Source organism: Triturus cristatus, chromosome 12 (genome assembly GCF_964204655.1).
Source record: "Triturus cristatus chromosome 12, aTriCri1.1, whole genome shotgun sequence".
NCBI lineage: Eukaryota > Metazoa > Chordata > Amphibia > Caudata > Salamandridae > Triturus > Triturus cristatus.
In genome coordinates this window covers 68,339,944-68,412,032 of record NC_140595.1, presented here as the reverse complement: position 1 = coordinate 68,412,032, position 72,089 = coordinate 68,339,944, and the positions used below count along the sequence as shown (strand labels likewise).

At 43.3% G+C, this 72,089-nt stretch overlaps 1 protein-coding gene across 1 annotated transcript; it reads left to right on the top strand.

The window, feature by feature from the left end:
• The first annotated feature begins 19,678 nt into the window (after positions 1-19,678).
• On the top strand, positions 19,679-49,199 carry LOC146772520 (hepatic lectin-like). Its single transcript, XM_085637009.1, has 6 exons — positions 19,679-19,757; positions 38,922-39,041; positions 39,463-39,585; positions 47,035-47,186; positions 47,658-47,767; positions 48,735-49,199. Exons 1-6 carry the CDS (start codon positions 19,679-19,681, stop codon positions 48,910-48,912), a joined length of 762 nt encoding a protein of 253 aa, XP_085493135.1. The 3' UTR covers positions 48,913-49,199.
• The last annotated feature ends 22,890 nt before the right edge of the window (positions 49,200-72,089 follow it).

Below are 72,089 nucleotides of genomic sequence, written 5' to 3'. Positions count from 1 at the left end.
ATGCACGTCTGAATGGAACATTGTCAGAAAAAGAGGACGACGACATTCTCCAAGAAGCGATACCACCGCATCGTCGTTTAGACACTACAAACCCACGAACATTGTTTCAAGAACAAACTGTCCCGAATAAGGAAAGATATGACTTGAGATCCCGGCTAAACAAGAACACTTAAGATTCTCTCTCCTATGTAGTCTTCTATCCCGGTTGCAGGGTCACGGTAGGAGTCTTAGTCGCGACCTGAGTAGTGGCAATAGGCCTGCAGGACTTGCAGTGTCGTAGGACGGCAGACAATCGTGACTCAAGTGATTGAGGAAGATTGCCGTGAGCATCCATTTAGAAAAGATGGAAACTACATTAGGAGGAAGAGAGAGAAAGAACAAGATGAAAGATAATCATTGTAAAATAATGTACAGTCGTTGTGGTATTGCTTTATGTATTATTATATTATTGTTTATTCTTTTGGCGTGTATTGGTTGGATTGTTTATGCTCTGCAGCAAAAAGTTGTCCCTACTATTTCTACCTCTGCGTCTTCTCCTACTATCTCTCCACATCTATTTCATACACTTCCTCAACATGAACTCATTAGACGAACTGAATATTATAATAATTCTTTCATTCAACTATTACATCAACATCAATTAGTAATTAATACAACTGACTGTTGGGTATGTGGACTCATGCCACATTCTACAGAAAAAGGAATGCCGTATTTGGTTCTTCCGTTTTCCTATGAGGGTTCTGCTTGGGCTTACTTTGTTATCTTTTCTAAAGCCTATCAAAGCAAATTCAAACGACCCATTAGTTCATATATTGGTGGTCCAGATTTCAGCCATAGCTCATTGATCAAGGGTATGGTGGCTATGGCTAAAATCATGGAACATAGTAAAATTTCTATTGATGAAAGAAACGCATATACCAATTGGAACGTCATGCATTATGTCACTAGCCTTAATGATAAGGTTAAACAGAGAAAGTCATCACCAATATGGACTATACCTCATTAGGGCAATTTCTGTCTACAGATAAATGACCGGTCTGTTGACACCGTGCACAGAAATAACTGTTCCCACACATACGTCTACTCTTCTCAAAACTCTCCGCCTCTAGTACCATCACAGGGCACGTATTTTATCTGCCACAATAGAGCTTACACATGGTTGCCGACTGGTTTTTCCGGTACTTGTTATGTAGCTTTTCTTCTTCCCCTACATATACTGCTTCTGCAAATCATCATCGGAACAGGTATGGCAGAGGGATTATTGACTCAAAAGACACAGCAGGACAAGAGGGAGGAGATTTCCTCAAAGGATTTCTTCCTTTTTGGGGTCCAATGGCCAATAGCAGAAATATAAGGCAATTGGTTCGTGTTGTAGAAACCACCATAGACATCACTGTAGGAGCCTTAAGTAATATCACGGCTGAACTACAGGCAGATCGTCTTATGACTTTGCAGAACCGAGTTGCCTTAGACTTTATTCTTGCAAATCGCGGTGGAGTATGTAGATTGATCGGGTCAAGTTGCTGTATTTTCATACCTGATGACGCTCTGACAGTATACCAAGCCATTTCTAAGTTACATATAATCTCCGAGTCAATTCATCAGGACGAAGGAGATTGGTCAGTATTGGAATGGTTTTGAGGACTACTGTCCAAATGGGGTTGGAAGATATTGACGTTCCTTGGAGTAGTATTAGCCATCATATTCTCTTGTTGCCTTTGTATGCACTGTGGCCCCGCCATTTGTGACTTTTGTGCTACCGTATGCATCCCTACACCCAAGCCACAAAGAACAGAGAATATTAGAATGATGCTACAGCAACAACTCGATGACCTTATGGCCATCGACATTGACTCAGATTGACGTGAGTCTATGTATCTTGCCTGAGTTCTGGCAAAATGAGGGTCTGAGGAACTTCGACTTTCGATCACGATCGAATCGACCCGCCATTTTGTGCTCCGCCGCCATTTTGTGTTGCCCTCACTCAGGCAGCACGGCGAACGAAGTCATTTCTGCATTTCTGCTTTTTCTGCAACATCGTGTCGAAATAAGCCTTCTGCCTCTGTTTACGAAGCTGATGTCAGGGACTGGCCGAGTGCACTAATCCCCGTCTGGTTTCCTTAATCCCTGTCTCAACTATCTGTTGGTTCACACTATTCTTTTCCGACTCTATCTTATCATCTGGCCTTCGCTGTCTTCTGCTAGCATTCTCTCGTTTCACAACTGTCCTCTAAAACACACAAAGGTGTCTCGCCACCTGCATGTCAGTTACAGATCCGGTTAATACCTTAACCTGTGGGGAGGGGTGACAAACACAGTTGGGGGAAAGGCTTCTTCGAGTCACTCGATATTTTTGTTTTCCAACCTTTTCTATTGGTTCTTTCCTGTTTTTCAACTTCTCTTATTGGTTCCTTTTGTATGTTTTAGGTGTGTTCTTAGTTAATGTACATGTCATACATGTACTATATAAGATTGTGCGCCACGGAATGAAGTGGCAGTCTCCTGAGAACCTACCTTGTGTACTTCTAGGATAACTGTGCTAGCTGCAGCTAATAAATCCGATCTTTTATGCCTGACAGAGTGTCCCGTGTCTCTGTGTAGCTGAGCAGGAGAACCCCGAAGATTACAGGCGTAGCCTGCGCCGCCAGGCCCATAAGGTTCTGGTTCTTCAGGGGGGGGGCTGAAGCCCTTGGGCCTGGGCAGAAGTGTGACTGGGAAGGCGTGACCCCCTTTGCATCACTCCACGGCCCCCCTGGGGGTCGCGCCCCACAGTTTGAAGACCCCTGCTGTAGTGCATTAACAACTTAAACAGAAGAAGCACAGGAAAGAAAGGGAGAAAGAGAAGTAAAATAAAAGGAGGAAAGAGAGACTGAGAAACATAAGGAGAAGAATGAAGATAAGGAGTGTGAGCACTTGTAAGAGACGAAGGTGAAGAAAATGGAGATGTAGAGATAGAAAGAGAGATACCGAGAGAAGGGGAAAAAGAAAACAGGAAAGGTGGAGAAGGAGGAAAGGGAGATGGGGAGTGGAAACATGGAAAGAATAGATTGAGTGAGAGGAGGCGATGACAGAATGTGAGAATGAGATGGGTTAGAGAAAAATAAAAAGTATAGGGCATAGCAAAGGTAATCCCATAAGAGACAAAGGAGGAAAGAGCAGAAGGAGGAGGAAAGTGATAATAAGGAACAAAAAGTAGAGAGGGAGAAAGAGGAATGTAAAGAAGAGAGATAAATTAAGAACACCATGGCATGGTGCCTTTATATAAGGAGGTGTGGGTTGGGCCTGACTCTTGGAGGGTGGTAATGGTGTTTTACCTGAGTAATGGGAGAAAGGAGCTGGTATCGTTGGCTATGTTAGAACGTAATCTGATCATAACCAATCCTAAAAAGCCAAGCCAGTTAGGCCGGAACGGCCTGCTGAGCTTGTGGGGCCATTTTAAAGTGAAACTGCACAAATATACATTCGGGTCAGTGGATGGTAAGGTTAGAAGGTCCCATGCTTAAACTCGGGGCCCTAGAGACACCTCCATCAAAAAGAGAATGTGGTTTGAGTTCCCCATTAGAGCACCCTGAGGCCTCACTCCTGACTCAACAGAAGTATTGTTGTTGGTTGTTCTTATTGTACCTTTGTCTTTCAGAGTTATTCTACTGGGCCTGCCCCACAGGTTGGCTGTTGTACAATGGAAAATGCTATTTATTTTCCCAAGTCCCACTCTCATGGGATGAAAGCAGATTAAAATGCCTGACAAGTCAGGCAGACCTGGTCATCATCAATGACGAGATAGAGCAGGTTAGCTAAAGATTTGTGTAATGCTTTGTTGTGATTGCTAAAAACATCAGAGCAACTCCAGTATTAACAACAAGAAAATTTACTTGTTCTTATGTGAGCATTACACATTGCTGCACCGTTGACACTTTTCACACTGTAATAAATTTGGTGCTAGTCACACGCCTTCAGTGATGCAAGAGGCTATTGGTAAATATACAAATTCTCATATCTGTTTTTATGCGGCAACTCCAATAATAAAGGAATTGCATTAAAAGCACATCCTGGTGAGAGCAGCTGCTGCCGCACTGGTCAAAAAGCCCTATTATTCCTAGCAAGATTTTGTCCATAGAAAGGATGTTGTTCAATCAATTTGCAGAACCCCTGCGTGCACCAAGTTCCTGCATATCTATGAGATGTCTGGCATCAAATGTGGCCACCTGTGTATGAGACAGGTCACAAAAACCCCATGTACTCTGGCTTTAATATCTTTTACAGAACCTGTTCCCTTTGCTCTCCTGTACAGTTTTTTATCGGAAACACGACTAAGACGGATATCTACTGGATTGGCCTGACAGATAAGGATCAAGAAGGTGCCTGGAAGTGGGTGAACGGTCTCAGTTTACAATCAAAAGAGTAAGTCACCTTCCAAGCAAAAAGTCCATAATTTATATTTCTGTATTTTAGATTTTTCTTTTTTACCCTACCTTACTTACCAAAGCACTGAATCTAAAACAGCGACATGTTAGCTAAACAGAACAACCGTTCTTGCTAATAACTTAATGGGCCCCTTCAGTTCATGATGAGTTTGTGCAAGCAGTTATCTCATCTTATAAGCTTTGCCATTTATCTTGAACTTATACATTCAATCATCTATCACATGACTCATTCTTGTATTGTTAAATTTGTTAAAACTGATGTTTTCAGTAATGGCTGTATGGAAGAAACAGGAGTCTAGAATTGATAGTTTTCGAAGACTCGTGCAACAGAAAATGTGAGAAATTGTATCCAAATAGAAGATGGCTGAACCAAAACAAGGGATCAGAGATGGAATTTCACAGGTGGAAGAAGAGGAATTGAAAAGAAGTCTTAGGATCACATACAGTAGGGCTGCAAATTGTTTTTGTTCCCAGATTCAGACTGCACTCTGTAAACACCCAGAGAAAACTGAATACAAATGGGTCGTTATTTACCTGATGTGCAATTAGGGACTCATTTCCATTGAAGCGTGTTAGGAATGGGGATGACATACTACTAGGAGACTTTTCTTCCCATCCTGAGGTCACAAAAGAGCACATGTGCCCTTTTGCCCACCCTGATTTCAACAGGTTGCACTAAAACCCTGGAGTACAATTTGCTCCCAGGTTTATATTGTGAATTTGGCTACATTCGGAAGATTGTGCCCATATCAGAATTGTGACTGGAATGAAGGCGTAAACTATAAGTTGCAGATGACAAAGGGTAAGAGGAGTGGAGCTTTGTCTTCTTGTGAAATACTTTTCACATGAACACAAAGCTCATGAAAAAATGTACAGGGGTAAATTGAGGAAGGATAACGCTAGGGGAAAGAAGATGGTCAGTAGCAGAGAAGAGTGGATATGGCTGAGAAGAAGAGAACAAAACAGAAAAAATAAGTAGAGCAGAGACATGATACAACAGGAGATTGACAGACAGATAAATCAATGAGATAAAACAATTTCTTCCAGGCTTTATATTGATTGACAAGACTGCAGGGAAAGAATAACCCAGAAGGAACCCAAAATTGTGGAGATTTCCTTCCGGGCACAAGGCAAGAAAAAAACTGCAACAATGAACTCCAGAGTTCCGGTCAGAAGGAGCAGAAGGTGTGTAGTCAAAGTTGAGCTAGGTGTAAGAAGATAGATGAGGGAGGGCTGCAGAAAAAGTGGTGGGCTCTGAAAAAAATCAAATTAGTGGAACGGGAGAGAAGGGATAGAGTTCTATGGTGATGGATATGGCTGTGCCCAACAAGCTGTGAAGGAAGGTTTTTTTCAGAGCTCTGTGTAGTGTAAAAGTTACATTGTGAGGATCACTCTATCAACAGGGCTCCTTTCCTAATTTCCTCCAGCTTACTTCCTACTTCTCTCTCTCTCTCTGTTGCTCAGTCCTTTCCATATTCAGCACTTTCAGACATCCTAGAGTTGTCTAAACCCTAACATAACATGACAACCTAAGCACAATCGAAAAGTATACATAACGCAATGCATCAGAGTAGAACACAACACATAAGACAGAAGAACAAAACCCATTATACAAATCACATAACAGTTACCACATAACATAACCAGGCGGGCTTATGTGGTTGCAAGTGGTGCCTCAATTAGCTTGACCTGTGGCAATACTGTGGAGCAGAAAAACCTCCTAGGATCAGGCAACAAAAAGAGCGAGACTGACGTATCTAAAATCAGAAGTGTGTACCTCTCCAAAAGACCTTCTTCTGTATGCAGTAGATGTAATGCACATTGCTGCTTAAACCATGCTCATATGCGGTCAAATCTGGTGGCTCTGTGGACTAATGCATTCACTGCAGAGATCTTTGTTTCTCCTTATAGCCACAGGCTTGAATCCTGTCGGGTTCACTCAGCCCTTAATCCTTTTAAGGTCAATGAAATGGGTATCATTGGGCTCGGTAACATTAAGCACAAGTTACTCGGCCACAAGCTTTACACATATGCATTATATTCAGAAACTATCAGGCAGATACACAAACATTTCTGTTCATTGAAACATTTTCTTGATCCTTATGTTTTTAGATTTTGGGACAGTGGTCAGCCTGATAACTTTGAAAAAGCAGAGGATTGCGCCACAGTGGAATCTAAGAAAGACAGGGGAGCTTCGAGTCTCTGGAATGATGACAGATGTGAAAGGAAGCACAAATCCATCTGCGAAAAAGAGGCGGAGGACAGGAAGCTGGATTTCACCCCGTGAAATACTGAGCCAGACAAATGGATCGCCTTAAGTTCAGCCCTTTTATATTAAAAAACAATAGGTCACGTTTACTCAGAGGCACTGACTGCACAATTCTCCTGGGGCAACAGGGGTTAGTTTGTCAAAATATGAATGATAACAGTGAAGCCTAACTCCCATGTCTATTAGAAATATTTTCTTTAACTATATTTCTAAAATGCTTTCATTTGAATTGTATGTTTTTACAAACTGATAAAAATGCACTGTATTATAAATTCATGAAAAATGTTTAAATGAAAAAGAAAAGTATTCTAAAGTACAGAACAGGTGATTGTGTAAACTATGAAGAAAAGGGGTGGGAAAAAAAAACAAGTTAAATATTGCAAAATTCGTAATTGGAAAGTGTTCTTCACAAAGAGATATTCAAAACAATACAAAAGAGGTTTTAATCCTTGGATTGGCATTCTCAATGGACATGAGGAAGGTATGTGTGTACTTGGACCTACCTAGGAAAAGAATGTCACATTCAAATGACTACTAATGCGGTAACGAAAAATTATTTTGGTATTACTAACTTTTTCTCCTTTGTAATGGGGGAAGGTTTGTGGACGTTAATGTTACCGCATCGATCTCTACATGTAAGATCTGAATTCAGGAGTGTTTTCTGTGATAAATTCCAGGTTTCACCTCTTCTAGTATCAGAGAATGGGAAACTTCTACAGTTCTTGTAACATCGAATCAAGTAGAAATCCTGTTGTTACCCAAATCAACCTTACAATGGAACTTAGAAGAAAGGCCTGAGTATACTTGACAGTGTGAATTAATTGTTTACTTTGGTACAGTTGGACATTTTCAGCAGTATGTCCATTTACCAGCCATCTTTGTTTGGCCTGTAACTGGGTTGCGTCTCACGCAAATAGATATAGGTTATGAACTGAGATATATTTATATAGCCGTTTGTAGATACTAAACATCTCTCACAATTTCTAAGTAACTGTTACCCAAAATAAAAACATACTCAGGAATACTCTTAATATTCTCACTTCAAGGCAGAACCTTTGGAAGGGAGAAGAACTTCATAGGTTAGAAATTCTCTATGGTGCAATGAGAACATTGGCAAAAACAGGCCAGACTAAGGGGCATATGTCTCAAGCCCTTTTCCCGTTCGCAAATGGGCTGATTCTCAGAATCGGCCTGTTTGCGAACGGGAAAAGGCCTTTTGGGATGTATCATCCCAAAAGGGCATCGCAAATTAGAGAATGACAAAATTTGCGATTCTCTATTTTGCGATTGTATTTAAGGAATCGCAAATTGCGATTCCCTAAATGCAATGTATGAAGCACAGAAAAAGTGCAATTTGGCCTTAAGGAATCGCAAATTCCAAGTTGGTGGTAATTTGAAATCTCTTTGAAAAATGCACTTTATTGCATTTTTCAAAGTGCCATGTGGCGCACATACATGCCCTTAGGGCATGTATGTGCGCCACATGTGCACACACATATTTCAGGGGTACAACAGGGTGTCCTTTTGACACCCTGGCACCCTTGAAATTGCATTCTCATTTTGCGATTCTATAATTGCGAATCGCAAATCGAGAATGTCTTCCCATTCATTCCTATGAGCCTCCTAGCCCATAGGAATGAATGGTAAGGTATTCCATAATTGCGATTCGCAATTTGCTAATCGAAATTAATGAATGCCAAGGAATTGCAAAATATTTGCGAATTTTTTATTACATCCGGTTTTGCGATTCTCAAATAACGATACTCTAAATATCGCTAATTGAGAATCGCAATAACGGTATTTGATACATATGCCCCTAAATCACCAACAGGTTATACAACAATCTGAAATATATGTCTCTTTGCTGAAGGGACATTGCATTCATGAAAGTTAGTCCCAACAGTTGTCCTTCAATGCTGATTAAGTGAACACTGGACCTCTGATGCTTGGGAAGCATGGCCAACCCATCCGTGGGAATGATTACGATTAGTTAGTACAAAAAGAGAACTGGAATAAAAAATGAGTAATGTGTGGTAGAGTTGGGATAGATGGGATATTTTATGAAGCCAGTCGTCCATAGAACCAACTGAGGAGAGGGTTTGACCAGTTGAGAACATCCTAAGTGAAAAGATTGACCGAAGAAAAATTAGTATTTAGGAAAGGGTGCTGAGGCATGATAGCTTGGAAAATAGGTCAGAGGTGGACATCATTCTGCTTGACAAAAAGAAAATGTAGTTCACCGAAGCACAAGAAAGAAAGGAAGGAAGTGAAGTAGAACAAAAGGAGGAAAGAGAGAGTGAATAAGGAGTGTGAGTGCTAGTAAGAGATGAAGGTGAAGAAAATGGAGGAGATGAAGAAATAAAGAGAGAGAAGGGGAAAAAGAAAACAGGGAAGCTGAGGAAAGAGGAAAGGGAGCTGGGGAGTGGAAGCAGGGGGAGGAATTGACTGAGAGGCAGCAGGAGAAGTCTGAATGTGAGAATGAGTATGGATTACAGAAGAGTAAAGAGTATTGGGCCAATGTAGCCCGGTAAGAGACAAAGGAGAAGGAGGAAAATGAAAACAGCAGAAGGGGGGAAGGGATAAAAAGAACAAAAAGTAGAGAGGTGGAAAGAAAGAAAGAGAGATACATTAAGAAGGACATGGCAAGAGAGAAGAAGGCACAGAATACTAAGAAAAAGAGAGTAAGAAAAGAGTGGGGAAAGGCACATATTGAAGAAAGGATGAGAAATGGAGAAGGAATACAAGAAAAAGGGAAAGGAGAATGGGAATGATAAAGAATGGAAGGTTGAAAAGTAGAAGAAGCAAAAGTAGAAAGTAGAGATGAAGGAAATATAGAAATGGGAGTATGCAGAGTAGGAGAAGGAACGGAAGGAGTCAGTGTAAGGGAAGCAGGAGATGGGTGGAACAGTAAGGGAATGTAGCAAAAGAAAGGATGAAGACACACAATGCTTTCACTAGATCACAGAAAGAGAGAATAGTTCAACTTTAATGATTGTAATGAGCTGAATAGAAAAGATGGTTTGACTACGGCCACCTATTGCAGTAATGGTGAAAAGACAAGAAGATAATGAGAGTTAAACTACCAATGAAATCATAAATATGCATTGCCCTTTAAAACATGCTGTGGTGTGACATGTCATGGTCAAATTATATTTCTGTTTATTTTTTAACTTTAAGAAAGCGTCAAATTGGACTTTAACCCATGTAATCAGGTTCAGAGTTAATTTCACTCTAAACAGTTAGTAACTATTTTTTGGGGAAGTGGCTGGTCACCTGAAAGACCACACTTAAGAGTGTTGATGTGAAAATACTCTTGCATTGCAAACTTGACTTTGATGGTAAATCCTTAATCGGGATGCAAACCCCTCATGTAAACAAAATAATGTAACTCTCATAAATGTAAATCAATTTATCCTCATATTCTTTTATATAATGTATATGAGACTGAACTGAAACGGAAATTTTCCAATTCAAATCTAATACAATTTAAAAATATTTCTCAACCCCCACGGACCTTTGGATATCACTGTTTTAGTGTTGTAATAAAAATAATAAAAATGATAAATGACTGAAAAAGACAACGCCTCCAGTTTTCCTCTGTCTCCACTACAGAGTATGAAGGACTCTGTGTTTCAGAAGGGGGCCTTGAAGCCTGTGATTCAGAGAAATAACCTGATTTGTCTTGAAGGTAAACTCTGACCTGGAAATATATTGAATGTGGATCAACTTTTCTAAACCTGGAGCACGCAACACTGAGCTCACAACTCTTGTTTTTAACCAACCTATGAGCAGCAAACTAGAATTAAAATGGGCACAACATTAGTTTTTGCTCTTTTTAGCACTTGCGCCGCTTAGAAAGTCAGGGGATGATGGTACTTAATTGATCCATGTTTCCACCAGCGTGACATATATTCCTATGACGTATGTATTGTGATGAAGAGGGCATGTCAGGTGTATGAGAGGTAATTGGAGGACAGTGTACATTTTTATCAAGTGCTAAACTGCAGAAGTATTTGCACCTGTTTGTTAACACTATGATTTTTGTCAAGCATCTGCCTTTGGTGCATAATGTGTGATTGCACGAATGTTGATGGTGTGATGAGATAGAACTCAGATTGTTCCTCATTCCAGAGGGAAGTGCTGTATTCTCCACCTGGTTCCGCTGCATCCAGTGACGGTTGGTGCCCGGCAAAAATGGTGGGGCAACATAAATAGAATACAATAGAAATACATACAAATAAACAAACATGTTTAACCTGCCGATTTTGCCCCAAATCCTACTAACGGGACGAATGCTTCCTTCACCTACACTAGCCAGGAGTTGACCAAGATTAATAATGACTACTCCACTAAAAGGCTAGCAAATAAGGTATGCGTTATACCCACAGAAGTAGTAGGTCCATTTTCATGTAAATTCTGTAAATTCCAAAGCATACAACCAGAACAGCCACAGAGTGACACCATCACTAATGAGCAGGGAATTAAAACACCTCACTGTGCCATCGACAGGTCGTGCTCCCCAATGATTCACAGTAGCGTAGGCTGGAATTGCTTTTTGGCCAATGTCAGGTCTCTGCCAAAACACGCTATCAACATATGGGACCTGCTGTCCTCCACTCACCCTTATGTAGGGTTTCTCACAGAAACCTGGACTAAACCTTGTTCCAACCCCGCAATTGCAGTGGCACTTCCAGTTGGTTACCACATACAAAACTAGATAGACCGCACAGGGCGGGAGGAGGAATAGCCATTGTTTATAGGCACCCTATTAACATTTCCATCTTAGATCAAATTTGCAATGACCAGCTGGAGATTTTAGTTTTTAAGATGGACTTACACCAACGTCTCAGCTGGAAAGGAGCTTTGGTATATCGCTCCCCAGGACCACTCGCTAACACCACTTCACAGCTCATGGAATTCATCTCCCGACACGTAATCTCAGCCAATACCTTCTTACTTCTCTGTGATTTTAACGTGCACAGTGAAAACCCTGACAACCCAGATGCGGCCACCCTTCTGACTGACCTGTCCACCCTCAACCTAACTAAAATAAATGATGAGCCCACTCACCAGGCAGGTCATATGTTGGATATAATTCTAACAAACTCCCCCAACATTTCCTACGGGGCGACGTACCCCTTGACATGGTCACATCATTCTATGATCGAGTTCCATATTAATGGTCCAAAAGCAGAGGCTGTACATAAACACTACTCTACAAAAAGCTACAGACAATGGCACAAGCTCACGCCCTCACTTTTTCAAAGTGCATTTATTCCTCCACAAATCTCTGAAACCGATAATGTAGAGGAGTGCCTTGCCTCCTTTAATACCAGCTTGCTATCCGCTATGGACAGCTTAGCCCCTCTAAAACAATCCTCCACGACCTTTAAACACTGCAAGACACCGTGTTATTCTACCACCCTTTGCTTCGAAAAAAGTCAGTGCATCAAACTTGAACGTCAGTGGCGCCGTTCACATGACACACTAGATAAAGATAGATTAAAGTATGCATATGCACTGACACAGTATCACAAAAACCTGAAAAACGCTTGCAAAACGCAACTTGATTTAGCAGGGAGTACGCCAAGAACTCTCTACCAGATTTTAAAAACATTCACCAAAGCCTGTGACATTGAAGCGGCCCCATCACAAACACTGTGCGACGACATAGCCTGTCATCTAATCCAGAAAATTGATATGATCTACAATAAAATCACATCAGCTAAGGGCTCTCATATTGGCGCTAAATTTGACCTTACACCAGCTAATCCCATTTCCCACACTCTGGAGAATTTTCCGACACTTACTACTGAGGAGACTGAAGTCCCACTAAAAATTGTCAAATCAGGGTCCCTTTTGGACCTCATTCCTGCAAAAACAGCTGCCATACTATCTAAACAACTAGCCGGCCCCATCTGCTCCATCCTAAATCGCTCCATGAAGGAAGGCACTCTCCCACTGGAAAGGAAAGCCGCACAGATTCTCTCAATTAGAAAAAATCCTAAAATTCCCACGGAAGATGTAACCAACTACTGCCCCATTTCTTTACTTCCATTACATAGCAAACTCCTGGAAAAACACATTAACAAGCACTTGTCCGATTTCGTAGAATCCTCGATCTGCTTGGATTCCTTGCAATCTGGATTCCGACGCAGATACAGTACAGAGTCTGCGTTGGTGGCAGTTACAGATAACATCAGGATGCTGTTGGACAAAGGTCAGGTGGTACTCCTGGTGCTGCTTGACCTATCCGCAGCATTCAACACCATCTCCCCCCAGACTCTACTCCGGAGACTGGGAGATATAGGCCTCACAGGGAATGCCCTCAAGTGGATGGCTAACTTTCTGTCTGACAGAACCCAGACCATTAACCTGGGTCCCTTCCACTCACAAACAACCAGGGTGACCAAGGGATTACCACAGGGCTCATGTTTGAGCCCTACCTTGTTTAACATTTATATTGCTCGGTTGGCAAGACTATTGAGGTACTTAGGATTTTTTCCTATATCCTACGCTGATGACACCCAACTTCTACTCCCCTTTGACAAAACTAACTCCAACACTCAGACCACCTCTCAGAGGGTATGAAGGTCATCGTGGATTGGATGAAAGAGAATTTTCTTCAGCTCAATGCAACTAAGTTAGAGATTATGCTGTTCGGTGAAGCAACGGTGAAGTGGTCCCCTACCTGGTGGCCAGATGAACTTGGTCCTGCCCCATGTCTAAAAGAGGTGGTAAAAAACCTAGGAGTTCGATTAGACCACAAACTCACTTTAAGGGAGCACACCACCTCCACTGCTGGAGCCTGCTTCCACAGCCTTAATCTACTCAGAAGAGTTTTCCCTTTCCTGCCATTATCCACTTGAAAAACCTTGATCCCGGCATTAGTCCTCAGCCGTCTGGACTATTGCATCGCCCTGCCGATTTCAGCTAACGGTAGCTCCATAAACAAATTACAGGTTGTCCAGAACACTGCGGCGCGCCTGGTGGCCAATGCCCCCCAAAACCGCATCGCTCCTGCTTCTTTAAAAACTTCACTGGTTACCAGTGCGGAAGAGGATCAAATTTAAGATCTGCTGTATGGTATGCAAGTCATTAAACAACTTAGGCCAGAGTTACTTAAACAACAAATTCATTAGCTATGTACCTCTCAGACCCTTCACTCGAAAGCTAAAGCACTGCTCCAAGTTCCGCGTTTCAAAAAAACCCGCCTTGTCCGCAAAGCCTTTCACCACCTGGCCCCACGCTACTGGAATGAACTTCCCATACACTTGCGTCAATGCACTAACTATCTGGTATTCAGAAAGTTGTTGAAAACGTCACTGTTCTAAATGTCGCTCCTTGGTTACCTACGGCTTTCTTAGCGCGGAGATACCCTGATGGGGTGATTCGGGCGCTAGAAACTTACTTTATCCTACAGCCTGTCCAGTCCCCGGCTCCAGACTCCTCGAGCGTGAGGTCCCACAGTTTCCCCAGGTCCTTATCCAATCCAGACGCTACTCTCATGCTGTTAAGCAGCAAGAGAGAAGCATCTGAATTTGCTGGAGCGGCTGCCTCAGTGCTCTGAAGGGCACTGGAGGCCTGAATCTTGGAGAGTTTGAATTGTGCATGTCGGTTTGGCCGTAGCAAGGTACCCGGCCAAACCACATGCGCACTTTAAACTGAAGGGGCCACTTGTCATTGCTGCCAATCAGCAGCAATGATGCACTAGCCTTGCCCTCTCCGTCCGGCAGAAAGCTGGAAAAATAAAATGGCAAAAAAATCCTCTTACTACCATTTTCTTTTTCCAGTTTTTTATGCAGTGGGAGGAGGGGTGCTCCTCTGCTCATAAGGAGGAACCGCCGTTGACTGCATCCCCAGTAGGGGAGGATTGAACAGGCACAGGGTGCTGAAAAGGAAGACACAAGTGGAAAGGGGGCAAACAATGTCCTACTTGTACCACATATTCCACTGCTCATGAATTACATGAGCGGTGAAGGACTGATTTGCATTCCCACCGTAATTCATTTGTATTTTCATGTGGTATTTCAATAGCGCGAACCTAGACGAAAGGCAGTGGATTTCTGTACAGGGTCGAGGTCGACGAGTGATGGCGGGCGTTAATGCATTGTAATGTAATGCTCTTTAAAGAGGTGTATCTTCAACTCTTTCCTAAATTGATAGAATTCTGCCATTTCTGATGTTCCAGATCCTGGGTGCATAGATTTAAAAACTTTCTGACTTATATTTTGTTTCCATACATTCTTAGTCTGCAGTCTAATGGTGTTCTGGCTCTGGGTGTGGCGACGACCACCAAAGAAAGTGTGCTTGTCTGCAAGGTAAGTGTTGTGCCAGTCTTGATGACTTTGTAAACGATGTGGTTGGTTTTCAAGATGCGGTGGGCTGGCAAGGAGAGCCAATGGAGTTCCATGAAGATGGGCGTGATCTTTTTTCGTCAGGCCCTGGATGACATGTGCTGCACCATCTATGATGACATTAACGCGGTGCCAGTGTGGAGTCTGGGTGGCCATAGAGAAAGACATTACCACCATCCAGATACAAGAATAACGGGGCTTGAACAACAGATGTAAAGTGTTGCAAAGAATGAGCATACAAGTAAGTTAACAGGGGTCTTCTTTATTCCATCCGAACACCATCACAGGTTCCAGTCAGTTGGAGTCAGCTGTGGAATGTTCATGCATTCCTGCCTCGCTCGTACCAAGGGTGGGGAGGATAGGGGGGTGCGGGGCGTACCAAAGTGGATTACAACACATCTCCTTACATAGGGAAGGGAAAGGAGAGGAGGATAACAAGAAACAAGGCTGCTATGAGGAAGCAACAGAGATAATGCAGAAGTGACAATAACTCCAATATATATATCATGCAGTACTAACAGTGGAGAAGTTATGTGAAACAATAATCTCTTGCCCATCTAGGAGCAGACATAGGTCTTAACGATCTCCTATGAGTTGCGTTAGCATTCCCCCCCACAGAAGGGTTGACAAGGGGAGTTGGCGCCTCCCTGTGAGGGACAATTCTGTCCATGCTCCAAGTTTGCCCATTAGTTAAGGTAACTACATTTCTTCCCGCTTTGGCTACCTTCATGGGTTCTGAGAATCTCATGGCCTCCCTCCTACGTTGTTTAGGAAGATCCACGCGGACCCAATCCCCTTCTTTGACCTTGTGAGACTTTACATGTTTAGTTGCGTCATATCTGACCTTGTACTTGGCTTAATGACTGGTGACACGTTCCCTTATCTCATGGCGGTTCATCTCATAGGTGTTTTGTCTTTTTACTGGAGGTGAGAGTCTGGTTTTAGGAACCCTCCCCTTAAGTGAGCTGAAGGGGGACACTCCCGTGACCAGGTTCGGGGCTGTGCGATAGGCCCAAAGGGTGTCTTGCAAGGTGTCCTCTGCCGAGATGCCTAAAATCTCAGCACGCTGCAAGCATTCTTTTATCATGCGATTCATGCGTTCTACCAACCCGTTGGCCCTGGGACAATATAGAGCTGTCTTGTGGTGGGTGATACCCATTTCAGAGAGAAATTCAGACATATTCTCTGAGGTGAATTGTACCCCATTATCGGTTACCAAGATATCTGGGATCCCCTCCTCAAAGAAAACGTCTCTAAGGAATTTTATCATTTCTTTCGTGTCAATCTGATGCACACACTTGTATACAATCCACCTGGTGGGGTAGTCCACCATGACTAATATGAACCGTTCCTTCAAGGACTTTAGGTTGAGAGGACCCATAATGTCCAGGGCCAATTTGGACCATGGTTTATCTGGCACAGTAACAGGAGATAGGGGAGGTTTTCTCGTTTATTGGATTTTATCTGAACGGCTACATTCGAGACAGTCCCTCACAGTTCTCTCCGCCATAGTATCCATCCCTGGCCACCAGTAGTCCAGTCTTATTTTATTTTTTGTCAGACTGTGCCCCAGGTGGCCAGCATGGGCTAGGTCCACAATTTTCTGTCTCAGTGCTACGGGTGGAACAACTTTTTCTCCCCTGCAAACCGTCCCCTCTTGGATGTTAAGTTCCAGTTTTATGTCCCAGAACCCACTCAAAGATGCGGCAACTTTGCCTTTCTCATTTGGCCACCCCTTGACGATAGTCTTTAAGGATCTTCATTTCTTCATCATTCCGTACACACTCTTCCCATTCATCTTTTTTAAGGCTAGATAACTTCAAAATTACATCATCAGTTTCAACATAAGGTGGACAGTCATCAACATCCATGGGTGAGCGAGATAAGAAATCCGCCACTACATTTTTTTAACCTGGCATGTATTTAACATTATAGTTGTACCCTTCCAGCCCCAAGATCCATCTCGCTATCCTGGGTGTGGTCTTCTCAGACCCTTTGGTAGTCAACGCATACATGAGGGGTTTGTGTTCAGTTTTCACAGTGAAGGGAATGCCCACAGAAAGAAGCGGAAGTGCTTGATGACCCAAGCACATGCCAGCGCTTCTTTTTCCACAACGGAGTAATTGGTTTCCGCTCCTTTGAGGGTGCGAGAAGCAAACGCCACCACTTGTTCCTGGCCGTTTACCATCTGGGTGAGACTAGCACCCAACCCTTTGTTACTCGCGTCTGTGTACAGGACGGTAGGCTTGGTGGGGTCAAATCTGCCCGACGACGGGGCTGAGGCAATGCTCTCCTTCACTGTGAAAAATGCCGCTTGGCATTCATTGCTCCACACAAATGGGGTCCTTGCTTTGAGTAAAGCCCTCAAGGGTTCCACAATGCTTGCATAATTCCTAACAAACTTTGCATAGTATTCGGATAAACCCAAGAATGACTTCAAGTGCTCAACACAACACGGAGCAGCAGTCCCTTGAATAGCTTCAACTAGGTCAACCTTGGGTTTGATTCCATCTTGGGAAATGGTGTGGCCTAGGTACTCAACAGACCCTACCCCAATGCGGCATTTACCTCTCTTTAAGGTTAAACCCGCCGCCTCCAGTTTGCTAAGTACCTCTCTCAGGATGGTATTATGTTCTTCCACTCTCTCAGGATGGTATTATGTTCTTCCAGGTTTTTTCCATATATGAGGATGTCGTCCTGGAAGCACATGGTACACCGAATGTCCTTTAGCACGTGTTGCATGATCCTATGGAAGGCAGTGGCCGCTGATGCCAACCCAAAGGGCATGCGCTGGTACTGGAATGCTCCTAGCGGTGTTATGAAGGAGGTCAAGTGGCGGGGGTCAGGGTGTAGTTCCACCTGGTGATAGGCGGACGAGAGGTCTAATATGCTGAAACAGCTAGCATCTTTGATTAAGGTTAGAACTTCGTGAATGCGTGGCAGAGGGTGCCTGTCCACCCATATGTTACTGTTAAGGTCCCTCAGGTCCACACATAACCTGATCTCTTTGCTGGACGCCTTAGTCGTGAGGACGATGGGGGCCAACCACTGCGAGCTTTCTATGGGCTCAATGACCTCTTGTGACAGGAGTTTATCTAGTTCTACTCTGAGGGGTGTTTGCATCATGTGAGTACCGGCCTTACTTTGTGGGCCACTGGTTTAGCATTAGCTTTAAGCTTAATAGAATGCTGATAAATCCTTAGTAGACCGAGTTTGTCAGTAAAGACCTTGGGGAAGTCGTTGCAGACCTCTGTCCCCCCCACGGACTGGTCCACTAGAAGGACTTGGTTGGGGCTATTGGGATCTAACTTTATGCCCAGTTCCCTCTGGTGTTTCCAACCCAACATATTGGATCCCTTCTGTGTGTTGTAAATTTTGCCCACTGTACTCCTCTCTTTGAACTCGATGTTCATAATTGTCATGCCTATCAAGGATATGGGGTCCCCGTTGTAACCCCCTGGATGTATGTCAGGAGGTTGTGCGCCTTGTCGCCACGAAGGAAACAACTTAGTGAATGCCTACGCCTCCACTAACGTATAGGGCGAGCAGGAATCAGCAAAGACCGTCAGCTCTCTCTTATCTAGGGTGATAGTGCAAGACGGAAAGCTGTTGGTCTTTTCGCAATCTTTTAGTTGGAAGACTAATTTGTTTTGTTAAGGGGCATCTTGTTCTATGGCCAAAACAGATTTGGTTTGGTGAGCCTTACACATCCTGGCCAAATGACCTCTCCTTCCACACTTATGACAAGTTACCGATCTGGCCTGACACCCTGCAAAATTAGCTAGATGTGTAGGGTTACCGCATCTATAACATTTGAGTCTGGTGCCTGTAGGAAACCCACTGGGACCTTTGTTCCTGCTCCCCTTACTGATTTCTGGTTTACTTATTGCATTTCACAGCTTCAAAGGTTTCAAAAATCAATTACAGCATAACGTAAGGTGAAGTCTTTAGTTGAACTCCTGCCGCATGTTCAATTAATTCCACACACAAAGAGCATGTTAATTCGTGTTTATCACTGGGAGTAACAAAAGCTGTGCCTGTCAGCGAAAGAATCGGATCAGGCTTGAGCACTTGGCAGTGAGGAGAGGGTTAATCAGCTTGATCTCCTCACTGAGGACCGCCCCTAATCGCGACTCCCCACCGTCGACGTCGACGCCCTGAGACGGAAGGCTGCTAGACCAAGGGACCAACATCGACTAGTTCGGGGAGGGCACCCCGCTACACCGGCAAGACTTGGTCCGATTCAGCAGGGAGGGAACCCCGCTACACCGGCAGGCCTCCGATTAAGCCTCTAGGCTTGCTCTGATTGCGGCGGCAACACGGCAAACTGCTTACCCCCCCCCCGGCCTTTCCAAGGGAGGAGGGCGAAAACAGGTCTTTGACGTCAGAAGCACCTCCTCAACACAACTCCCTCGATCAGTGGCGGTAGAGAAAGTTCACCGGCTTCAAGTCAGGCGGGGCGCCACCACTCCAAGCGCCACCCCCGCCACAACCGCAACACAGTGAACCCCAGCAAAGGATCTCACACAGTTCCAAACCGTCCACTGTGGGTCCGGGTGCCCTCGTCTCTCTCACCAGCCCGTCCTTAAAAGTCTCACCTTAACAGCCAGCAGTCAGCAAGCAACCAGATGGGCCACACTTGTCAACGTCCTCTCAGCGAATTTTCACAGAAGAGAAGAGCAGGAACATACCCATCTACGTCGTCAGGTAGGTTGACTTACTGCTTCACTTAGTAGATTTAATGTAGTACAGGCTGCAACTGGAGTACTTGCTAGGGGTGATGGTGTACCGTCCCCACACGGTTTTGCGTCGCCAGTGTTGTGAATACTGGGGCTTGAACAACAGATGTAAAGTGTTGCAAAGAATGGGCATACAAGTAAGTTAACAGGAGTCTTCTTTATTCTATCCGAACACCATCACAGGTTCCAGTCAGCTGTGGAATGTTCATGCATTCCTGCCTGGCTCGTAACAAGGGTGGGGAGGATAGGGGGGTGCGGGGCGTACCAAAGTGGATTACAACATAAAGTCACTTTCGGAAGAGAGAGTTGGTACTAGGCAGTCATTGTTTTTTACCAGTGTGTTTATTAAGGGTAAGGTTGGTTTTCAGGGTCAATTTAAGTGGCATTCTGTGAAAGATGGGGTTCGAAGCACTCAAGGCTCATGTACTTCACTCAGTTTCATACAGTTACTTGTTGGTTGTTCTTGGCAAATAACAGGAACTCTGGAAATTTAGAGCAAAGGTGTGACATGTACATCCTTTTAAAGTCCAGGCATATCAGTCCCAGGAAGGCTGTAGGTGCATGGATGCAAGCCTACTGATATCAGCAGGCTCTGTCACCATACCTATGTTACTTAGGGGAGCCAAGGCATAATAATGCAGTAGACACACAACTTTGTCATATATTGAGGCTGGATATAAAAGGGCAGGCCCAGACCCTCCAATCAATGCCTGGCCCTCCTAATGACTTCAAAAGTAGTGAACAAATGGCTTTTTGAATCTTGTTCCTGGAACCAGACCACCCCACTGACATGTAAAGGTGAAGAACTGAGTAGGCTCAGACTGAATTGTCGAGTCCCTTCAGTTGAGAATTTCTGTTTTTGAAGCATTGAGTTCGGGATGGTTCCAGTTCATCCCGTTTTATTCTGCCAGGAAGCATTGACAAAGCAGGCAGTACTTGTTTTCTGATGGGTTCTCTCACTTTAAAATTACTTCTGCATAGTTAGGGCGAATGCATCCAAAAAGTTACATTAGCATCAATATGTATCTGTCAGCAGAAGTCTTATCCCTGTTGTACACTCGCGTGAACAAGCATCAATTGGGATGAAGGAAGGAGAGCATGCACATTTATCATGAAAGAAAAGAAAGAATAGAACAATTCCTAGTGTGGGGAGGGGTAGTGAAGAAACAACTCTAATGGGTAAGAATGGACATTTTTAATAAGACTTTGGTAGCCACCTTTTAAGCTGTTGTCTAAGGTGGTGGATACTGACATTCAAATTGTGCAGAACTTTAACATATGGTCAATAAAGATGCCAGATGGAACTACATCTTAACTCATCACATAGTTCATATAGAATTCTTGCGTTTCCTGGAAATTCTTGAATGAAAGTTAGAGATTCAGCATTTTCGTTTGATAGGTTGCAATGTCTGTCCCCATAAATGATAGAACAATGTGCCAATCTATCCATATTCCAGGTGCAGACTCTTCCATGACAGCTACATTTGTTTTACCTTTGACATTTTCATTGGAGGCTGAGTTGAGATAAGATGAGGTGAGGTGAGCAGAGGTGAGACGAGACGAGACAAGATGAGATGATTCATCACTGTGCAGTTTGGGCTTTTCAAACCCACCCATTCACCTATAGTCCAAAGTTGGTTCTTTAGTAGGCCTGGGTGGTAAATTCCGTTCTGCTTGTGAAATTTGTGTAATTTTGTGGAAATTCCGCCATCTGCGGCTTTGCAGAATTTTTTACTTGTTCGCGCTTTAAAAATGCGTGTTCGCGAGATATTTCTCCCCAAGCACGCAAACAGCGTTCACGAACAGGAAAAAAGCATCGTGAACGCGAGCGGAAAAAGCAATTCCGCGTGTTCGCGGAATTTTTATCGTTTTGCGTAGCTTTGCGTAGTGCGACTATGCAAATTCCACCCACCCCTATTATTTAGTCCTTGATTAGAGTCATAATTTCCTTTGTAGTTACTTTGATGAGCTCAGACTTTTTCCTTCATGGATTCTATGTGAACACAGAGAGGATCACCCCATTCAGCCAATTGAGAGTGTGCCTTGTACCTGGATGCCTACTATGCAATGAAACAAAAGAAGAAATGCCTGTTGCCAAGTTGAGGGTAGTGGCTTCCAGGTACCACGCCTACTCGTCTTTCTGGCATGTGCAACTGAATTATGCTGTGTTGGAGCACAGTGATTGAGGGCAAAGGGATCTGTCAAGTGGATCAAGATATGAGGTATTTTAAACCTTTAAATATAGAGACGTATAGCAAACAACTTTAATGAAACCTTTCTGCACCACGTAGATAATGGTAGTTTCACAAGAGTGGTAAACAAGCATGCATAGATATAAAGCACAGAGTGTAAAGCTTTAGTTTGTGCTGAGAAAGGAACTAATATTTTGAAGAGTGAGAGGCAGTATCAATCATGCAGGATCTGAGCAGTAGGTGCTATGAGCCATAAAAGCTTGTGATAATCCAATCCCAATCGCAATAAGTAAATAGCCTAGTGAAGGTTATGCAGGATAATCAAGGGGTACATCAGTACATACGTACAACTTTTCAGCAGTGAGAATAGGCTCACATGACAGATTGGTTGTCTCCTGCACAGCTTGCTTGAACCACGCACCGGTTAGAAGCGACTCCAATGGGCAGAGTAGACATGTTTATAATAAAAATGAGCTCTTAATAACTATTAGAACATTGGAATGTGGAGCACTCCAAGAGAGCACCAATCTCTTAGATATAGGAAGAGGAAATCTGTACAAAAGCTTTAAACTACCTCTAAAATCATAATTCAGCTCAAGCACTATCCAAGAGACAAGCTGAGTGTCTGTATGCTTGATGGAATTTGCATTGTTAGACCTGGCACCATTGGTGTGAGTCTCCCTTCCATTTTTTCGCTGTGCCTCCTCTGTTTTTCTGGTGATAGATGCTCTGGGCGCTGCGCCACTGCCATTCAGCGCCGCAGCGCGGATGCTCCCTGTGTAAAGATGACATATGAATTGATGTATCCCTGATTGGCTTATTTGGTCTACCTGTTAGTCCCTAGTAATGTGGCCTGTGTGTGCCCAGGGCTGGTAAACCAAATGCTGCTGGTGGGCCTGCAGCGCTGGTTTGCGCCACCCACAGAAGCAGCTTGTAAAGTGTGTTTCAGACCTGCCACTGCAGTGTCTGTGTGCAGTCTAGAACTGTCATCTTGGCTGTGAAGTGCACCCACTTCCCTGCCCCTGAACCTTCCCTTGGCATCATGTAAGCCACCCCTATGGTAGGGTGCATTGTATGTGTAAGGTAGGACATGCTCTGATATGTGTAGCATGTCCTGGTAGTGAATTACACCTAAATTCGTTTTTCACTACTGTAAGGCTACCTGTTCTCCATAGGCCAGAATGGGAGGTTTGGCTATTACATTCTATAGTCCTAACTGACCCATAGAACATGGTAGAAAAACGAATTTTGTATGCCTGAGCTCAGAATATTAAAATACATCTTTTAGTGAAGTTTATTTTTTATATTCTGTGTTTGAAAATACCACTTTTAGAAAGTAGGTATTTTCTTGCTCAAGCCTTCCAGTGTGCTCTGCTGTTATGTGTAGTGGCTGTCTGGTTTTGGAGGGACAGGGCAGGCTGAGTCAGACCTGGGTTGAATAGAGAGATCTGCATTGGAGTGTGGGGAGGAGTAGCTCCTGGACCTGAATAGGGCTGTGCCTGGCAAGGTGAATGCTGGCTCCACCTCCCATTGTGCGTCTAATGGCAGACCCCCTCTTTCTGAAAGGAAGGATGCAGCCTGGTAAACAAAGTGCTCCAGGGCTGGGCAGAACTGGTTCTGGCTGGGTTCAGTGACTTGTAGCTTCTGAGAACAAAGACTTTTGGGGTATAAATATCTGTGCTGAAACCCCTACATTTTGTATTGACCCTGGATCTCAAGACCAACCTCTGTCCGTGGAACTGAAGGAAACTGCAGGAGAGGACTGTCCTGGTGTTGTGTGCTGTTCCCTGGATTGGCATGCAGTAGTTTTCATTGGACTGGAAATAAGAGGGAAAAGGAGCTGTACTCTTGAACCTGCAATCACCCAAGGGCTAGAGAGAGAACTAGCCTTCATTTTGTCGCAAAGGCCTGTTGGCGAGCCGCCGCAGCAGAGGAGCGTCAAGAAAATCATCGCACTGCTGCCGCCGAGGGCTCGCTGGCCTGATCATCGCCCCGCACGTTTGCAGGCCTCAAAATTATCGCAAAAGCCTGTTAGCGAGCCGCGACAGCCGCGGAGCGTCAGGAAAATCATCACACTGCTGCCGCTGAGGGCTCGCTGGCCTGATCATCGCCCCGCACGTTTGTGGGCCTCAAAATTATCGCTAAAGCCTGTTAGCGAGCCGCCACAGCCGCGGAGCGTCAGAAAAATCATCGCACTGCTGCCGCTGAGGGCTCGCTGGCCTGATCATCGCCCCGCACGTTTGCGGGCCTCAAAATTATCGCCACAGCCGCGGAGCATTAGGAAAAACATCGCGTGGCTGCCGCTGAGGGCTCGCTGGCCTGATCATCGCCCCGCACGCTTGTGGGCCTCGAAATTGTCGCTAAGGCCTGTTAGCGAGCCACCGCAGCCACGAAGCGTCAAGAAATTCATCGCGTTGCTGCTGCTGAGGGCTCGCTGGCCTGACCATCGCCCTCAAATTTGTGGGCCTCAAAATAGTCGCTAACACCCGTTAGCGAGCGGCCGCGACCAAGAGCGTGAGGAAAAACATCGCTATCCCGCCGTAGCGGCATTTTTGTGGATTATTGACAACCACATTCCGGAACTGTGAGTAAAAGGGTCGCAGAGACCATTGCCCTGAACTGAACTTTGCATTCCCCATTTGAACTATTTTTGCAGCATCCAGAGAGAATTATTTTTGCACAGTATTGTGGCTTTCTCGTTATTTGGTCTTGTGATAAGCCTATATATAAAGATAACTATTTTTTGATACCTACCTGTGGTGTGTCCCTTTGTAGTGTTCCTCACTGTATTACTGTGTATGGTCATAAACGCTTAACACACTGCCTCTGAGATTAGCCTAACTGCTCGTGCTACGTTACCAGAGGGTGGAGCAGGGGTTGTCAAAGGGGTGCAGCCGTTCACTCTGACTTAGGAAGAAGGGTCCCTGCTTGGACAGTGGCCATCCACTGCCAACCAAAGACCCCCATTTCTAACAAGCATCAACTTCTTAAGCTACACTTAGCAGCCAGCCAGGAAGAGACGAGAGCAAAAGGAGTGCTGATGGCCCTATAAGTGATACTGTGCCTATGTTAAAACCCATCTTAAAGGCCAAGGGGATAAGGATATGCAGGCAGGCTGTGAGAGTGTGTTTTGAAGGTGGAGATTGTCTATTGATCTGCCATTTTGTACGGTTCATGAACACAGTGCATCCTAGCGTCATTCCCATGCCTGTACCCACTCGTTTCTATGGGGAAAAGGTTTGGGGATACCTGGACAATTAGGTGATTGCATTATCTGCCCTTTTCCACCCTTCCTGGTGTTAGGTTACTTCCAGGGTTGGGTCAGGAGACTTAACCTCTATTTGAGAGTCTCAACCGGACGTCTTTTTGGGTATTTGCAGCGAAAGCCGCCCTTCCTCTTAGCCTATCAGGAGATGGTTAATGTGCATTCTCTTTATTAATGGTAGGGTTCTTGTTGTAGGTAATACCACTAAATGGCACCTCAAATGCCCCTTGAGAGTCAGGGTACAAGCAACACACAACACAATTGCACTCAAAGGAAACCTCTGTTGAACTTACTTAGAGAGGTTGTGTATGACTGAATCATATTGGTAAATGTACGGGAGAACTTACCCTGCAAAGCACGTAATGGAGCAAACCAGTAAGTCTGTACGTATATGGACTTACCGAGAACAGTGTGATCACATTTAATGATTTGTGGGTTATGTTGTTTCAGTGCTAAAAGTCGGGTCCAATCCGAATGAACACATTAATGTCCAGAAATGCACTCAATGCTCCCACAACAATGTAGGGTACATATAGGTTTTACTGCTCTATAAAGATAAACCGTGTCTATTAACTCTTTTCAAATATTGACTATATGGCATTGGACTGTATCCAGGGCAGAGGCGGAGTCAACGTGCCAGTCACTGTTGTCACCAAATACACAAGACCATCCTCAGTGCGGATAGCTCATCAACATTTGAAATAAACCAAGAAAATGTGCCCAGTAGAGTGAGCTTAGTGGCAATACCTCCCTAATCCTTTGCCTGGGCCTGGTAAACGGAACGGTGCCCCAGAATTCCCTGAGAGAGTTCCAAGTCTGGGTAGCTGCCCTGGTTTCACTCTGTTTTCGCTCCATCGTTTGTGAGAGCTACAATCCCTTGGACTACGGGCTCCAGAGACGGAATAAACCCATTCCAATCAGTTTGAGTATTGCATTAGTTGTATGTTGCTGTGATGCTTGTTGGCTAAGAAGACTGGTAGTTGGTTTAGGTTGCATCATTACTGACTACCTTTGGAACACCTGTAAGGTAACCCATTATCTTGTTTAATAAACCTGCGGCATAACTTTCTTCTATTAAAGTGTGTGCTGATACTTTACATGGTCTGGATCCAGTGTCTGCATTAATGCAATTGTGTTAATGAGTATGCATTGTTTGCTCGTCTGTGCAATTTCAGGGCTGTGTCACTCAGAGCGAACTGGCAAATTGGCCCCACTGCGGGTGGACGCGACACTGTATTGACTTCTTAAATGGGCATCAAGTGAAGGAAAAAGCAGCTCTCTTCCTACCAGACCTGCATCACGTACATCACTGTTTGATGACTTCTGCATGGGATTTGAGACTTCTTGTGACATCATTCATCGGATGGCCCCTTTAAGGCTGCATGATTTCCAAAACTTGCTCCGGCCACGATAGAAAAGGGGAAGTTGACAGAACCACAAATTCATAAAGAGAAGTCTGTGAGAGATGTGTGATCAGCAGAACACCCCACGGTCTGCAAACTGGTGGGCATGCCCTTCGAAGCTGAGCCCTGCTCTATCATCGAGAAGAACTTGACCATCCCAAGTGATACCAGGGACAAAATAATAGGACTGGAGTGCAGTTTTATACAAACAGAGGAGCAAGTGCAGTGCAGCACAAGAGCAGAAGGATAAAACCGCTGCATCGTTAAAAGTAAGTACGACCAACACTAGCAATCCAGATTAGCAACCATGGCTAGATTGATAGACCAGTGCACGTCTGTGAATAGATGTGACACTTTTGAAAAAAACATTTCTCCTCTGAGCAAATTAATATTCACTTGTGGAGATGTGACTTAGTGGCCATATGTGCTGAATCTGTGATCTTGTGATTCTGGGCAAATTACTTAATCTCTGCCTTTCTTTAAAAAACACGTTAAATGTAGTCTTGTGTTCATGTAAAGCCCGCTAATGACCTTGGGCCATTTTGCACTATATCAAACTCCCCAAAAAATAACAAATATTTGGCATTACACTGAAGCCGGTCTATGATTAGGTGGACTAATAGATCCACTTTAGGGATCTGTATTTGACCCCTTGATCACAGGGTTAAAACTGGCAGCCCACTCAGCCTTTCATCTATTTTAGGTCGATAGTATTAGTATCGTGGAGTTAGGTAACAATAAACATCTGTTACTACAACAACAAGTGGCCCAAGGGTGAACATGCACTTTGCAAATACATGTAATGTTATGCAACCTGTGCTCCTGTCAGTGGTCAATCTTGTTCGCTATGTAGCCCACTAGTCTTGCCTTACACAACATACAGTTTTGCTGGCATTCATTCAAATATTTAGTGTACAATATTCCTAGAGCCTAAAAAAACAGCAGATGAAAGCTCTGGCAGCCAGGTAAAGATCATTTGAAGGGGCTTGAGAGGAAATGCAGAATGAGACGCAGAATGAGATGAAGCTTGAAAGGAGAAGGGCTTAGTAGAATGGCCTTAGGGTACAGGGTTGGAGATGGCCTGTCCCATGATCAAGCATTTGTTACTAGAATCCGTACAATTAATTTAATGAGGTGACAACTAGAGGTGTGCAGAATTATAATTCACAAATTCAATTATTTTGCAATTTCATAAACTGCACAGTATTAAAAAGTATTTTGACTACATCTCTGGTGAAATGCTTCCATTTATTTTTTGAGGAAAAGGATTATAAAAATGTCAGTTTGCAGGGTGTTTTCATCAAAATATGTACAAAAACTGCCAAGAATCTTTATCCAAAAATGACTGAAGAAGACTGCACTATAAGTTTGCAAGTTTTTTATATGCATTTCTAAGTTATTCTATCTGCCACGTAAACACCACGCAAAGTATGGCTTGGAATGTGGATAGTACAGGGGACTAGGGATAAGAGCAGTTGCTTGAGCTCTGAAGAAGGAGCAGGGACTTAGGAGAAAGGAGGTTTACCGGGGTTGAGCATGTGGTCTGAAGAGGGAGGGACAGTGCAGAGAGCGGTTGGATGGTGGGGCATCGACGTGGGAAGTGAAAGTGTTGGTGATGAGATGTTCAATATGGGACTGATGTTGAGTAGCAGGAGCACCCCTCTGCTTCTTGCAGTTCCATGTGGCAATGAAAGCGGATTCTTGCTACTGTGATGGGCAAATAAGGAGCCACTACTTTTAAATCTTAAAAGAGCAGGCCTGGCCCAGACACTTCCTCACCTTGAACAAGAGAAACTGCAGTCACACCGGTATCCCCTGCAGTCCACCAAATAGCCGTGCTCAGAAAGGACTAATATGCAGTCTGTAGCTGTTGGAAAACGAGGCAGCATCTGTGAGGCCTGCACAAATAACATGACTACATTTGTCCTTCACTGGGAACCAAACACCCAATTGTAGCGCCTGACTCTCAGAGGGTAGCGTTGCAGAGCAGTCTGAGGCTTACTCAAGGGAGGTGGTGTGGGCTAGTAATCGCCATTTGCAGGTGCACAAAAATAACACTCAATAATTGATTGTCCAGTCTGTACTTTGCTTTATAAAAGTAAGAGTACATTTATTAAACACACACAGCACTCAATACTATGCACCAATTTACAAATATACATAAGCTGTTGGAATTACTTTGTGACATTGCATAACATCTCCACCCCTCCCGCAGGGGGGGTGGGGTCTAGTACCACCATTCCCATGTATGCACATCAACTTGCCCCCAATGCAGTTAGTTGAACATAACCTGGAGCGAGGGCCCTGCGCACTGGCACCATCCCAGTGGCGACCCACCCCATTACCTCACCAAGCATTAAAAAGGGGTAAACCTGCCTTGGTGACACATGACCCTGACTGAGCATCTCCTACTGACCATAAAGTATGCACCTCTATATCTTAAGGGCTAGCAGTCTGGGGTCTTCACCTAAGCGCAGCAGCAAGAATCCAGGTTTACGCACACTTTAGAATGACAGTACTCATCACCTTGGTTGATCATTTGAATGCATTGCAATTACAGCCCCTAAAGGCATCACAGATGAAATCACAGGATTGCGCATATACAGCCAGACACCCTAGCAGGACTGTCTGGCAACATAGCCCCACTTGGCTTATGACATCTCCTTACACATGTGACTTACAGTCCCTTCAAAAGAAGTACTCCTGGCAACTACACTTCTCCTGCAGTGTGCCTCTTCACTTTAAAAGGAATCACAGGTAAAAGCATGGGATTACATAAATACAGCCAGACCCCCTAGCAGGAAGGTCCAGCAACATAACTCCATTTAGCTTAACATCACCTTACACAGGTACTTCACTTTACACATGTGACTTTCAGTCCACCTAAAAAGAAATAACTAATAGTAAATGCATTTTGGTGCAATTACACCACTTCACCTCCAGGGGATGCCCTTCTCCAGACATCCCCCAACTCAGCCCTTCACTCCGTGATGCACTTCATAGTACACCCTCAGCTGTAGAACATAAGTTCCAGCCTAGAAGGTGTTAAAGGCTGGCTGAGCCCTTGAGAGGTTATTCTTTCAGATGCCCCGTGAAACTTAGGGGTGGACTGTTCTTCTTTATGCTGGGGGAGACTGCGGTGCTCCTGCAGCCCCCCTGCACCTCTTTTCACACGTGAGGGTGATCCCCTCCTCTGGGGGCCACCAGGCACCAAAATGGCAGATTTCTTCATACTGGGGGGGGGGAAGACTGGGTCTCTCCAACAGCTCCCCCAGCACCTGCTCCTTCAGCCCCCCTGCACCCCTTTTCACACATGAGGGTGACCCCCTCCTCTGGGGGCCACCAGGCACCAAAATGGCAGATTTCTTCATTATGGGGGGGGGGGGGAAGACTGGGCCTCTCCAACAGCTCCCCCAGCACCTTTTCACAAGTGAGGGTGACCCCCCCTCCTCTGGGGGCCACAAAGCACCAAAACGTCAGATTTCCAAATGCCTGGCGACGCATTATGGGGCGCTTCATGCTCCTCTTTACCAGCCCCCGCCACTGGGAACACTCTCCTCTGCCCTCTGGGACTCTGAGAGCGTAGATTCAGCAGTGTGCTGTCTTCACTGGCTCCCTGCGCCAGCCTTTCGCCAGGCTCTATTACTGGGCCCCTCTTGTCCCTGCGCAGAGGCCCCTGTTTCTGTGCACCAGTCCTGGGCTCTTCTTCTAGTGCTGATAGGGTCCTGGGGGCAGTCAGGGGGTCTCTCCTTCCAACTGCCCATTGCGCCAGGCTCCAGCACCTTCAGCCTCAGCCGAGCACACACCCCAGAGAGCTTCTCTTCCTGTGCAGGCACTTTTTAAAAGTTGAGTAGGGGGCTGGCAGGAAGTCCCAGTTGGTCCTATCAAACAGCGACACATCATGTCCCTGCCCCTGCTCCCTCCTTCTTGTCCAGCCTCTGGGTTTGTTAAAAATGGTGTCATCCAGTGTCTCTGAAGCCCCTTTGAAGCCCCTTTAGCCCACGCTGCCTTCCCTCCTTGGTGCAGCCTGGTGCCTGGCACCCAGTGACAGCTGCTGATGGATGAGCCTGTAGCCCCTCCCATCTTCTCTTCGTGGAGAGGAGGCACTAGCTTGTGGAAGAAAGGTTATCAATCCATCCAGCTGAGGTCAGCCCTCAGCCTGGGTCTGGTCCTGGCTGGCTCACAGAAATATGACAGTTCTGAATGACCCAAAAGCAGTACAAATATGACTTTGGACTCTGCAGAATACTTCTTTTCACCTCCAATACAATGGACTTTAGTGCATGTCTGGAAACTGTAGGCCTTGTGGAAGTTAATTTAGCCATGGGCCCCACATTCCCTTACGGAAATAATGAAGTGAAAACACAGTAAAGCACGCTGACTTTCCCTGGCATGTTTCTTTCCAGCGTATAAAGCCTATTCCAATATCACCATCCAATACTGCATAAGTCCTGCCACACCATTCACTTTGTAGCTGCTCCTGGACTGCGTACGCTAGGAATCTCCCCTGCGCAGCCCGTACACGTGTGCACACGCATGTACACATGTGTCTGCATGTAACCAGCCCGGTGTCCCTTACTCCAGCTGCTGCGCAGTGGCCTGGTCAAGCCAGGGGAACACCAGTAAAATCCACATGCAGTCTCTTACATCCAGAGTTCACTGTGGGTGAGTCCCAACTTATGAGGCTCCCCCACAGTAAAAGCTCAACAATTAGGTGCTCAAAAATCAAAAAATCCGGGCGGCCCATAGTGTCAGAACCACCTTCTAACAGTAGCTAACAAAGTTTTGATGGAATTTCTAAAGTTAGCCCTGCCTCCTCCTAGCCACTTCAGTGTATGGGTCTTCATTCTCCAGGCACAGGAATACTGGTAAAATACGTCCACTGTCTGCTGAAGCGATCCTCACCCTTATCATGTGCCATCCAAAATGGAGCCCATTTTATTTTTGTAACTAATACTGTGAGCCAAACTTTGAGTGAACATCAGAAAACAATTACTCCAGCATTTGAAGAATCTTCTTTCTGGCAGTGGTTGGCAGAGTCCTCCTCACTAGAATCAAGACCTGGATAGATGAGGAGGGTATCCTGAGCCATTTCCAAGCCGGTTTTAGGGAAGGGGTTGGCACCATTGACCAGGTCTTCAGATTCTGTACCATACATTGGAAATCTGTAATTATCGAAAAAGGCAGCCTGTATTTGGCTTTTATTGATTTAAAAACGGCCTTTGACCTGGTCCCACGATTACAGCTGTGGCAGGTCTTGTATGACCTGGGCATCCCCCCCCTAATCTTGGACCTCCTCAAACGCCTTCACGAAGGGAATTTCGCTAAAGTCCGTTGGGGGCATCAGGGACAGCTCACAGAGAGGATCACCGTCGAGAAAGGAGTACGCCAGGGCTGTGTTTTAGCCCCGACCCTGTTCTCTCTCTTTATAAATGGGGTGGCAGACCACTTGAGAGAGGACACGGTCGATGCACCAACCCTGTGCGGGGAAAAAACACCCACCCTGCTCTTTGCTGACGACACTCTGTTGATATCTAAAAGCCCTATGGGCCTACAAAGATTGCTCTCCCGCTTCTCCCATTTTTGTGACACCAGGGGCTTGAAAATAAACACTTCTAAAACCAAGTTAATGGCACTATCACCCTCTAGAAATTTTAGGAATAACATTAAGCTTAATGACACCACTCTTGAGCTAGTTGAGGCTTTTGATTACCTTGGAGTCAGGGTAAACAATAAGCTAAAATGGGCTCCCCATCTATCGAAAATGCTTCTTGCCCATAAGAGAGCCTCAGGGGCAATAGCGAAACACCAGAGACTCTCCTACACCAGGCCCATTGCCGCGGCAGTTAAGGTCTATGAGGGGAAGGCAATGCCAGCGGCCCTATACGGGGCAGAACTGTGGGGGTTCGATAATCTAACAGAGCTGCTTAGATCTGAGAATAAGTTATTCAGAGACTTATTGTCGCTCCCTCTGTCTACCCCACTAGTTCCTCTCCGTTATGATCTTGGCAGACAAAACTTTAGCAATGTAGCCAGGCTGCGCCCATTACTATACTGGGCAAGGCTACGGAGAACCCTTGAACTCCTCCACTATGCATCTGCCCTCGACGAGCTATTAAAACTCAGAGCTGAGCGTAAGATCCCCTGGGTATCAAATTTGAAAAAGGAGCTCCAGAAGATAGGTCTGGAAGAGGCCTGGGTAACCCAGCTCCCCCCACCCAAACCTGTGATAAAGAAGGCTTACTGGGAATGGGTTATGATTAATACCCTAAGAAATCAGGGAGGTGAGCTAACTTTAAAATTCCTGGATGTGAAACCTGCACCTAGCATGGAACCCTTTCTGGACATTATTGAATCTCCTGAAGATAGGTCCCTTTATCTCAAGATGAGATATGGTACACTCCCACTCTTCGAGGTTCAATCTAGATGGAGCACGGCACCCGTAAGTTCGAAAGGCTGTCCCGGTTGTGCCTCGCCCTTGGAGTCTATTGGTCATTTTCTGTTTGCATGCAAAGCATACCGGCAACCAAGAGCGAGATGGTTGACACCGGTTTGTAAAAATATGGGGACCAGGTCCGCCAGGGTGGCTTTGCGTATCTTGATCTATGACACATCAGTCCCTAGTGTCATCTGTGGGACTGCTAAATACCTGGGCTGGGCCTGGAGGATCAGACGCAAGCTCCTTAAGGTGCAATAAATTTAAGATATAAACTTATCCCTGTTGCCCATAAAGAATATCATTGCCAAAGGTACTGACAAATGGGGGTCTTTGTTTACACTGTACATGCATATTTATTGCCATTTTTACTGCTTTTAATTGTATAAGGTTTAAAGCATATAGTTGTAGTGGGTTTTTTAAAACTGTTTTTATATTTATTCTACCAAACTTTTATGATATGTTTTTAATATATCGAATAAAGTCACTACTACTACTTTCTGGCATTTCCTTTATTTACCCTGAATATTCGCTTATGTTGCTATGATATTGAAGTCACTGCTTCCTTTGAGTGAAGCCTAAAGCTCTCAATATTTCCCTCTGTAAGCCCAGCCTTCAGTCTAGATTTCCAACCCCTGACTTGATTGCCTGTACTTGCTGAAACGGTGGTCTAGCAGGATCCTAACAGTGGACAGACTGCTTGCCAGATTCTAGTACTTATTAAAAGTCCCAAATATAGTGTTCTCACAGCAAATAATTCTGTTTTTATCTACAGGATTGCATCGTCAGATTGCGTGCAATCTCAAAAGACCGCCTCTGTATTCCTAAAACTCTGCAATGAAACACTGACCATGACTTAAAAAAACTTCAAATTGTTGATTAGCGTAGGGAATAATTCAGTTCTGCTGAACGTCACCTGACCTTTTTGTCAATTATTCAATTCCCATTTCCTTCTGTATATTTTTAATCATGTCTAAAAAAGCACCAAAGGCAAACAAATATAGACGTTTCCAAGGCAATTTAATTTGCAATGACACAGTTGCCTCAGTTTCCTAATGTAGAATTGCAAGTGCTCCCATTTGAATGGTTGAACCCATCTCGACAAGAAGAATGCTGGGATATAGAGCTCGATGACGACACGTGCCACTATTGGGGGTGAGGATTAGTATTTTTAACAGCCAATGGTTGTGCTCTAAAGAAACACTCATAACAAGCCTCACCATGGAGCCGTAGACGCTTAGTTATACTGGTGTGTGGTGAATGTATTGTAGGGAGGAAGTATTAGGAAGCTGGTGTCCACCTCCTTCTTTTGTGTATATAATCCCACTAAACAACGATGACCAGTAACCTCTGTATAAACCGGTAACCTTAGCTTCCGGAGCGGCGTTCTGCTTTGCGCAAAGCAATTTAGTGCCTCATCCAGGGTTGTAAGCAGTGGCGGCTGGTGCATAGGGGCAAATGGGGCGTTGCCCCACTAGCCTCTGGACGAGGATCGGGGAGGAAGACAAGAAAGACACCACACCAATGCAGCAACCTCAAAGGAAGTGCTCTCTGCCCCATGTGTCGATCACAATACATAGACAATACAAATTAAATTGTCTAACTCTGACTTTTTTTCTTCACGGCACGGACGACGACGAGGTCACAGCAGGTCAGAGACCTCCTGCGCATGTGCTGGCCAGGGCGAGGAATATTGCTCGCCCTGGAAGCACATACGGAAAGAGTGATGTCATCATGAAGGGAGTGGCCTAAGAAAGCGGAAAATGCCTGGTTTCAAATGGGGCGCCTGTGCTGCGCCCCAGGCGTCTTCAGCATTGCGCCACTGAAATCAATGGCAAGGGGCAGGGCAGTGGGTGGCCACAACCGGACCACGCCCCTTTCCTTCGCGCCAGTCCCAGGCCTCCTGATTGGACAATGGGAGGCGGGAGCTTGTGCATTGCTCAGGACGGGCACCGGCCACAGTCACAGCACCGCACTGCAGAACACTCTCCCTCCAGCCTCTCACACGCCACAGGCCCTGATGTGTTTCTTGGGCAGAGATCGATGTCACTTGGTAAGTGGATCGTGCAAAATAAACAGTGCAGTGGGTGGCGCTCATGAACATTCACGAACGATGCAGGTTGTGTTGAATAATGAATCGATTCGGCAGCTAGGAAAGCACAAGCAGAGTGACGCCAGGTAGGCACAAAATCCAGTTTCTGTAAAATATTGTCTCAATAAAACCTTTTTGTGCTATTTTTATTATGTTTTTATGAGCAGGAAGGTGATAAAAATTGGTATTACGAACAACAGTTGAAACTTTCTTGGAATTATGGCTTTAAATGTAATCGCCAGTACCTGTTTGGGAGCTGTAATTTACCGCACATTATGCAACAAACGGTCATAAATGAATTGCCAGCGCAGTCTCTCTCTACCGAATCACAGATTGCAGCATATAATCTCCCATGAAGGCCAGTATTTCTCTCCCCCGCCCCCTCCTATTAAACTCCTGCCTCTGAGGGGCTGGCGATGTTGATTGGATCATCAGGTCATCCTCGAGCCTTGGGGAATGGCGATCCATAATTCAGGTGGAATAATTCTGCTTTCTTTATTTTCTGGGCTACCTATATAATAATCAATTGCAGAGTTGTCACTTGGCAAAAGGCGCGCGCGTTCCAGGCTTCCCTCCCTGGATTGGCTTCACATTGCAATCAGTGTGCTGCCGCCTCTGGTGCAGGAAACCAGGGTTCGAGCCTCGAGGTCGCGTCCACATCCTGTGATTATGGGCAAATCACTTTAATCTCTCCGTGCCTGAATGTGTAATGTAAATCCGGTGCTATGTTAAGCGCTCCAATACCTTCGGGTCGAGTTCGCGCTATATAAATATGCAACAATAAAAAAAAAAGCTTTCTTATTTTTTACAGAAATCCGTGGCCCATTAATGAAGAGACATTTTAATACTATCCTTTCCTGTCAAGGCTGTAATAATATTCTTTCCGCCTAAAAAATGCTTACGAGGCGATGGGTTAAATTTGAGCCAAAGAGAATTATAAAATGTTGGGTTCCTCTTGAGGGAACCGTCATAACATTAATGTGGAGGTGCTGTCAACACTCGGAAAAACAGTATTGATGTGGCATAACATTCACAGTTTCAATTATGTTTTAACAGACATGGCATGCCTGCATGGGGGAAATTACAGCCTCAATGCCAAGCATGCCTTCTTCTCTCATTAAATTATGATTTTCATGATTTACTTCCTCTGTGCTATTACATTCTCGCGCTAGCCAGGCTTTAATTATAGTTATGAGAGGAAATGCGAATGTAAAAGATCGACTGTGGTGGTGACTGCAGTGCAGAAGTCTTAGAGTAGCGCACGTGTACAGTACTTTCAGAAATTCCCGATTGTGGCTTGGGTGGTTTAATTTATAGATTTGTGCGCACGCGGAGTTGAGCTTTGGCTGCCGAAAGGAGGCATCAGACATTGTTTCTGTTTGGCAGAAGTCAGTTTAACCCTCCCGAGCCCCCCTCCCCCTCCCACTACCGGGCACTCAACTCGGACCTCCACGCCTCACCACCTTCAAATGTCACCAGCCGCCCCTGAATGTAAGCGCTATATAGTTACAATTACAATAATAATACAAGCTTCAAACTTTACAAGTAAGAAAGAATAGATGAAGCTGTGAATCTCTCAAAGTCACAGTTGTCTATTCAGGAGGCATTTTAGTTTTCTAGTCCTAGTTGTCACCGGGAATGGGTCATGGTATATACGAAGCAATCAGAGAAGTCCATTTGATGCCTTTCTCAACTGGCTTGAGATTTGGAACCATCAGGAGAGATAGATAGACAGAAGGACGGACAGATAGACGTACAGATCCATTTCTGTCTCAATGTCTGGAGCTCCACTGTTGTTTCCTGATAAGGACTCACAGACCTCATATTTCTATACATTGGACAGACCGGGTTTCCCTCCAGTTCGCTATTTGAGATTGCAGACTCAGACACTGGCATGCAAAATATGTCTCTCTCAAGTGACTGACTACAATTCTTGCACTCCCCTCAGCAGGAAGTTACAGGAAACACCATGACCGCTATTTGAGACATGGCTTAACTGAGAGTTGAGAAGTAGATGGTGAAAGATTTCAGATGTAGTTGGCATGGGGGTGTTGAGAATTAGGGGGTTGGCTGCCTCATAAGCCACGAGACATTTAAATTTGCAAAATACTGAATGCACAAGTACACATGTACACGTACAAAATGCTAGCACTTTTTGGATTTTCCTCCCATTGTGAACTAAAGTACATAAAGAGGAGTGAGCCAGGTCCTTTCTGAACCAGACTACAAGCAACCTGAGGTCAGTTTCACCTGGGGTTCGGGTCTTTGGCTGCTTGTGTTCTGGGTGGAAAGGACCTGCTGTGGCCGTTCGGGCTGGGCTGTTCCTATTGGCGTAGGAGCAAGGCTGATTTGAATATGGGTGGGTCTAATCTGATGTGGCATGGTGAGCAAACAAATGATGGACTGCTATGCGACCCAGAGTAATTTCCAATGGCTGAGATTAATTCAAGTATTCCATTCATCCCTTTTTGTATTTTCATTGTCACCTCTTCAGTTTGATAAGTCTGCCCAGACGTGAGTCCCTTGCTCACTATTTCACTGGAACCAAGTGCATCCCACTGAAGATGCCAAATTTGGGTTGTCCAGACATGTGTCCCGTGCTCACTATCTGACTTTAACCGATCTGCACCCCACTGAAGGAACCAATTTAGATTTGTATTTCAAAAATTGAGTGATTTTATTATGAATTCCTGGAGCAACTAAAGAATATTGATGTACAATTCGAGGTGAGTTGTAAATTTTATTCCTCAGGGTACTGTGATCCGACAGGAACTGTTCTTTCTAAGAGAATGACTTACTGCATAAGATGTGTCTTCTGTGTCTTTTGTCGTGATGAGTGTGGTCTTTCTAGACTGTTCGCTTCACGTATGAACAAGGCATATGATGGAACACGTGGACCTTCTTCTTCTTACCAGCCAGCACGGCCTACTGTTATATGTCTCTCGTAATCATTTCAAAGCAATTAAAAAGTGTTGGTTTAACATTATTTAGGTTAGCTTAAAAAAGCCATTTTTTCCACTAGTTAAAAATACTAGCAGCCTGATAAATTGGACCACTTACAACAGGAGTGAGTAACACTATCTTTAAAAAATGGAAACTCCTAATGGTGGGTAAAGAACCCATGTTCATAACTCATATCTATTCACAAATATGCTTTGCTGGTGAAAATAAATGGGACCCTAAAATCAAATTTTGCAGCCAGTGTACTAATAAATGCATGTTCACCCATTTTTTACTGCAGTGCAGATATCAGGCCATGGTACAATGCACACAATAAGAGAAAACAGGCTTACTGAATTACAGATTGTATGAATGAATGACTTTACAGAGAAAACTACTCTAATATTACCAACAAGGTATTTTTTTGTGATTTTACTCCATTTCCTATTTTTAACACCTTGAATTCTGCTTGTGATCAAATACCTGTATTTATAACTGATGCACGTAAAAAATAATCTTGTCTAAACCTTACATGCAGATCCACTGCGGGTAATATGCTATTGATTACAATTGCTGGCGGAACAGAGGGGCTTCTGAGTCATGGCCCCTCCCCACGCTCAACACTGGTCATTCATATCATATTAGACTCTACATAGAAACCTTAGCCGGCAAACAGTGAAAGGGGACCCGATGTAAGTGTCAGGAACGGTTCTGAAATGGATGCAAGAAAACAAATGCAAAGCCTCCCTTTTGGGGAATTTGGCCTACCGTGACCACCGATAGACACTCTGTTTTGTTTTCTAGCCATGAGAAAGACCCCGCAGACAGAGGACAAGAAGATGCTGTCAACAAAGAATCTGGTAGACTCAGGGCTGGTGATCAGCCTTCTGCTGCTCGCTACATTGATTGCTCGCGTAATACTCTGTAAGTAAGATTTACTATCTTGAACTCTTTCAAAGAGATGTAATGAATTACTAGGAAATTAGACTTTCCCAAAGTCTCCTCTGTTTCTACTATTGGACAAATGTGATCAAATTAGCATCATCAAATGGCATTTTCTGGCCATTCTATCACTGCCCTCACTGGACTTTTGCCGATGCCATTCCATGTTTGAGAACACAGGGTAAAACTTTAAGTGAAAACAACACATGATAAATAATGTTGTCTAAACCTTACATGCACTTAAGTGAAAAGTACTATTTTCGCCTCATTCCTACATCAATAAATGAGACAGTGTGTGCCTGTACTTCTTTTTTCAGTACAAGAGATTATTTGACATTAAGTAATATCCCTCTAAATACAATTTAGTTCAAGTCACTCGTACTCCTTTCTCCAATCTTCTTAGATTCAACAGTTACTGCCAGAGCCCAGCTCACCCAGGAAAAGCTGGCACAACTGGAGAGCAATCTCAGCCGGGCAATGAAGTACATCAGGTGCAAAGAGAGAACTTCTGGCAACGATTGTGGGCGTAAGTACTCTAGCATGGGCTGGTGTCTGCACTGTACTACAGGCAGACGAGAGTCACAAGCAGGCCTGGACATTTCTAATGCCAGATCCATACTGAATGAGCATCATAGGGACTCTCCAATAAAAAGCTTTCTTTATAAAATGGGCCAATTGTTATTTTTATAGCACATTTTCCATAATTATTGAACAACAATCCAAAGTTGTTTAGGTAGGTCTGAAGAGGAATTCATGAAATACCCAATGCTTTTTCAGTAAAGCTTTAAAAATGTCTCCAAATTAATATTTGTCAGGAGTAACATTGCTAGTCTGAGTGTTCTGCATCCAATAGATCCAAGATACCTTTAAGTGAATGTGGTGCTCTTTAAATCCCATTACAAATAAAAATACCAAAAAGGCTTCAATACAAAGCACACTAACCAAGTGCATTTTTTTGCCGCATGGGAAATTATGTAATTCTCTACAACAAAACTGTGCCCCATTCTACAGAGCTGCATTTGAGGTTAAATGGTCTGAGATGGAGTGGGGAAGGCTCATGGATTGAGACAAGAAATAGAGGCCGAACACAAGTATTTGGAGCAAAGCATACAGCCGTCACAAAACTGTGTACCTTCCAAACAACTCCTTTCGATAGTCCTGTGTTTCTAGATGCCAAGACAGACTCCCAGGCTCAGGCCAAGAAAAAGACATCCCCAAAGATCTTGATAGTGTTATTGTTGGTGATCCTCATTCTGCTAGCAGGACTGTGTGTGCTGATAACTCTCTGTAAGTACCTTGTGTTTTACGATCATCCTAATCTAGAGGTCAGTCATTGTTTCTTGAGTCCGACAAGGTCACCAGAAATGTATTTCTTCCAAATCATGGTTATACCAAGTCTTTTTTTTAAACTTCTGTTCATTAGTATCATTGCTAGGCAGCGAGTATACATCACGATATATGACAAACAAAGCTGTTCATTTTGCATGTTGGAACATATTAGAGTCGAGGTTCATTATGTGCAAATAACCAATCATAGTAGAGTAACGAACAGACAAATGGGCAGGTTCTCTTCTTAAGTGGCAACATACAATGTTTTTGAGTGGTGCATAGGGTTCATTGACATGCATGTGGATAAAGGCAACACATTTCTTTCTAGTGGCCTTTTGGGTCGGGGTCATTTTGATCTGCTTCATTGTGACTGTTTCCATCAGCATCTCCACGTTCGTTCGTTTCGTTGTTTTTTTTTGGGGGGTGGTGTAAATGCTGAGCCCCCTGCGTTTTTGAGTATTCCACAAAACCTTGGGTGAATTCCCTCCAAACATCTGACATTGGTCTTCTTGGGAGCCACAGGCTTCTTCCTGCAGTAGAGCTCCTTCCTCCGCCCTGGGCATGTATTCGACCTCGATAACCCACCTGGTATAGAGCGGGCCCGATGTCGACTTCTAGGTCTTAACTATCAACTTCCTGACCAATGCAAACGCCAGGTCAACCAATCTGTTACCGTTTTCTTGGTATAGGACAGAGGAACCCTCCCAGCAGGTATGTCTCAGGTGACATATCTATTTCCCATTCAAAGGATTTGCTGAAGTGTTTGACAACCCGTGTCCAGTATCCCTGTATAATCAGGCACATCCATCCCGTATAGATGAAGTCTGCTGATGAGGTTAAACATCTAGGTCACGGTCCCTGATGAACCCCACACATATCCCCCACTTTCTTAGGGGAGAGATAGGTATAATGTAGATAATTAAATTGACTGAACTTCAGTCTATTGTTTTGGGATAACGATTGTACATAGGCCATCATTTTATCCCTTTCTCTATCCAGTATATGGTGACCCAGGCTCATTTCCCGTCTGTGTTTGAGTCCTCAGAGGTCTGTCCATATCATATAATTAAGGAATTTACAAGTCCAAGTTATTTGCTTGCTTCTGCCCAGGGTCATAAGTGAATGCGGGACCACATATTGTATGGGCTCATTTGTTCACGAAGCCCAAAGCCATGTGATTGTATGGAGTAGTGCCCCATATGTCAAAAACTGTCCAGGTGGCAGGTCATAGTCTGCAATCAATTGTCCTAAGGATAGGACTTCTCCATTCTTGTAGCAATCCTCGACCATAATGAGACCCACTTCTGCCCATTGTATCATCTGGTGGGATGTAAAGAAGGCTCTATTAGATGCTCCACGATAGGTATTGCAGGGGAGTACTGTGGGCTTTGCAATGTCATTTTCGCACATGTCCTCCAATACCTCAAGGCCATCAATAATAGCCTGGGTGCCGTATGGGTTTGGCTGTTTTATCTAGTAGAAGAGATGTTAGGGCACCTTGGTTGGGTACCCCAACCATGTTACCCATCTCTATGACCGCCTCACCATCTAGTTGAATTATCCACTGCAATTGTGCAGCCAATTAATATAATTCAAGATCTGGGACATCCACCCCCGGTGGTGATAGTATTCTTAAGAGAGTTAGGAACCACCCTCTGTCTACCTGTGCCCCAAATCAAAGCTCAACTGAGCATAATGTTCATACCATCGCCACGTAAACTGTCTCCTCCCACAAGTAAAGATCTGACCGCTTATATTCAAGTGGACAGTCCCACAACTCATAAAGGTTTTACATGGGTTAAAACTTGAAATTCCCAATCTTAAATTTTTGTTCGGTCCAAAAACCAATTCAGGTGTGTATCTGTTATGGACAGTTTGGAGTGGCTTTAGCTACTTTGATATGATTTTGAGTAGAAATTTTAATTTTCTTAGTCAGAATTAAGTGTTGTTATTTCATGAGAATGGAGCAATTTGATTAATTATGAGCTCACCAGCGGAAATATAGTGTAGCACATGGACGGGCTCGGTGCTAGCAAAGTGGCTTCAAGAATCAGTCTAGAACTTTACAAACTAGCTAAATTAATTAATAAATTAATAAAGAATCAACAAATTAGAAACATAACTTATTGAAGACCGTGATATTTATTTGTACTATGCCTGCCCAATAATAGGTAATCTCTTTTAATATCACTTTATGCCAGTTTCTTCCCATTTCCAGACATTGTAATAAGAGTATAATATTTTGCAGGTCAGTGATTCTTGGCTCAGTGGCCTACATAATAGCTTAATTGGTGGTCAGTAATAACACTTTTGAAACAGAATTCAAGCTTTGTTTCAAATCCTTTTAAATTAATCGTTTTTTTTTTCATGTATTTCTCAATTAGTAAAGTCCATCCACGGCAACTGCCTCCACCTCATATTCGTATGGTTACTTTTGCAATTTAGAGCAGTAAATTACTCAATTTTATCTTTTTGTTACTATGTTATGTTGCAATGTTTTCAATCTCAGGTTGTTAAGTGTCCTACTCCCTTACATACATTACTCCATTTGTATTTCATATCCGTAGGACTTGGATTTCTTGCCCCCTATGTATTTTAAGATCCTTGCCAGAATTTTATACTTTAAATGTCTTGTCTAATTATTGAAAACGACTTAATGTTTATAAACTCACAGATTTAAAGTCACTTTATGTCCTCATTATTCTATTGCTTTGTGATATTCTCCTCCTCTCAGTTGGATATATCTCTCCTTTATTTTATCAGAATCTCTGATTCAAGATGCAACCTAATTGTCCTCTGGAATTGTGAGACAAGCTTTTCCTCGTTCTTTATATTCAAATCTAGTCTCTTCTCAAATCCTACATTTATGATGGATTATCCCTTTTTGTCAGTCTTTTCCATAGCACACTTGTTAAACAACACATGTTGCAAATGCTATAATGCCACAGTTCAATACATGATTGCTATATAGACATCTGAAACCAATTGAGTGGAGTTTGTGCTATGCATGAAAATAAGTTTAAAAAAAAGTAAAAGTCATGAAAAACACTCCGTTTTTGTGCAGGGGTCTTTGTTCTCCCTACTCTTGGGTAGGTTAGTTGAGTATTAATCGGTGCTCAAGTTTAGCAATAAATAACAAGCAACATGTATGGTGTTGGCTGCCTGCATTTTGACTTTGTCTAAGATTATTTGTTTTGCTATGTTTCTTTTATAAAATATTATATAGTTGTGTGAGCTGCCAGGGTTCAGCCAATGTAAAAAAAACACAAAAATGTATTTTGGTTTCATAAGCACTCTATGCCATAGTATTACCTTGAGATGAAGGGAACTATTTTGAGGGTGGATGTGCTTCTTGTGAAAGAACAGAATGCCATCACCCAGAGTGAAGTTAGCTAATGGCCGAAGTGGGTGTACCCATTGACTCATGTTGTATGTTGAAAAGGGGGGAAGAACAATGGACACAACAGATCTACAGATACAGTGTGCTGCCTGAAAGCCTCTATAAGTATATTACATGTATAATTTTAGTAAAATCAAAAGGTCTTGGGCTACGGAGGACCTAAATAGGATTTTGGCAAACAGCAAAGTCAGTAGGTAGCTCAACTAAACATCTCTTCTACTTCGAAAGAGGAGGAATGATCTACATCATCTAGAATGTTGACATACCCCTTCCACAAATTCCAAATCCCAAGTTACTTCTTTCAGCAAGAGGCCTTTGACCGGTAAATGCTGATAGGATGTTATCTGAACTGATCCCAGTCTGACAACAGACTGGTAGCATTTTCAGTAGTGTTCCTCATGCCTCCTATTTTCTCAGATTAAATTCCTTTCTTTTCCTTTCAGTGGCTTGACAGTAGTGCCCTCTATGGATGATACAACACCTTTATTGAAATTCTCACATTGTTGTTTTCCATAGTGCCTTGCATATCGTTGAACTAATCTTTTATAGTGATTTACTCGGGATCGCTAAAGTTATCTGAAATGTGGGTGATAACCTTCCATTGGATACTGATGCTATTGCAGCTACAGCACTAATCATAGCTCTGCCCCTGCAAACAGGTCTCCGAGTTCCTTATTTTACCTCTTTCTTCCCTTTCTCCATCCCTCTTTCATCTCCGTGTGTGCTTTCACTTTCCCACAGCATTATCCCAAAAATTGTAGGCATACAGTATTTCTGAAGAAGAGTGACTGCGGAAATAACCGTGAAAAGGAGAAACTGTGGTTTGCAGTTTTCTATCAGGCCATAGTTACATCCCAGTCACACTATAATGGACACTTTTGGACAGTTTTTGAAGGCCACACATGATATTGGTTGCATGCCTCAGGTAATGCTCTCCACTGCTAGATTCCAGAGTTGGGTGATAAGTGAAGGAGACTCTCCCCTGTTCCTTCACAAGATTTTATTGAAACCCACTGTTCTCCTTTCACAATGTTTCTGGATGTTGCCCAGCAACCAGGATCCTCAGGCTCAGGTCTTCTGGCTGAAATCAACTTTGAGCATTTTAGACGAGCTTGACTTCCACTGACTGCCTGCCGCCAAGATCAGAACAGGGGTCTAGGGTGCACGACCACCTGAGTTAATGCAGTGTTTCAATTTTAAACCAAGCTGCACTTCGGTTGGCTTTGTCTACCTAACAGTGCTCCCTAGGTTGGGTAAATAATGACTCCAGTGACGCAGTAACATATACTTTGTTTACATGTACTTGACACACCAGTGATGACACAATGTCTGTAAGACAAAGGGCGACATTATCCACTCTGCAGTGATCCGTGAGGTAGTTTGTGCTGTGGCACCAGGTCCTAGGCTATAATGCAAACCCCAACTTTCTCTGCATCATCTGCACTTCAGTTAAAAGCCGCCTGCTCAGACTCATTTATGCAAATGCCTCCCTGGGGGTTGTCTCTGTGTAGAAATTCCTTGGGGAGTTTTGGAAGAGTCACAGCCATGAAGACAGAGACAGAATCCAGGCAGACATGGGCTAACTGATGATTGAGAAGCTGTATGTATGGACCTCATCTTGAAGAAGACGATAGAGGACAGAGAATTTGAGAGCGGAATGAAAATAGGAGATGGAAAACAGGAGTACAAATGAACGAGGTGAAGAAAAGGGAGAAAGGGGTAGAGAAGGAGAAAAGCAAAGATAAGAAGTTGATGTGAAAGCAAAGAGGAATAAAATGATAGAAAGGACAGAGAGCATACATGACAATGTGCAGGATATAAATAGAAATGATGATTAGAGAAAAGTGGGAAAGAAGAAGCAGAATGGCTATTGTTTTGACTGTAGACTCATTTAACGGAGGAGTAATAAGTGATTGGATAAAAAAAACTCCAAAATACATCAGGCAATGCAGAATAGGACAATGTAGTGTCTGCTTTATAAGTTCATTATACCTCCCAAGTAAATCAAGGTTATGAATGGTTTGTTCTTCGCCAAGTGTAGCAACATGAAGGAGAATCAATTGACACTTTCTATGCCTGAGTATTAATTGGTAGTTTGCAAATGGTGCCGTAATAATTAAGCGTGTATTCAAGTTGAATACATTATTTAGTCCAATACCAAGTGTTTTTACTTTGTGAACTGTCTGGAACATGGTCCAGCTTCAAGTATCTTGAATTGTAAGTTCTTGGCAATACTATTTCTTGGCCCACAAGTGACAAATACTAACACTGTCATGTTCTGGTTTATCCTGAGTTGCCGTGTGGAAATATAGTGTTATATTTTAAATGTACAGTTATTAACGTAGTCAATAGATAAGTCAATTTCTATTACATATATTTTTGTATCATTACCGTATTGTTAATATGACAGGCCAAGGTCGTTTTGCAAGTCGACTAATTGGCCCAGTTACAGTTCAAAAAGGTTGTGAACCAGAACTGCGTCCAGTGAGATAATGAAAGTTCTCATAGTTTGTGAGAAAATGTTGTTAATCCTCACAACCTGGATGTGCTGGTTTAGTTACCAACAGAACCACTTTACATTGTTCCTCCAATACTGAAGAGGGTGGATGAAGTGCTAAAAAGTAAAGTGCCTCGTCTACTACGGTCGGCCAATCCAGGATTGCAAGATTTGCAGAACCAGGCCTTGATTTGAAACCCGACTGAAATGTGTTAATTTTTCCATTTTCGTCAACATATTGGGTTCATTATTTTGTTACACATTCTTCCATATATTGTGGCAATGAAAGCTAGAGCCGTGATGGGACTACAGTTTTCATTGTAGCCTGGATCATCTTTAGGGTTTTTCAGGCTGGTCCTTGTGGTGCCTTTATTTAAGGAGGTGTGGGTTGGGCCTGACTCTTGGAAGGTGTTAATGGTGTTTTACCTGAGTACTGGGAGAAAGGAGCTGGTATCGTTGGCTATGTTAGAACGTATACTGATCATAACCAATCCTAAAAAGCCAAGCCAGTTAAGCCGGAACGGCCTGCTGAGCTTTTGGGGCCATTTTAAAGAGAAACTGCACAAATATACATTCAGGGCAGTAGATGGTGAAGTTAGAACGACCCATGCTTAAACTCAGGACATTAGAGACACCTCCGTCAAAAAAAGAATGTGGTTTGAGTTCTCCATTAGAGCACCCTGAGGCCTCACTTCTGATCCAAGAGAAGTATTGTTGTTGGTTGTTCTTATTGTACCTTTGTCTTTCAGAGTTCTTCTACTGGGCCTGCCCCACAGATTGGCTGCCGTACAATGGAAAATGCTATTTCTTTTCTCAAAACAAACTCTCATGGGAAGAAAGCAGAACAAAATGTATGACAAGTCAGGCAGACTTGGTTATCATCAATGACAGGATGGAGCAGGTGAGTTACGATTCGTGTAATGCTTTGTTGTGATTAAAGACAGTAAAATATAACTGTTCTCATGCAAGCGGTGCACACTGCTGTATCGTTGACACTGTTGCACATTGTAATAAAGTTGGCTTGGTTACATGCCTTCAAGGGTGCAACAGTATTTTGGTAAATCTAAAAACCCACATTTCTTTTTTACTCAGCAACTCCAATCATAATGGAATTGAGTTTAATGCACATCCTGGTGAGAGCAGTTGCTGCAGCACAGGTCAAAAACCCTATTATTCCCAGCATGATTTTGTCCATAGAAAGGATGTTGGTCAGTTGATTTGCAGAGCCTCTGCCTGCACCCAGCTCCCGCATATCTTTGACATGTCTGGCATGATAACAGGCCACATGAGTCTGAGACAGGGCACAAATACCCCACGTCCCCTAGTCCTTGTGCTCTTTTACAGCACCTGTTCCCTTTGCTCTCCTGTACAGTTTTTCATCACAAACAAGACTAAGAAGGATATCTACTGGATTGGCCTGACGGATAAGGACCAAGAAGGTGTCTGGAAGTGGGTGAACGGTCTCAGTTTACAAACAGATGAGTAAGTCACACTCCACATAAAAAGTTCATGATTTATATTTCTGTATATTATAGTTTCTTTTCTTTTTTTTAACCTTATTTTACTTACTAAAAAATCAAATGTAGAACAGCGACGTGTTAACTAAAGATAACAAGCATAGGCATGGCCAGTAGATCAAATAAGGGCTGCAGGAAGAGAAAAACAAAAAGTGGTGGTTTGTGTAAAAATTCAAGTTAGAGGAACGGGAGAGAAGGGATAGGGTTCTGTAGATCACTCTATCAACAGGGCTCCTTTCCTAATTTCCTCCATTTTAACTCCTCCCTCTCTCTCTCCTGGTCACTCTTTTCCAAATTCAGAACTTTGAGACATCCTAGAGTTGTCTAAACTCTAACATAACATGACCTCCTAAGCTTGGTCGGAAAGGATAACACAATGCAATGCAACCCAATTGAACACAACATATAAAACACAACAACAAAATCCATTATGCAAATCACATAACAGTTACCACATAGCATAACCGGGCTGGCTTATGTGGTTGCAATTGTTGCTTTCATTAGGTTGACCTGTGGCAATACTGTGGGGTGGAAAAAACTCTTAGACATCAGGTAACAGAAAGAATGAGACTGAGATATCTAAATCAGGTGTGTGCACTTCTCCAAAAGATCAACTTCTCTCTGCAGCAAAAGTAATACCCCACTGCAGCTCAAGCCCTGGTCATAAGCGGTCAAATCTGGTGGCTGAGTGGACTAATGCATTCAATGCAGAAACCTGGGTTTCACCACATAGACACAGGTTTGAATCCCGTCGAGTTTACGCAGCCATTCATCCTTTTGAGGTCAATGAAATGGGTACCATTGGGTTGGATCACATTGGCACAAGTTACTGAGCCCCAAGCTTTACCAATGCACATTGCATTCAGAAGCTATCCGGCAGATGTACAAATATTTTCCTTAATTGCAACACATTTTTTAACCTTATTTTTTAGATTTTGGGGCTGTAATCCACCTGATAACTATGGAGGCGCAGAGAATTGCGCCACAGTGGGCTCTATAACAAAGTGCAAAGGACCTTCGAATCTCTGGGATGATGCCCGCTGTGAAAATAAACAGAAATCCATCTGCGAAAAAGAGGCGGAGGACAAGAAGAAGGATTTCACCCCGTGAAATACCGAGCCAGACAATGGATTGCTTTTATTCAGCCCTTTTATGTAAAGAACACAATATTTACATATAACGACAGATTGCACAATTCTCCTGGGGCAACAGGGGTTAGTTTGTCAAAACCTGAATGATAATAGTGAATATGTATATGAGACAGAGAAAGATTTTCTTTAGCTAATTTTTTTTTATGTTTTCATTTGAATTGTACGTTTTTAGAAACTTTTAAAATGCAACGTATTGTTAATAGAGGAAAAATGTTTCAAATAAAAAAGGAAAGTCTTTTAATGGCCAGAACCGGTGATAGTGTAAACTATTAAGAAAAGGGGTGGGAGTTGAAAGAAAAGGCCTCCTGCGGTAAGATAAATAATTTGCAAATTTCACGATAAGACATTGTTCTTGACAAAGAGATATTCGAAACAATACAATTCAAGAAAAGTTTTATCCTTGGATTGGCATTCTGAATGGACATCTGGAATGTATGTACTTTGACCTCCCCAAGAAATAATTTCACATTCGAATTACTCAAACTGCAGGACTGAAAATTTAATGTGGTTTTACAATTTGTTTCCCCTTTGTAATGGAGAACGTTTGTGAGCATCAGTGTTACCGCATCGATCTACATGTGGAAATTCTGCGTTCCGGACAAATTCCAGGTTTGATCTCTTTTTGTATTAGAGCACGGAAAATTACTACAGGCCTGATTATGAATTTAGCAGTGTGGGAGCGGGACTGCAATGCCGACGCCCCTCTCCCACATCCTAAAACCTGTGTGCACACCGCACACCAGATTACGACTTTTACAGTCACTGGCAGGTGGTTCTTTGGTGGTCCAACGGCAGTGCTTATGAAATAGGCACCGCAATGGGAAAGTCAAAGGCAACACCTGCATGGCATGGACTCCACCACAGTTTTCATGGAGGAGGAACCGCCACGAAAACCGTGGCAGAGAGGAAACTTATAATATGCTTGGCGGGACCACAGCGGTCTCAAGACCGCTGCGCCACCGTCAGGGATCTCTGGTTGTTGCGGCGGTACAATGTCGGTCCGACCACCCAAGTTGTGATAGGGCAGTCGGACCATCGGTGTGGCAGTGCCCGCACTACCACCATGGCTAAGACCACCGTAGTCGTAATTAGGCCTTCTATTTCTTGTAATAACAATACAAGCAGAATTTCTGTTGTGACCCACATCGACATTACAATGAAACGTAGAACAAAGGCCTGAGTAGTTGTCAGTGTGAATTAATTGTTTATATTGGTATAATTGGACATTGTCATCTCTATGCCATATCCCTGCCCTTTTAGTTTGACCCGTAAATGGGTTGCGTCGCACACAAATAGATATAGGTTATAAGCTGAGACCTATCTATAAATATATATATATATATATATATATATATATATATATATATATATATAGACAGTTTTAGGTACTAAACTCCTCAGACAATTTCTATGTAACTACTACCCACAATAAAAACATACACAGGGATACTGTTAATATCCTCACTCCTACATTAGAAAGTTTCTAAAGCAGCAATGAGAATATGCTCAAAAACAGGCCTGACTAAATCATCAACTGGTTATACAACATTCTGTAATATTTGTCTTTTTGCTGAAGAGAATTTGTGTCCATGTCTCTTAAGAATGGCTTACACCTGGATGTTACTCCCAACAGTTGTTCTTGGATACTGAGTAAGTGAGCAATGGTGCTTTGATGCTTGGGAAGCATGGCCAACCCATCTATGGGGATGATTACTATCAGTTAAAAAGCAAAGAACTGGAATAAAAAATGTGTAATGTGTGGTACAGCTGGGATATTTTATGAACCCAGTTGTCCATAGAAGCGACTGAGGAGAGGGTTTAACCAACTGAGAGCATCCTAAGCAATAAGACTGAAAAAAGTAAATGCAGGACTTACTCAGTATTCTGTCTTAGAAGGAAAGGAAGAAAAACAGCAGTGTAATAATGTGCTTTGCATGTGTATAGGAAGAGGTATTGAGGAAGGGGTTTAAGGTGTGCTGTGGCAGTACATCTAAAAAAACAGGTAAGAGGTGGACATCGTTCAGCTTGACCAAAAGACACTGTAGTGCAGAGGTCTTCAAACTTTTGGATGCCGAGACCCCCCTGTCAACATTTTGAGGCATAAGGACCCCCTGCTGACAAAAATGTCTAAACCTGTTGACTAAATTGCGTGGGATGAAAATGTAAATGAGGTTATGTGATGCCGCGTATTTTGGGATAGCATTGCTTCATTATTTTGACATTTGTTACACACAGTAACACTGAGGAAAGATTTCACCCAATCAGTACCCATTTATAACCAAAATACAGCAATTATCATCAGAAAGATTTCGAGTCAACCTTTGTTAAGGGCCTTCCACTCTGCAGCAATACGTGCTGCCACACTAGAAGCTTACCTGGCCCTGACCGGGAGAAGCAGGGGTCCCTTTAAACCCTGGCAGTTTTGTGCAGAGTTAAGCCGTTTACCCATGCAGCTTTCCTCTCACCCCCTCCCTTCCATCCCTCTCTCCTCTCCTAACCCCGGATCCCTCTCTCACTTTGCAGACCATTTTCTTTCACCCCTTTTTACAACTTCTGAATTCTCCCCATTCAACCTCTCACTTCACCTTTAATCACCTCTTGCCATTCTGTCTTTTCACTGCCCTGATCTCTAACAGTCTCTCACATTTATCTCATGGCCTCTCTGGCCCTGTCACCTCCCGTACCCCTCAGCACTTCTCATTCACCTCGTCTCTCCATTCAAATTTTTGTCTATTTGTATCTTACACCTCTCCAGTCCGCCCATTCCTCTTTCACATCTCCCCTTTGTTCTAACAGAAGCCCTCGCCTTTGGATCACACTCACTTCTTGCGTGTCCACACTTCTCTTTGGCAATTCACATTTCTCCTCATCCCTGACCTCTTCAATCAAATTCTCTCACTCCCTTGCTGTCCTCTCTCATCCTCTCATCACCAAGCATACGGGTCGGACCCGTATGCTCCTCTCGGCAGGTGCCACTCTGCTTATTGTTCCCTTATTCAAGAAGGCATGAGTTGTCTGTCTCGCTGTTTTGATGCAGGTCATGCAGTTATGGAACTTGCATCCTCCTTTGCTTCGTTCCACCAAGAATATATTATCCTTTAGGAAGATATAAAAACCTTTCTCTATGCTCTGTAGGTTACCCCATTTGGCTGGTTCTCCTTCTCCTTCTGTGTGTTTCTCATTTGCCTTGAGGCAGTAGATCGCTATTAGCCCATTCAGAGGGGGGGTCTAACACTCCCAGTCAGGGCTGGTCCTAACGCTGGTCGCACCCGGTGCATCAGTCTTTTTTGATGCCCCACCCCCGTTTCCTCCTTCTCCATGAATTCCTTCACTGCCACTCACCAACAATGCACCTCATCTATCTATAGCACCTTTCTGACAAACATTTCATTTTTTATACCACTACTCATAGTTTACTCACACTCATTTCTGGGATCTGCATGGTACATATACTTTGTAGCAGGCACATTAACCCTCTGCACTGTGTGGGTGACAAGAGTGCCCATGTGAGTGCACGATGAGCGATGCAACAGTGTGAGAGTAGGACAAGAGGAGTGACTGCAGGGTGAGTGAGGTGGCGTATGAATTTGGGTGCAGATGCAAGTTCAGAATGGGATGAATGAATGTATGATTACTGATGGGCTTGTTTGAGTGAGTTGCATATTGAGTAGTGAGAGGGACAAGTGAGTGAAGTGTCACATGAGTGCAGGATGAGTAGTGTACTCGTGTGACTGCAGGTTGAGGTATAGGGTGAGCAGCACAAGTGCATTGTGAGTGCAGAGTGATCACTGTGAGTGCAAGGTGAGCGGGTGAATGGTGTGAGTGCATGGTGATCGGTGTGAGTGCATTGTGATCGCTGTGAGTGCAGGGTGAGCGTGAAAATGAAGGGCGAGAATGAGGAATGAGTTGTCTGAATGCAGGGTGCATTCCCAGACCCATGAAGTAACTCAGCATGTTATTGACGGCAGCGTAGAGTTTAAGATGTAAGTTAAACTATTGCGGCATTAATCGGGGATCGAGGGTGAAGGAAATAAATAATGTGCTGATCCTGCAACAAACTTCCAGTCCTATGGTTAGGGTTGCCAGCAGATTATTTTGATGGCCCAGTCGGTACAAAAAAAAGCAGTCACCTAAAGCGGTATTTTCAGCGCTTATCTGTGCATACTTCCAACAGCAAATATAAATAGAAAGCACTTTGAATTGGTTTCTAGGGCTGCCTCAATGATCCATGACTGATAATTAAAGGGAACAAAGACAGAAAAGTCACATAACGAAAGCATACATACTTTTTTTATTTCTAAGTCTATTTAGTACCAAGAGGAGATCTTTGCAGGCTCTTTAAACAAAACACGGCAGGCATTTTTCTTTTGGCAAACCTACTTTGTATTCCTTTCCATGAAATGCATTCTCACTCTACAGCAGTAAATGTAAAATACAAATGTAAGGAATAGGCTGAGTGGGGACGCAGGGGGTACTGGAACCAGCAAAAAAACCTAAGCCTCTGTAACCAGTTTGCAAAGGCATGTAAAAATGCAAATGGTCTTTAAAGACCTGTGAAAAACACAGGGGTGCCGGAGATTAGACTCCAGACACTGCCCTGACGAGCCCCCAGCAGCTCAAGTTTCACTGCAGCAGCCCAGGCTGAGACACAGGACGAGGGAAGTGGGGGGTGAGGAACTTCGACTTTCGATCACGATCGAATTGACCCGCCATTTTGTGCTCCGCCGCCATTTTGTGTTGCCCTCACTCAGGCAGCACTTCGAACGAAGTCATTTCTGCATTTCTGCTTTTTCTGCAACATCGTGTCGAAATAAGCCTTCTGCCTCTGTTTACGAAGCTGATGTCAGGGAGTGGCCGAGTGCACTAATCCCCGTCTGGTTTCCTTAATCCCTGTCTCAACTATCTGTTGGTTCACACTATTCTTTTCCGACTCTATCTTATCATCTGGCCTTCGCTGTCTTCTGCTACCATTCTCTCATTTCACAACTGTCCTCTAAAACACACAAAGGTGTCACCTGCAAGTCAGTTACAGATCCGGTTAATACCTTAACCTGTGGGAAGGGGTGACAAACACAGTTGGGGGAGAGGCTTCTTCGAGTCACTCGATATTTTTGTTTTCCAACCTTTTCTATTGGTTCTTTCCTGTTTTTCAACTTCTTGTATTGGTTCCTTTTGTATGTTTTAGGTGTGTTGTTAGCTAATGTATATGTCGTATATGTACTATATAAGATTGTGCGCCACGGAATGAAGTGGCAGTCTCCTGAGAACCTACCTTGTGTACTTCTAGGATAACTGTGCTAGCTGCAGCTAATAAATCCGATCTTTTACGCCTGACAGAGTGTCCCGTGTCTCTGTGTAGCTGAGCAGGAGAACCCCGAAGATTACAGGCGTACCCTGCGCCGCCAGGCCCATAAGATTCTGGTTCTTCAACTGGCGCCCAACGTCGGGCGGCTTCAGTGGTAGTGGTTCTGCCTGAAGGTCGTGAGGAACCCCGCAAGAAAATTCTGGAGGAATCGCGAGCCACGTCAAGCGACCCCTGTATGTCGAAGTGGTCCGAAAGTCTTTTGCAGCGTGGTAACTCCTTCCTGACGGCTACTAACGACTGCTGCCTTGACTGCCGCCCTGCCTTGGCCCTTCCTTTGATGATGTATGGTAAGGCGAGACGATAGACGGGCCTCTGTTGGTGTAAGAAGACGTCCTTAGTTAAGTATTTGGTGGGTCACGCCCACAACTTTTGTCCTTTGTTTTTGTACTTTGTTTTGTCCTTAGATTTGACTATTGCAATAGCCGAAGCCGAGGGGTAAGTGCATTTGTACTGTGTAACCATAGTGTAACCCCTTGAAGTTTGTGAACAGTCAGGTAAATTCACGAGAATGCCTGGTCTGACTAAGTTTGGAAGACTTTGTTGCTTTGGTTGTAATAGGGATTCCCGACTTGAGGACTCTTGTCCGAGTCCTTCGGTTGGAACTCCCAAATATGAGCTCTATTCAAAACATGGTGTTGGCCCCATTGACTTTAACGAGACATGGACCCGATACACAAAGAAAGATGGTGTTTTAAAATGGCCACAAAATGGTAGTTTCGAGCCTGAAGTGCTAGATAATTTGGAAGCAGTTCTATTCAAAAGAAAAGCCCGGCCGGCAATGTTTGACTCTTTCCGCCTTTTGCGTAAGGAAGCCAAACAAAGAGAAATTAAACAAGCTAAACGAGATAGGAAAGCACAGGGTATGACGATTATGCAGGCTGCCCAATAATTCAAAGATCACGAAATAAATAATGCGATGGAAATTTCAGAAAGACAGCATCGTATGGCGATAGATAAATGCTATCCAGTATTGCCTGTTTCCCCTCCCGATAATAAGAAAGACATAGAAGATCCCCTGATGTCTCACTTATTGAGATTGCCTCCGCCCTATGTACAAGGTGCTAATGCACCCCAGTTGTTACAGCCTGTTCAGCCGCCAGCAGTACCTCCGCCTGCTCCGGCTCTCCCAAATTTGCCCCTTCCAGTATTACCGCCTCCATCAGCTTTACCTTCAACCTCGACTTCTTTGCCCTCATTTCCTGAACTCCGATCTCCTTTGCCTTCTGCTCCTCCTGCAAATACTGATTCTCTTTCTATTAGTTCACCAAATACTTTGTCCCCTATTCTCATGTCCAATTCTCCGTCTGTGCGTAAGCGACTCACAGACACTGTCACTGGTATTTTATCTCCTTTCTTTGAAGCTTTAAATGTGTCTCCGGCTTTTGCTCGAAGACAATCTCGTAGTCAGTTCCCAGCTGCCGAAGAACGAGAAAAGTTGGACTCTCTCGCACGCAAATGGATCAAGAGAGGTCCGCAATATAGTGTCTACGATATTATGTCCACCTTTTCACAATGGAATGCGCCTACGCAACGATATGTTTTTAATATAATGTGTGATATTCTTGCTAAAGAATGGGAGGATATGAATTCAAGCTCGGTTCTACAGGGTCTGTTAGATGTTCAGGCTGACTTTAATAAAGGTCTTGTTGTGGGTACTAAGGCTGAGAAAGCTGTAAGGACACTTGTTACTTTTAGAACTTTATTGTCCTCTCAGACTTTCCTTGATTCCGATCCTTCGGTTAGACTGACACTGAAAAATTATTCTATGAGCGAGGTTCCCCCAGTGTGGAAGGAAGCGGTTGCAGCTCAAGGTAATAATCCAGCTGTTCCTGCTCACTTCCAACGTATATGGGTACATGTCCCCTGGAAGAGATCTGAAGTTTTAGCACTTAAACAGTCTCTACCGAATCCACGTAAAAACCCTGCAGGTTATTATAAAGAATTATCACAGACTGTTGATGCTTGCATCATGAACTTAGCTGATATCGACATGTTAATGGGAAATGTAGTTCCACAAGCGTTATGGGCTAAAATTCGTAAAGAGGATCACGTTCAAGAATTGGGTGGTGATTGGACTGCTATAATTGCCGCAGATACAGCACAAGTGGGTGGTGCCAAACCTGATGCCTTGATTACGGAACTTTCCGGTAGAATCATTACATTAATGAAAACGATGATGCCTGCCTTGAGAGTTAACTGGGATAAATTGGCAGCATGCAAACAAAAGAAAGATGAAAGTGTCTCTGATTGCTTCACTCGTTTTGAGGAGACATTTATTGATCACAGTGGTCAAGATATGGCTACAGAGGGTGGATAGCGAATATTTGTAGACAAGTTTGTATTTAATTTGCTTCCTGAGCTGTCGCACAAATTAAAAGACTCCGAAAGTTCATGGGCCATTTCTTCTTCCGCCCAGATATTGGCTACTGCACAATATTATGAAAACAGAGATAAAGAAGAAAAAGAAAAGCAAGAGAAAAAGACGAAAGAATTAAAAACTAAGCTTCTCTTGCAACAGGCTTAATCTCCTCGTTATGTTCAGCCTCAGTTTCAACAGCCTCCGCAGTTTCAGAGGTTGTATCAAAAGCCTGAGCCATATATTCCGCGACCTTTGTTAGGTCCTAATCAATGTGCCTATTGTAGAGAGGAAGGTCACTTTAAGAATAGTTGTCCGGTTTTATTGCAGCGTAATGGAGCACCATCTGCTCCACGAGGTCGTGGTGGCCTCCAGTCAGCAAACAGAGATAGAGGTCGAGGTGTGTTGACCCAAGAACAGCGCTCCCTTCCTCCTCCGAGTTCCGTGAACTATTTTGATCAGCAGAATGTTAGATCTACACAGTACTACAATGAAGATCATTATATTGAAGGCGAGAATGAAAGTCTTCATGCTAACTAGGACAGCCATGGACAAAGTAAGGGAGTTGTGTCGATTCCAGTAGATCAGAATGGACCGTATGTTAATGTTACTACGAGAGCCATTTCTTTTAGATACTGGTGCGATGAGAAGTTCTATCATTCATTCCAAACTCCCTTGGGCACCTTTGTCTGGCTTAACAAATGTATCTGTAGGATTTTCTGGCACCCCGGTTCGTAATCCGGTCTCTAACCCTTTGCCTATTTCAGTTGGCCCTTATGATTTGGAAGCTCCGCTTCTGTTGACGATTGGTTGCGGCGAGAATCTGTTGGGTTTAGACTTGTTGAAAAGAATGTATGCTACGATATATTGTTCTCCTTCTGGTGTACGTCTCACTTTAGGACAGAAACTGACTTCTCCAATGTATTTGTCTAAAGATCAATTTCCACCTGAACTGCTTTCTCTGCCTGCAACGCTTTGGGCTACAGGTCCGAATGATGTGGGTTGTCTTGAAATTCCACCGTATGTTGTTACTCTCAAACCTAATGCTGAATTGCCACGTATTCCTCAGTATAGAATTTCTAGTGAAGGTGAAAAAGCGCTTTTGGAAATCATTCATGATTTGATTCAGAAGGGTGCGGTTGAAGAAATGAGAGGAAACATATGTAACAGTCATATTCTTCCTGTTCTTAAATGCACTGATCCTTCTCAACCTCCTGTTTACCGTTTTGTAATTGATCTTCGAGAGGTCAACAAAATTGTTGTACCGCAGTTTCCTTTTGTCCCAGATATCACTGCTCTGTTGACAATGATACCTTCCACAGCAACTTGGTTTTCTGTTATCGATCTAAAGAATGCCTTCTTTAGTATTCCCATTGCAGAAGAGAGTAGGGATATTTTTGGCTTCTCTCTTGGAGGCCGAAGCTTCCGGTTCAAGCGCGCACCACAAGGCTATTGTGAAAGTCCCTCTATCTACAGTCAAGCTTTAAAATGTCATCTTGATGCTTTTCATTTGCCGTCTGGTGCTGCTCTTATCCAGTACATGGACGATTTGTTAATCGCTGCTGATTCAGAAGACATCTGCAAAGATGTGACTGTTGCACTATTACGACACTTGTTTGATCTGAATCACAAGGTTTCACCTTCCAAATTACAATATGTCCGTCGAGAGGTTACCTACTTGGGTCATCTCTTGTCAAAGGAGGGAAGGCGATTAACCCCAGAACGAATCCAAGCGATTGCTCAAATGTCTGTGCCATCCACACAAAGGGAGGTACGTGCCTTTATGGGCATTACTTCTTATTGTAGGCAGTGGATCCCGAACTTTTCTTTGTTGGCTAAACCTCTGTTGGCACTCACTCTGAAAGATACACCTCAGCCCCTTTCATGGACTGACGAATGTCAGAAGAGTTTTTCTGACTTACGTAATGCTCTGTGCTCTACTCCTGTATTGGGTACTCCTGATTACAGTAAACCTTTTATGCTCTATGTCCATGAAAGAGAGGGTTGTGCATTATCAGTCTTAACGCAGCGTTTTGGAGATAAACAGCAGCCGTGTGCCTATTTCTCAGCTACGTTAGATCCAGTAGCTAAAGCATTGCCTAGTTGTCTTAGAGCAACAGCAGCAGCTGCAATTTCTATTCGACAATCTGCTGGAGTGGTGTTAGATAACACTCTTATTGTTATGGTGCCACATGCAGTGGATACCTTACTAAACAGAACAAAAACACAACATTTGACTAGTGCTCGTTTGTCTGGATATGAGCTGACGCTTTTAGCTAGTCACGTACACATAAAACAATGTAACACTTTGAATCCAGCTACATTGTTGCCTCTTCCCGAAGAGAATAGTGTTCAAGAACAGCATGATTGTTACCTCCGAACCGAGGAAGAGACAAAAGGAAGGATTGACTAGAGAGATTCACCGCTAGAAAATCCGGATGGAATTCTATGGGTGGATGGTTCTTGTTTCAAACTTCCTAATGGAGATACGGTTTCAGCCTATGCTGTCACTACTTTGCATACAGTTGTAGAAACAGCACGCATTAGATACAATTGAGCTCAAGCAGCAGAATTAATAGTTTTGACAAGAGCGTGTGTGTTGTCGAAAGAGAAAAGAGTGAATGTGTATACTGACAGTCAGTATGCGTTTGGTGTGGCGTTTAATTTTGGACGCCTTTGGAAAGAAAGGGGATTTCTTACTTCACATGGCACTAAAATACAACATGGTGAATTAGTGACTAATCTTCTTGAGTCACTTGCTTTACCTGCTCAGATAGCGATTGTGAAGTGTAGTGCACACAAGAAAATTACAGATGATGTTGGCCGAGGAAATGCATTTGCAGATGAGGTAGCGAAAAAGACAGCGAGAGATGTGACGAGTCGAATGTATGTTGCAGGTCCTGCGAATTGGGTCAGAGAGAGAGGAATGTACGAGGATACAGTGGAAAGTGTGAAAGCGATTCAGAAAGAGGCTACAGAGAAAGAATTGAGCAAGTGGAAAGAAAGTACAGGAATGTTAGATGAGATGGGATGTTGGGTTGAGTTGTCAGAGCACCAACGTTGGCTGTTACCAGACGCCTATGTGCTGCCAGTAGTTACTATGGCGCATGGTCTAGCTCACCTTAAGTGCAAAAGGTATATGCAAGCTTTTGGCTCCAGTGTGGCAAAATGAAGGAATTCCGAAATGTGCGGACAATGTAGTGAAACATTGTATTGTCTGTCTAATGTACAATCCAGGAAAGGGAACCCCAACTCCAGCAGGTCACTTTGCTCCTCCAACATATCCATTTGAAGTATTACAAATTGATTACATTCATATGGAAAGGTGTAATAACCTCAAATATGTTCTGGTGGTAGTTTGTGCTTTTTCAAGATGGATTGAGGCTTACCCCTTAAAAGACAATACAGCTTTATCAACTGCTAAAATTCTACTAAAAGAATTCTTCCCCAGGTTTGGTTTGCCGCGCATTGCCTGGAGTGATAATGGGAGCGAATTTGTGGGCCAGGTTATGCAAAATATTTGTGCATGACTTGGCATAAAGCAAAAGTTCCATGCGGCAAACCATCCACAGTCAGCGGGTTTAGTAGAATGTTATAATGGAACCTTAAAGCTAAAGCTTGCGAAAGTGCAGGCTAGTACAGGACTAAATTGGCCAGATGCTCTGCCATTAGCTCTTCTATCCACCAGAACAGCAGTACACTCTCGTTTGGGACTTAGTCCCTACGAAGTGGTTTTCGGGCGCCCAGCTAACATATGGGGAGTCCCTCGCCCTAAAAAATATTCAGATTTACCATATCCAATGTTGGTTGATTACTTACATGACCTGATGACTAAATTGCGTGTTCTCCATCAACAGGTTCAGAGTGCTTTGCCGGAGGCTTCCACAGACCCAGGTCATACCATCCAGCCAGGTGACTGGGTCTGTATAAAGAATTTCCAAAGAACGAGGAATTTGGAGCCCAGGTGGAGAGAGCCTCGATTGGTCCTTTTAACCATGAGAACAGCGGTGAAAGTCGAAGGAAAGAAAAACTGGATTCACGGCGTGCATTGTAAGAAAGTGCCTTTGCCCTTACCGTTTGATCAGTGGGTACGGAAGGGTATTAGAGACTCGGAGAGCGAAAAGGTTCCACGTTTTGTACCTTTTAGTGATGCACGTCTGAATGGAACATTGTCAGAAAAAGAGGACGACGACATTCTCCAAGAAGCGATACCACCGCATCGTCGTTTAGACACTACAAACCCACGAACATTGTTTCAAGAACAAACTGTCCCGAATAAGGAAAGATATGACTTGAGATCCCGGCTAAACAAGAACACTTAAGATTCTCTCTCCTATGTAGTCTTCTATCCCGGTTGCAGGGTCACGGTAGGAGTCTTAGTCGCGACCTGAGTAGTGGCAATAGGCCTGCAGGACTTGCAGTGTCGTAGGACGGCAGACAATCGTGACTCAAGTGATTGAGGAAGATTGCCGTGAGCATCCATTTAGAAAAGATGGAAACTACATTAGGAGGAAGAGAGAGAAAGAACAAGATGAAAGATAATGATTGTAAAATAATGTACAGTCGTTGTGGTATTGCTTTATGTATTATTATATTATTGTTTATTCTTTTGGCGTGTATTGGTTGGATTGTTTATGCTCTGCAGCAAAAAGTTGTCCCTACTATTTCTACCTCTGCGTCTTCTCCTACTATCTCTCCACATCTATTTCATACACTTCCTCAACATGAACTCATTAGACGAACTGAATATTATAATAATTCTTTCATTCAACTATTACATCAACATCAATTAGTAATTAATACAACTGACTGTTGGGTATGTGGACTCATGCCACATTCTACAGAAAAAGGAATGCTGTATTTGGTTCTTCCGTTTTCCTATGAGGGTTCTGCTTGGGCTTACTTTGTTATCTTTTCTAAAGCCTATCAAAGCAAATTCAAACGACCCATTAGTTCATATATTGGTGGTCTAGATTTCAGCCATAGCTCATTGATCAAGGGTATGGTGGCTATGGCTAAAATCATGGAAAATAGTAAAATTTCTATTGATGAAAGAAACGCATATACCAATTGGAACGTCACGCATTATGTCACTAGCCTTAATGATAAGGTTAAACAGAGAAAGTCATCACCAATATGGACTATACCTCATTAGGGCAATTTCTGTCTACAGATAAATGACCGGTCTGTTGACACCGTGCACAGAAATAACTGTTCCCACACATACGTCTACTCTTCTCAAAACTCTCCGCCTCTAGTACCATCACAGGGCACGTATTTTATCTGCCACAATAGAGCTTATACATGGTTGCCGACTGGTTTTTCCGGTACTTGTTATGTAGCTTTTCTTCTTCCCCTACATATACTGCTTCTGCAAATCATCATCGGAACAGGTATGGCAGAGGGATTATTGACTCAAAAGACACAGCAGGACAAGAGGGAGGAGATTTCCTCAAAGGATTTCTTCCTTTTTGGGGTCCAATGGCCAATAGCAGAAATATAAGGCAATTGGTTTGTGTTGTAGAAACCACCATAGACATCACTGTAGGAGCCTTAAGTAATATCACGGCTGAACTACAGGCAGATCGTCTTATGACTTTGCAGAACCGAGTTGCCTTAGACTTTATTCTTGCAAATCGCGGTGGAGTATGTAGATTGATCGGGTCAAGTTGCTGTATTTTCATACCTGATGACGCTCTGACAGTATACCAAGCCATTTCTAAGTTACATATAATCTCCGAGTCAATTCATCAGGACGAAGGAGATTGGTCAGTATTGGAATGGTTTTGAGGACTACTGTCCAAATGGGGTTGGAAGATATTGACGTTCCTTGGAGTAGTATTAGCCATCATATTCTCTTGTTGCCTTTGTATGCACTGTGGCCCCGCCATTTGTGACTTTTGTGCTACCGTATGCATCCCTACACCCAAGCCACAAAGAACAGAGAATATTAGAATGATGCTACAGCAACAACTCGATGACCTTATGGCCATCGACATTGACTCAGATTTACGTGAGTCTATGTATCTTGCCTGAGTTCTGGCAAAATGAGGGTCTGAGGAACTTCGACTTTCGATCACGATCGAATCGACCCGCCATTTTGTGCTCCACCGCCATTTTGTGTTGCCCTCACTCAGGCAGCACGGCGAACGAAGTCATTTCTGCATTTCTGCTTTTTCTGCAACATCGTGTCGAAATAAGCCTTCTGCCTCTGTTTACGAAGCTGATGTCAGGGACTGGCCGAGTGCACTAATCCCCGTCTGGTTTCCTTAATCCCTGTCTCAACTATCTGTTGGTTCACACTATTCTTTTCCGACTCTATCTTATCATCTGGCCTTCGCTGTCTTCTGCTAGCATTCTCTCGTTTCACAACTGTCCTCTAAAACACACAAAGGTGTCTCGCCACCTGCATGTCAGTTACAGATCCGGTTAATACCTTAACCTGTGGGGAGGGGTGACAAACACAGTTGGGGGAAAGGCTTCTTCGAGTCACTCGATATTTTTGTTTTCCAACCTTTTCTATTGGTTCTTTCCTGTTTTTCAACTTCTCGTATTGGTTCCTTTTGTATGTTTTAGGTGTGTTCTTAGTTAATGTATATGTCATACATGTACTATATAAGATTGTGCGCCACGGAATGAAGTGGCAGTCTCCTGAGAACCTACCTTGTGTACTTCTAGGATAACTGTGCTAGCTGCAGCTAATAAATCCGATCTTTTATGCCTGACAGAGTGTCCCGTGTCTCTGTGTAGCTGAGCAGGAGAACCCCGAAGATTACAGGCGTAGCCTGCGCCGCCAGGCCCATAAGGTTCTGGTTCTTCAGGGGGGGGGGGCTGAAGCCCTTGGGCCTGGGCAGAAGTGTGACTGGGAAGGCGCGACCCCCTTTGCATCACTCCACAGCCCCCCTGGGGGTCGCGCCCCACAGTTTGAAGACCCCTGCTGTAGTGCATTAACAACTTAAACAGAAGAAGCACAGGAAAGAAAGGGAGAAAGAGAAGTAAAATAAAAGGAGGAAAGAGAGACTGAGAAACATAAGGAGAAGAATGAAGATAAGGAGTGTGAGCACTTGTAAGAGACGAAGGTGAAGAAAATGGAGATGTAGAGATAGAAAGAGAGATACCGAGAGAAGGGGAAAAAGAAAACAGGAAAGGTGGAGAAGGAGGAAAGGGAGATGGGGAGTGGAAACATGGAAAGAATAGATTGAGTGAGAGGAGGCGATGACAGAATGTGAGAATGAGATGGGTTAGAGAAGAATAAAAAGTATAGGGCATAGCAAAGGTAATCCCATAAGAGACAAAGGAGGGAAGAGCAGAAGGAGGAGGAAAGTGATAATAAGGAACAAAAAGTAGAGAGGGAGAAAGAGGAATGTAAAGAAGAGAGATAAATTAAGAACACCATGGCATGGTGCCTTTATATAAGGAGGTGTGGGTTGGGCCTGACTCTTGGAGGGTGGTAATGGTGTTTTACCTGAGTAATGGGAGAAAGGAGCTGGTATCGTTGGCTATGTTAGAACGTAATCTGATCATAACCAATCCTAAAAAGCCAAGCCAGTTAGGCCGGAACGGCCTGCTGAGCTTGTGGGGCCATTTTAAAGAGAAACTGCACAAATATACATTCGGGTCAGTGGATGGTGAAGTTAGAAGGTCCCATGCTTAAACTCGGGGCCCTAGAGACACCTCCATCAAAAAGAGAATGTGGTTTGAGTTCCCCATTAGAGCACCCTGAGGCCTCACTCCTGACTCAACAGAAGTATTGTTGTTGGTTGTTCTTATTGTACCTTTGTCTTTCAGAGTTATTCTACTGGGCCTGCCCCACAGGTTGGCTGTTGTACAATGGAAAATGCAATTTATTTTCCCAAGTCCCACTCTCATGGGATGAAAGCAGATTAAAATGCCTGACAAGTCAGGCAGACCTGGTCATCATCAATGACGAGATAGAGCAGGTTAGCTAAAGATTTGTGTAATGCTTTGTTGTGATTGCTAAAAACATCAGAGCAACTCCAGTATTAACAACAAGAAAATTTACTTGTTCTTATGTGAGCATTACACATTGCTGCACCGTTGACACTTTTCACACTGTAATAAATTTGGTGCTAGTCACACGCCTTCAGTGATGCAAGAGGCTATTGGTAAATATACAAATTCTCATATCTGTTTTTATGCGGCAACTCCAATAATAAAGGAATTGCATTAAAAGCACATCCTGGTGAGAGCAGCTGCTGCCGCACTGGTCAAAAAGCCCTATTATTCCTAGCAAGATTTTGTCCATAGAAAGGATGTTGTTCAATCAATTTGCAGAACCCCTGCGTGCACCAAGTTCCTGCATATCTATGAGATGTCTGGCATCAAATGTGGCCACCTGTGTATGAGACAGGTCACAAAAACCCCATGTACTCTGGCTTTAATATCTTTTACAGAACCTGTTCCCTTTGCTCTCCTGTACAGTTATTTATCGGAAACACGACTAAGACGGATATCTACTGGATTGGCCTGACAGATAAGGATCAAGAAGGTGCCTTAGAAGTGGGTGAACGGTCTCAGTTTACAATCAAAAGAGTAAGTCACCTTCCAAGCAAAAAGTCCATAATTTATATTTCTGTATTTTAGATTTTTCTTTTTTACCCTACCTTACTTACCAAAGCACTGAATCTAAAACAGCGACATGTTAGCTAAACAGAACAACCGTTCTTGCTAATAACTTAATGGGCCCCTTCAGTTCATGATGAGTTTGTGCAAGCAGTTATCTCATCTTATAAGCTTTGCCATTTATCTTGAACTTATACATTCAATCATCTATCACATGACTCATTCTTGTATTGTTAAATTTGTTAAAACTGATGTTTTCAGTAATGGCTGTATGGAAGAAACAGGAGTCTAGAATTGATAGTTTTCGAAGACTCGTGCAACAAAAAATGTGAGAAATTGTATCCAAATAGAAGATGGCTGAGCCAAAACAATGGATCAGAGATGGAATTTCACAGGTGGAAGAAGAGGAATTGAAAAGAAGTCTTAGGATCACATACAGTAGGGCTGCAAATTGTTTTTGTTCCCAGATTCAGACTGCACTCTGTAAACACCCAGAGAAAACTGAATACAAATGGGTCGTTATTTACCTGATGTGCAATTAGGGACTCATTTCCATTGAAGCGTGTTAGGAATGGGGATGACATACTACTAGGGGACTTTTCTTCCCATCCTGAGGTCACAAAAGAGCACATGTGCCCTTTTGCCCACCCTGATTTCAACAGGTTGCACTAAAACCCTGGAGTACAATTTGCTCCCAGGTTTATATTGTGAATTTGGCTGCATTCGGAAGATTGTGCCCATATCAGAATTGTGACTGGAATGAAGGCGTAAACTATAAGTGGCAGATGAAGAAGGGTAAGAGGAGTGGAGCTTTGTCTTCTTGTGAAAGACTTTTCACATGAACACAAAGCTCAGGAAAACATGTACAGGGGTAAATTGAGGAAGAATAAAGCTAGGGGAAAGAAGATGGTCAGTAGCAGAAAAGAGTGGATATGGCTGAGAAGAAGAGAACAAAACAGAAAAAACAAGTAGAGCAGAGACATGATACAACAGGAGATTGACAGACAGATAAATCAATGAGATAGAACAATTTCTTCCAGGCTTTATATAGCTTGCAGGGGCGGCCTTAGGCATGTGCAAGCTGTGCACCTGCACAGGGCCGCCAAACCCCAGGGGCCGCCACGAGGAATCAGATACAATACATATTCGTGGCGGCCCCTCGGAGGGCAAGGGGATGAGCCCTAAGGACAGTCTGCAGCCTTAAACGACCTGTCTCGAAAGATGCGTAGTATCAGTTTCTTTACAGGCTTTGTCACCGCTCTACGCTTCTCGGAACCTTTTCCTTACTCATCTGCCGGTACAAGTCTGCCGAAAGGATGATGAAGCTTTTTCTTTGGTTTGCATACATTCTTGTGTGCATGGTATTAAATGAAACGGTACGTAATGCAGAATGCATCGATTTCAGGCAGTTTATATTTTAAGTAGGTGACATCAGTCATCATACACAGTGCGATAATACTATTCGTTGTGTGCAGCGCACATCACAAAGATCATTTCTTTTGCCCCTTTTAATAGGAACCATTGTCATCCCAGTTTGCGATCTCATCAGTGGTATGTGAAAGGATAAACGTTCGGCTCGGAGCTTTTTACGGTTTAACGGTGAGCTGCTGGATGCACTTCTCTCCATTGTCAGACTTTATTATTCTATGGTTGTATTTGTATTGTGGTTATCAACTACATGAAATGGTTTAGACTTTATTTTTTGGAATTGTGATGAAGTAAGAAATTGCCAGTGTCGGTATAGCGATTTTATTTCTTTGGTTAATTTGATTGTTCTTGGAAAATTTGCTTTATTGTAGTAGTATTTTATGTAATTTTTCATAACCCTTCCGTGGCCTAAAATATCCCCAATATTTCATTGGGTTCCTGGACGCCCTTCAGGTGTATGGTTGAAAGAGGGGTGTCTGTTGCTGAGAATGGAGGACTAATGGTCATGTTTGCAAGGGACTATGTTATTTCTAGTACCAGGAACAAGTTATGTATTTCCTCCTGGTGGCAGTCGCCATAAGAAGGCATTTTTTAAAGTGTTGCCAATCTTACTTGCAAGGAGATCTAACCTCTAATCCAGAAATTTACAATTGAACATGTTTTTTTAATCCTCTGTAAATTATGTACTCTCCCTGTGCCTCGGTTCTATCACCTTTCAACAATGGAAACGCAGAGAATCAGTATAGGCAATTTTTAAACGCCGGACATTTAGCATTTAAATACATGTTGCTTTCTTATGCCGTTTCGACTCCGTCATAGGAGTCGAGGTTTGGTAAATAAAAGCAACTTTACAACACCTCTGTATGACGTGCTGATTGGCAAATAATAATCCACATGAAATAATGTCAATCTCAAAGGATAAGCAAATTTTCAGGCTTTGCTGCCTATGTTGCGTGCAAGTGACCACGCCCAGGGGAATAGTAGTAGGCGGGGGGAGGGGAATTTGATGATTTTCTTTTATAAAACATCTACTTGTCCTAGGAACAACATACTTCAGAAATCTACTTGGGCTGTAAAATAAAATCCACTTGTCCCTTTTGGTTCCAGTAGTGTGACAAATTGCTCCAGCTTTATTATTATGTAGACTTTAAATATGTCATCTTTGATTTTATCAGGGCTTTGTTCAGGGTTTGAAAGATAAGCTCTGATTTTGCTATCACAAATTTACATACAAGGATTGAAGCAGGATGGTGTAGTTCCAAGGTTGGAATACCTTTAAGTGTGTACATCCACAAACTTACATATTTAAGGGTATTCTCCAACTCTCTCCAATCTCTCTCCATACTGGAAAAGGTTGGAAATGACTCCTGTCAAGGGCAGGAATAAAACATTTTCCATGGTGGGAGCAAGGGAGTGTAGGGAAATTGAATGAGCAACCACTCAGCACATTTTTACATAAGCAAATAAATGTTTGTATATTCGCTTATTCAAAAATGAAATTCACAAAAGTTTGTTGAGAGTACTGTTTCCAGGCTTGGCTCTGTAGACTCTTGTGATTTCCTAAAAGTTGTAAAGCTGCACCAATGCAAGGACGTGTACCTTTGTGTGCACATTTGTGAATTATTATTTTTTTTTAAGTAAAAAAAAAAAAAGAATAATGCCCCTACTTTACTTTCTTTTTTCCATAAGGTACCTACATGAGTTTTACGCCGAATCTCTATTATTCATTTTTTTTTTAATTGGCATGCGTCAAACATGTTTTAGTAAATGGTCTCTCAGACAAGTTATATTTAAAGTTGTACAATATTTTCACAAAATAATTTTTTCATGGTGCATATTTTTTGTGCACGTTTTAGTTTGACAACAACCATTCTTGCTTTTATGCTCCCAAATGTATTTTGCATAGAGTTAGGGATCATTCTAGCAATCTTCTCAATTTTTACATCGTGCACACAAGTGTTCAGATTTTTATACCGGAACCACTGTCATTAAGGCAATCTGAGCTCACAGCATTTTCTTAGAGTGCTTGTGCTTATAGCAAAGGTTTTAATATTCATGAATCATTTCTACAAGTTTGACCAACTTGCACATATAGATTAAAATCTCGTTTTTAGTGGCTGGCAGACAGTCATGTTACACCAATCCATACTGTGCTACTGTACACTTGCAGCTAAAGTGTTTATGCTGCAAGGGGTTAGGCATATTATCCAGTGGAAAACTTAACCTCTTCAGTGCCCATGACGAGATAGTCTCGTCATGGAGCACGGTCGCGCTGTGCCCATGACGAGACTATCTCGTCATGAACCCCACCCACTAATAAAACGCCCGGCACAGGAGGGGGAAAGGGCGTGGCACAGAAGGGGTTAAAGATAAAAACTTGTTGTCGTTGACACAAAGCAATATGTTATGGGCATCGGGCTACAGGAATTCCACATGCCTACACACTGTCTTTTTTTTGCTGAGATAGGTGAGAGAAACTTTTCTCAGATGCTGATTATCCACCACACTTTTGATTGACCCTATCAGCAAGTTGTGTGTGAGAGCTCTGCAATTGAATTAAAAAAAAAAAAGTGAACGTGTTTCGCTTGGTGTCCCATTTTGGTTATGCTTTTGTTGGTACTTGAGGATTAAAAGGGACATTTATGTGACTTCTCAGAATGTTGCGCATTTTTTGCTAATTTTGATATGGTGTGACTAGCGTCAGGGCTATACTAGCCTCAATGTGAAATAGCAAAGTCTCTGCTCAGTGCAGTGTAATCCTCTTTGTAAGCAACACAAAAAGATGATGGGTGGAATGCTGAGGATTGTCAAACATTCACTCCCAGTCACAGATCTGGGTTAAATCCATCATTTTTTTGCTCACCAAGTCACCTCAGTTTGGACCCAGCCATATGCAAATCAGTCTTGACCCTGCTCCTCATGGGAACAGTCCAGCCCGAACTTCCAGGCCAGGCCCTCCCAAGAACGGACAACAAGCATTTCGGGACTGGTTACTGGGTATCCCCCCCCCCCCCTCAGCAGCCAGGCTAACTTGAATCCAGTGGCACAGTGAGCATTGGACCCTCGTCTGGGCATACCTTTCCCTCTTAGGGTGACTATAGCAACACAAAAAGATGATGGACGGAATGAGGAACATTATCAAACATTCACCCCTCAGCCACAGATGTGGGTTACACCCATTGTTTTTTTGCTCACCATGATACCCAAGTTTGGATCCAGCCATGTGCAAATCAGTCTTGACCCCACTATTCATGGGAACCCCCCTCTTCATGGAAACAGTCCAGCCCAAACTGCTAGGCAAGGTCCTCCGTGGACCAGGCAAGAAGCATCCTGGGACTGGTTTCGGGGTATCACCCTTCATCAGCCTGGCTAACTTAAATCCAGTGGCATAGCAAGCACAGGACCCATGTCTGGTCATACCCGTCCCACTTAGGACACCAAATGAGAAAAGAGCAAACAATGCTGAACGATGTCAAACACTCTGATACTCCGAAACAGGTTTCCATGTTTGATTCATTATTCCAAAGAGCTCAAAGGAAGGAAACCTTATTATATATACTATTACTGTGAGCACAGCTGTAGTTTCTGCTCCTTATAAATGGTAATCTATTTCATATACTTTTTTTAGCTTTTCACTGATCTCGTCGAAAGAGAGGATTTGGCTTTCGAGAGATCAAAAACTCATTTTTTTGTTCTTATATCTGTACCGTTGATCCAAAAATATATTTCAGATTTCTCAATTATAGGGATTAATTTGTAATTTTGCATTTTAAGTAGTCAAATTAGTCAATGAGAAAGCCATCTAAGTGTCAGCTTTCAGAGCACCACAAGGTTGTTTCCTTTCGCACCAATCCGATGCTTTTCCTCTTTGTTGATAGTTGTATAACTTTCCTGACTTTTACTTGTCATTCTTATGGTACAAAATGCAGGCACATCCAGCATGCATACATCTGTTGCCCTATTTAAATTCTCAAACGTCTCCTTCCTTGCATTAGCCTGTATAATGGAACTAACATTGCAGTAGTTGAATTCTTGTAGCCTCTCATGCTTTTTCTATTTCCATAGTCCTCTTTCCAAGCTTGTTCTTGCCGGGGAACAACCTTTACAACGCAACTTTTACAACGCACTACCTTTACAACGCATTTTTTACAACGCATAATCCATTACAACGCATGACATTACAACGCATACCATTACAACGCATTTTTAAAAACTACCTTTACAACGCATTCCATTACAACGCATACTACCATTACAACGCATACCATTACAACGCATAATATTACACTACACTATCCAACACTTACCCTACTGTTGCACCCCCTGGAGTTAGAATAGTAATTTTTACCCCTATACTATCCAACACTTACCCTACTGATGCACCCCCTGGAGTTAGAATAGTAATTTTTACCCCTATACTATCCAACACTTACCCTACTGATGCACCCCCTGGAGTTAGAATAGTAATTTTTACCCCTATACTATCCAACACTTACCCTACTGATGCACCCCCTGGAGTTAGAATAGTAATTGTTACCCCTATACTATCCAACACTTACCCTACTGATGCACCCCCTGGAGTTAGAATAGTAATTTTTACCCCTATACTATCCAACACTTACCCTACTGATGCACCCCCTGGAGTTAGAATAGTAATTTTTACCCCTATACTATCCAACACTTACCCTACTGATGCACCCCCTGGAGTTAGAATAGTAATTTTTACCCCTATACTATCCAACACTTACCCTACTGATGCACCCCCTGGAGTTAGAATAGTAATTTTTACCCCTATACTATCCAACACTTACCCTACTGATGCACCCCCTGGAGTTAGAATAGTAATTTTTACCACTATACTATCCAACACTTACCCTACTGATGCACCCCCTGGAGTTAGAATAGTAATTTTTACCCCTATACTATCCAACACTTACCCTACTGATGCACCCCCTGGAGTTAGAATAGTAATTTTTACCCCTATACTATCCAACACTTACCCTACTGTTGCACCCCCTGGAGTTAGAATAGTAATTTTTACCCCTACACTATCCAACACTTACCCTACTGTTGCACCCCCTGGAGTTAGAATAGTAATTTTTACCCCTATACTATCTAATACTTACCTTAAATGTAATTTAATATAATGCGTTGTAATGGTATGCGTTGTAAAGGTAGTATGCGTTGTAATGGCAATGCGTTGTAAAGGTATTTTTTAAAAATGCGTTGTAGTGTCATGCGTTGTAATGTCATGCGTTGTAATGGATTATGCGTTGTAAAAAATGCGTTGTAAGTGCATGCGTTGTAAAAGTGTGCGTTGTAACGTCATACATCCGTTCTTGCCACCCTTCAATGGCCTCTAGTTTCAGCTTGGTATTTCAGATCCGCACCATCTACTGTTGCA

Coding starts and splice junctions, on each gene's coding strand:
- LOC146772520 (XM_085637009.1), top strand. CDS start 19,679: ATGGGCCACACTTGTCAACGTCCTCTCAGCGAATTTTCACAGAAGAGA. Junction 39,586..47,034: donor TTCTGGCAACGATTGTGGGC/GTAAGTACTCTA, acceptor TTTGTCTTTCAG/AGTTCTTCTACTGGGCCTGC. Junction 47,187..47,657: donor TCAATGACAGGATGGAGCAG/GTGAGTTACGAT, acceptor TCTCCTGTACAG/TTTTTCATCACAAACAAGAC.